We start from the raw sequence: 72,089 nt of genomic DNA on the forward strand, positions 1-72,089 counted from the left end.
ATTTTGTCAGTCAATTAACCACTCCGGGGTAACAGCTCTGTATTAACCACTGCCACGGACTGCGCGATACGTGCTGTCATCTTTGCGATTTGAAAACAATTTTTATAGAAGGCATTGTAAGCGGGTCAGCGGTCCGCAATACACTGCCTGCTCGATACGCATCCGATGGCTGCTTCATATCGAGCAGGCAGTGCCGTGATCACACAGTAAACTGTGCTCATATTCGCCATACCCACAGCATTGCCCCTTCAAGCTCTACATATGCAATACGCCGAAGTTTGTAGTTCAAAAGGGGGTTGTGATCGGCTGGCGTGGCGCGTGATCCAAACGGAAACAGAAAGTGAATCGGCACTCACAACTTTGTAAATGCGTTCTCAGCGTACAGAAATCTTGGTCTCATCATACAACATCGTGTACATTTGAAAAAGTTATCGGATTAACAGGGTGTTCACGTGCTCTGTGATCTTAAGGCAAGACCCCCCTGTTGTACATTGTCCAACTACAGGGGGTATTTCAGCGGTAACCTGTTCACTGTACTTCTTCCTCCAGCTCTCTTTCTCCCTTCACCACGCGTCAATCGCTCACACATACCGAGAAGATTCTATTGAAGTTAAGAGCGTAGACCGACCTTGCTTGGAAGTAAACCGAACTACATACCAAAATAATATCTTTTTAGATCATTAACAATTAAGGCCGCATCAAATCAGTCTAAGCAATATGACTTACAGCTTGCGTTTGAGAGATAATGGGTTCGATATGCACTGTCGGCAGCCTTAAAGACGTTTTTCGATGGTTTTCCGTGGTTTTTCAATTTAAAACCAGACAAATGTTGGGGATATACATTAATTTAACACCACAGACGCTTCCTTCCCATTCATAGCCCTTTCCTATCCCATCGTCGCCATAAGGCATATCTGTGTCGGTACGACGTAAAGCAAATTGTACCAAAGAAGAAATGTGGCCCGAATTTATTCCTAGTTACTGCATTAGATAGGTCTGTATCGTCTATATGCAGGACTGTTCACAACTAGACTGATCTGGTATGGATTTGCTTCTATAGGATTATACTGAACTTGACTGGACTGGACTGGACTGTATTAGAATGAACTCGAATGGTATGGTGTAAATGCAGCTCTAGATTAATAGAACCTGGACAAACTTTCTTCAGTTCATCGGAATTGTCTTTTTACAGTGGAGGGCACATGAGAGCGGCTACATTTACTACTGCTAAGAACTTAATGATACCGTGGAACTTTAAAAATGTCAACATTTGATGAAGAGAATCAAACATCGTTACGAGGAAAAGCTTCATTCTTACTATGCCGTGATGAAGGGGAAGAAGATTTTCATAGATAAATGTAGGGTTACTTGCATTGCTACGTACATTTGCAGTTGATAACGCTTTTGAATATCAATATGGAACATACAAAGAATTCAGTTGAACGAGTATATGTAAATTACCTCGCTTTAGGAAGAAACAATGAAAAAAGTTCGATCAACTAAGTCACAATGAGAAGAAATAAGAGGTGTTTATTTTAATGAGCTTGTATTATTCCTTGGGATTAAAAGACTCTGAAAAAGCCAAACCTCCTATTGCTTCTTCAGAACGACAGCTATAAAAGTAAATTGTGCAACGTTCTACATATAATGTACAGAGGGAAACTACAATATCGTGGTGGATAAAATACTTTCCTTGCTAAACGAATCACGACAATTTAATGATAACTTTGAAAATAGAATGAATATAATTTTTACAGGATGAGGGTGAAGATGATACAACTGGAACATTAATATATTTCTTCCTAAACTTTACTCATTCTTTTTCGATTCTTCTCTGTTTAGAAAATAAGTTCAGTGCTAAGAAGAAGTGAAAGTATTAACGTAATCTGCTGCACAAAAATCATCAAATTTATTCGAAACATTATATGTGAAAATGGTGAGAGCAAGTATATAGAGATTATTTGCGTGCCGCATTATACAATTATAGTAATAATGTTCTAAAATTCCTGCATGTATCAGAAATATGTCTCATCCTGATGAGCGATCATCAGCTGTTAAACGATCACCACATGATAAACGATCATCACTTGAAGATCGATCATCAAGATCATCACTTGATAGACGACCATCACGATCATCAGCTGATGCTTCTGAGAGACGCCCATCCATAGTAAGAAGATCTTCGGTTAGTGAGAAAGTGGAAATACACCGTGAAGTATCAGGAGATCCTGAAAAGGATGATGCGCCAGAGACATCGGAAAAGAAGAGGAGGACTTCAAAAAGTCAAGAGAGAGACGAGAAACGATCATCACGTGATAAACGATCATCACTTGAAGATCGATCATCAAGATCATCACTTGATAGACGATCATCGCGATCATCAGTTGATGCTTCTGAGAGACGCCCATCCATACTAAGAAGATCTTCGGTTAGTGAGAAAGTGGAAATACACCGTGAAGTATCAGGACGTCCTGTAAAGGATGATGCACGAGATAGATCAGACAAGAAGATGAAGCCTTCAAGAAGTCGAGAGAAAGATGAACCTCCGAAGCGCATGCGAGGGAGTGAAGAACGAATTGCACCGAGGTATTCAGATTCAGAAGTGAAAAAAGTAAAACCTTCAGAAGGATATTATGAAAAGGAACCCATACTTGTTGAAAGGAGACGATCGATATCCAAGAATGTGAACGCCCCAGATCCTATTCATTATGAAGAACATAAGCCTAAGCCTGAAAATAATGAGCCTGATAAACAAAAGCCTGAAGAAGATGAAAAAAAACCTGGTGCTCCATGTAAGCCATGCAGCGCGGAAGGTGGATTCCATCGTGTCGAAGTGCGTGTCATCAAGTCTGAAGATGAATCAGAGACTGAAGAGAACACCAATGTAAAGTTGTGTGACAATATGTTATGCCCTAATAAAGGAGGCTACAAAAAGACATATGGTGGTAGAAATAAGTCACAAAAAATAACAAGAAGTCGAAAACACGGTGATGATACCATATATCTATGCGACAATACAGATTGCTCTGAAAGATCAAGCACGGATTTGCCTGGAAGATTAGCAATATGTGGAACCAACAAGGGGGACACTGCTGGAATAATCGACTTTTGTGGCAACAATCTCAGAATTGTGGGAGCTTCGAAGAAAACGGGTTTAGAGGATGCACGAGGATCCGATAGGAATAGGAAGAAAAAACATACCATATGTCTAAGTGACCCCGAAATTCTGGAACAGTTATCTAGAAGTAAGTTTAGGAACAATGAAGTAGACTTTAAAGATATCTCGTCAAAAGTGGAAATCACTGAAGTTGGCTCCGACAGGAAGTTCATAATTTACCTCAATCCAAGTGGATTTGTTGATGATCTGGAAACCTCCAACTCATCTCACAGAAGGTCACCCTCTCGACATCAGTCTATATGTTACTGTATTCCTGACAGCTACAGCGTACATGGGAGAGAAATCGAAACCAATGAAGGAGGTTTTTCAGCTATATTAATTCTCTTGATCATCCTGTTACTGATTTACTTATATTACCCTGCTTCAACCTCTTATTTCTTCTGCTAGATACCTCATTCGTAAAAGATTCTGAATGGTTTACCTTAACAATTATATAAAGTATTATACAGTAATTCTAATGATATAGATTTTATACATGAGTAAATAAATGATGTACTGAACATACTATTCTTCTTTATCTCCTTTTTCCTCTTCTTGGCATTCTTCCCATCTTATGTGGGGTCTGCCTTCTTCCATTTCCCTGGTCCTCAGCGTCGTCTGGATTAATGTACTATCGGCGGTATATTTACCGCTTTTTAGGTCGGCCTCAATGTCATGTCTTTCTCGGCCGAGAGTAAGTGCTCGCTTCGCGATAGATTCTACGCCAGCTTTGGCTACGTGACCATACCACCTCCGTCTTGCCTTTCTCAGTTTGTCGCGAATCGGAGCGTTGCTGTTCTCTTCGTTCTTACTAGTGTTGGCTACTGAATGCATGATTCGAAGCAGTGTATCGATTCATTCAAGTGTCCGAGTGAATCGATTCACAGGAACGGCGAGCTCACGGCACACGATTCAGCTTACTCCCAGCGGACAGTGCTGAGTGGCGCACTCACTGGACGTTGACGGGGAGCTGAGCTTCCGCTGCAGTGAGACAGTGAATCATGGCACATCGAAAGAATCGTGAACGAGCGCGGTTCAGTGAGATACAAGATACACACGGCTCCTTATCGGCTCACTGGACACGCGGAGAGCCGAGCTTCCGCTGCAGCGAGACATACAGTGAGCCATGGCACACGGAAAGAATCGTGAACGAGCCGGCTCAGTGAGACACAAGATACGCACGGCTCCTAATCGGCTCACTGCAGCGAGACATACAGTGAACCATGCTACACTGAAATAATCGTATGCTATAATGAACTCTCGAGCTCAGCTCATTTGAAAATAATACCCATTTGCATTCACTGTCCTCTTCTTACAGGGAGGTTTAAATAATAGATGGATTTATTTGCAGTGTTAAAAGTTAGTAACAACATAATTCTGAAGTAGCTAGTAAGTAGGTAGGCTATTAGGTTATACTATTTATTAGTTTAATGAATCTTAGTATTATAACTTAGTTGACATTTGACAATTAAACTCGACTCTAGCCTGCCCTATGACTATGAGTCATGCTCATGACCACTCAAAAGTACCTGTTTTATATTGGGAAGAACGGCTCAGTATTCTCTCAGTTCATATGTCACATCGTTGCACAAGACTTCAATGATATGTGGACAGACGCAATAACAGTATGTTGAATCAGAAAACCAGCGGGCTACTATACATCTCGGGTAGCCTATACAAAACATGACGATTTAAAAAATCCTCAGCTGATAGAAAAATACATATTTTCAAAAATGACTGAGCGAGTTGTCGTGCGGTTAATATCGCGTGGCTATGCGCTTGCATTCGGGGGATGGTGGGTTCGAATCCCACCGTCGGCAACCGTTAAGATGGTTTTCCGTAGTTTCCCCATTTTCACGCCAGGAAATGCTGGGACTGTACCTTAATTCAGGCCATGGCTGCTACCTTCCTAATCCTAACATTTCCCACACTGCGTCGCCGGAAACCTTCGATGTATTAGAGTAACTAGCATTTTTTTCTAAGAAAGGAGTTCATAGGATGAAGACCAGATGGCAGCTGCGAGCACTGAATGCTGTTGCTGCTGTCTTACCAGCACATACTACACAGATGCAGTAGGAGCGGTGACCAATGAGCCGTGAATCGGATCACTGTATCGATTCAGTAACGTGAACGGAATGAAATGAATCGATTCAGTAAAATGAATCGAATGTCCCATCACTAGTTCTTACAAGGGACAGCTTTGACCTCGAACGCTAAGAAACGCACGAAACAATGCTTAGAATAACAAGCACTCATAAACAAAACAGTTGGGTGCTTTATTTCCATGCAAAACTCCGCGCTTGTCTGCTAGCGCCACTAGACGGTGGCATAGTGTAGCTGCACTAACCAGTGCTCCAGTTGCGTGAGTGGTATAGCTGCAGTACGTACAGTATTTGTCTCTTGGAATTTTCGCAAGCGAGTTACTGTGTAAACTGTGTACAGTGCAGTGATATCATGAAGAGAATTAATCCTACGCATGTGGTCCAAATATTAGGGACCAGGTTGCGACGTGCTGAATATGGAAATGACATCGGGGCCGAGGACATGGAGTTCGCGGATATATTATATAACATTATCGTTCAGAAATATAATGGCGATGACACAGAAATACACGACGTTACGCTGGATAAATATACGGATTTTGAAGGACAGGAGGAACCTGAACCTGAAAGTGGCTCTTCAAGCAATACACTACATTCATCTCCAGACCAACAGGAACAGTCAAGTCAAAGTGAATACGAACTCTCTCCATCCAAAAGGACGAGATATTGATGACAGCGTACTAGAGAACATTTATGAGAACTCTTACAACTCGTGGCTTCAATTCCTATAGCAAACTAATGAAGCGCTATAAGTGCATCGAAAGTAAATCAAATTGCACATTAATTCTAAATTATGTGTCTAGGAAACGGGGAGCAGGTGCTCGTTTCAAAGGAAACAGACTGTCGCAATTACAAACTATAAAAGAGTATGTAATATCGCAATTTGATGGTGCAAGGAAGTATGGATCTACAGTTCACTATTGGCATCTGCAGATGTGGGCACTAGAAGGGGCTAAAATGGTTGGCTTGGTCAATTTAAAAGCTTCCATTTCCTTTATCGACCATCTCAAGTCTGAATCTGGCATTTCATCCAGGCATATTACATTTGTCACACGTAAGAACATAGAAGACGAAGGCACAACAGTTTGTGGAAGAAGTGAACATGTTTATAACAGAGGTAGGTGTGGAGAAAGTTAATGTTTGGAACAGTGACCAGAGTCAATTCCAGTATGAGATGTCAGCATCAACACTGTCCTACAGAGGAGAGAAAACTACAGGTAGTGTGTTGTAGTCTGTACATAGCTCTACCTACAGCTACACAATTGATGTGGCTTTATCAATGGCACGCAGATTAGCAAACAAGTTGTATATCTGTTTTTAAGAGACACAAGGCACTGTTGGTCCACATATTTTAAAGAAACTTGCAACAACCTGTCCACAAAACATTCATGTAGAGGCAAGCAAAAGTGGAAAAATGACTAAAGAACACATGAAACGTTTTCTAACTTCAGTCCTTGACGACCATGTAACGAATGAAAAGATCCTATTGTTGTGTGATTCCTGGGCAGGTCATACAGATCGTACACTTCTAGATGCAAGTTTTCCAAACAAAGATATTACGCTGAAGATATTGCCACCGAAAACAACAAAATATTGCCAACCCCTTGATGTTTACTTCTTTCGGCAATATAAACTCTATATCAGAAGGATTACTGATTTTTTAAGACTATAAGGTTCCAAACCACAAGTGAAGGTACATGATCGTTATTTCATCGTGGAACTTCACTCTGTGATTTACAATCAATTTGCTGCACCTACGTATAAGCCTATGCTGCAATATGCTTAGCGAAAGCCAGGCTATGACATTGACATACCAACATCATCATTTGAAAATGTAATTAGTGTGGTTTTTTATATTGGACTGCCTGAATGCGAAAGTGATTTGGAATGTGATAACGTGGCTTTTGTGAGGTGTGCACATTGTTCCTTCCCACTTCGTTTTAACCACTTCATCGAAATCCCGCATCTGCATTTGAGGTGCACTTTCAGGTGTGTGGTACTGCTGTATATGTGTGTTTTTGCGAAAACTGCTTTAAGCAGAGGATTTTTGGTGCTGCTTAATGGAAATGTAATGATACATTGACGCCATTAAATTACATATAATTTCCTTCCTATGGTATTGATATCTTGTTACTTTGTTTCTCTCTATTAAAATGTTACTTGTGGTAGAATGCAACGTTTTGCATGGATATGACGCACACCACTATTTTGTTTATGATTGCTTGTTATTCTAAGCATGGTTGCGTGCAGTTCCGAGCGTTCGAGGTCAAAGTGTCCCTTGTAGGTGTGGTCTAGTCGCGTTCCTCCCAGCGTCCATCTAAGCATGTGCACCTCCATTACATGCAGTATCTGCTCCTGTCTCTTTGCCGCAGGCCAACATTCCACACTGTACAGTATCACTGGGCGAACGACTTTGCGATAAATCTTCGATCTGAGGCACAGAAGGATCGTGTGTTCAAAAAGGATGCCTGTGACTTGATGCCACTTCAACAGTTCGATGTTAACTCGTACTCGCACGCCTACGAGTGTGTCACCGTCAGTTGTAATGCAGGATCCAAGGTAACGGAACGCTGATGTCTTCGTCAGTGGGATGTCGTCGACCAATAGTGTGTCATTTGTCTGGGTGCAGCACTCAAGGTATTCTGTTTTCGCGATGTTTAGCCTCAATCTAAATGTTTCCGGTCTTTTTTTCACTGGGTGAACAATCCCTTAAGCCTCTTTCATGAGTCGCTTGCCAGCGTAGTATCATATGCTGGATGGAGTGTTTGCAGGACCACGGTTACTTTGTATATGCACAGGATGAACAGGAGTAGTGCCAGGGAGGATCCTTGAAGAACTCCCACTCAAATGTCAAATGGTGTTATGACTCCAGCTCCACAATAGACAGAGCATGTAGAGTTATTTTAGATGAGCTGAAACCAACGGGCATACTCCTCTGGGGCACCATGGGCACACAGCGAAAACCAAAATAGTTCACGGGAAACCCGGACACATTTCTTTTTTAAATCTAGAGAAGCCATATAGACTGTTCTCTTCTCTCTGCGCCTCTCTGCCAGCAGTCGTACAGCGTGGATAGCACTTCTTCTTCCGCGGCATTTAACAATGTCATACTGGTATGCTGAGACAGTATTGATGCTTTGGAGGCGGGAGTCAATCACCCACTGAAATATTTTCATGGTGTGGCAGAGGAGACGAAATGGGCGGTAGTTGGCACAAATAGTAACATCATCCTTGCCTTTTTTTTGATTGGCATGGTGATACTGCTATTCCAGGTGGATGGTATATCATTGCCTTCATTGCATTTTTGTTGAAGAATTCCGCTAGAAATTCAGTTCCACTTGCTAAGCAAACACATTTTTAATATATCAATATTGATACCTTACACTTGTCCTAGGAAATGAATCACAGTGAGGGATAAGATAAGGCGATAGAACATCAAGAAGAAAATAATGAATGTGAAAGACAAGAAGAACAACGACAACAATGTTACGCTACGAGAAAATGTGCTTTCAGTTCATAAATAAGATGTCTGGTGATCATCGCAGTCATTTGTGCTGAAAAGAAAACAGCTGTTGTATCCAAGGATATTTTTAACAACTCCCAGCGTAGGTGATAAAGAGATTATTGTAACTGCTTAATATGTGTGTCGAGTTATTTTTTTTATTTTTTGCTATTTGCTTTACGGGCCCCGTGGTGTATGGGTAGTGTGCCTGCCTCTTACCCGGAGGCCCCTGGTTCGATTCCCGGCCAGGTCAGGGACTTGTACCTGGACCTGAGGGCTGGTTCGATGTCCACTCAGCCTACGTGATTAGAATTGAAGAGCTATCTGACGGTGAGATGGCGGCCCCGGTCTAGAAAGCCAAGAATAACGGCCGAGAGGATTCGTCGTGCTGACCATACGACACCTCGTAATCTAGCAGGCCTTCTGTCTGAGCAGCGGTCGCTCGGTAGGCCAAGGCCCTACAAGGGCTGTAGTGCCATGGGGTTTGGTTTTTATTTGCTTTACGTGGCACCGGCAGAGATAGGTCTTATGGCGACGGTGGGACAGGAAAGGCCTAGGAATGGAACGAAGCGGCCGTGGCCTTAATTAAGGTACAGCCTCAGCATTTGCCTAGTGTGAAAATGGCAAAACACGGAAAACCATCTTCAGGGCCGCCGACAATGGGGTTCGAACCCACTATCTCCCGGATGTGAGCTCACAGCTGCGCGCTCTTAACCGCACGGCCAACTCGCCCGGTGTCGAGTTATTATACCAAAGACTGATCCCATACAATCCGGTCTAGAAAGCCAAGAATAACGGCTGAGAGGATTCGTCGTGCTGACCACATGAAACCTCGTAATCTGCAGGCCTTCGGGCTGAGCAGCGGTCGCTTGGTAGGCCAAGGCCCTTCAAGGGCTGTAGTGCCATGGGGTTTGGTTTGGTTTGGTTTTGGATCCCATACAATTCATCATTATCATCAATGATCTGCATTTAGCGCTGCGGTAAATTCCCTATCAAAATTTGTATGCCTAGCCTTCTCAATGAACTTGGAAATTTATTGAACATTTCCCTTTGTAAATCATTGCAGTCCCTTACTCCTCGTTCTATGAATGCACTTTTGGCCCAATTTGTCCTCCTGAATTGAAAATTTATTTTCATGTTATGATCTTTCCTACTTTTAAAATATCCAACCAAATCCATCATCAGGTGTCGCAGAAAATGCAGGTTTCACTGATGAGGCATACTAACGAAATGAGGCTCCCAAAGGCGCTCTTTCTTGTCAGCCTGCCAAGCCCCCCGAAATGCAAACATCAGTCTGCCCTACGAGCTATACATTCACATCATTCAATACAGGATCTGGATGCTCAAGGGATCGTGATACAATCATCCCTCATACCTCATTTAATTTCATACTGCAAAAGCCAACGATTAGACTAAGACGGATTAATGGAAACAAAGAAACTCGTTCTCGAAAATACTAAACAAACATAGTAGACGGTTTGACACCACCAGGGATGGATTAGTGATTCAAGTAAACAAATTTCATGGCACTACAGCCCTGATAGGCCGTGGCCTACCAACCGACCACTGATCAGCCCGAAAGTCTTCAGATTACGAGGTGACACATAATCAGCACGACGAATCATCTTGGCCGTTATTCTTGACTTTCAAGACAAGAGACACTATGTGACTGTAACGCCTCAGCTATTATAACGTAGACTGAGTGGATACAGAATTTGTCCCTGACTTGGCCAGGTTCCAAACCCAGGGTTTCCAGGTAAGGGGCAGGCTTGCTGTCGCAGGGCGGTGGATCTGTGCTTCAGTACTTGTCGTTTAAAGTTCAAAATTATATTGCTTTAAAAGTGTCATCTAACAGAATATACCTCTAATATTCACTCATACTTTCATACTTGTTAAGAATGTGTACATTTGGGAAATGGTGGGAAACATCACCATCGGCAGGCAAATGTTAAGGCTGTGCCTTATTTAGGTCATGGTCGCTTTCCTATCCAGTCGTCACGGGAAATATACAGTGCTCATAGTAAGTTTGCATATTACGATTTCAAATGGTATATGTGACACTTTTACAGTGTGTACTGTACGCCAAATTCTGTGACACATAGTGACATTAAACCCGTATTAGGTGCGGTATCTGTCCGATAGGTCCGCCTCTGTGGTGTAGTGGTTAGCGTGATTAGCTGCCATCCCCCGGAGGCCCGGGTTCGATTCCCGGCTCTGCCACGAAATTTGAAAAGTGGTACGAGGGCTGGAACGGGGTCCACTCAGCCTCGGGAGGTCAACTGAGTAGAGGTGGGTTCGATTCCCACCTCAGCCATCCTGGAAGTGGTTTTCCGTGGTTTCCCACTTCTCCTCCAGGCGAATGCCGGGATGGTACCTAACTTAAGGCCACGGCCGCTTCCTTCCCGCTTCCTTGCCTATCCCTTCCAATCTTCCCATGCTTCCACAAGGCCCCTGTTCAGCATAGCAGGTGAGGCCGCCTGGGCGAGGTACTGGTCATACTCCCCAGCTGTATCCCCCGACCAAGAGTCTGAAGCTCCAGGACACTGCCCTTGAGGCGGTAGAGGTGGGATCCCTCGCAAAGTCCGAGGGAAAAACCGAACCTGGAGGGTAAACGGATGATGATGATGATGATGATGATCTGTCCGATAGGATACATTTATTGTGCCGATTAATTTAACATCGTTTGTAAGGTGAGTGGTGTATAGAAAGCACGTATAGGACTGAGGTACACATGGAAAGAGTACCTATTTCTGCTAGTGACTGGCATTCGAAGCGTGATATTGCTGCAAGAATATGACAAGTGGATATCGCCGCTCGTGTTGGAGTGAGTCAGCGGGATGTCTCCAGAGTTTGGATAAAGTTGAGGGAGACACAAACGGCTGATGATCGACAACGCACGGGACGATCACGTAAAACAACTCGTAGGAGAATCAGTATTTGTTGCTTTCAGCATGTCGTAGGCCTACTGCTTCTGTCACCCTCTTACGACAGGATCTTCGAAGGGTCACCGTAGTGAAGCTGTCAGATCAGACCATACAGAATCGGCTGTAAGACAGAGGACTGATATCAGAGAGGTCCTTGCCAAAAGCTCGTCCTAATCCATATCATAGGGCAGCTCGTGTGAGATGGCAACAACTCATAGACCATGGTTCAGGAACAGTGCAAGCGTACGGTTTTTCTGATGAGATCACTGGCGTAGTCAAGGGGGGGAGGCCCAGGGCGGCCGGCCCCCTCCCAAAATATTTTCTGAAACTAGAGCGAGGATCAGCCGTTGTTTTACGTACGGTACGAACAACTTAAAAACGTACGCAAAAATGTTAATTTAACGTAGCGACAAGAATCTACTAGCAGGGTTCAATAGGGCCGTACAAATTCTCCATATTTGTACTGCTTGAATGAAAGGAAGACACTTAGGATTGTGATGCGCGGGGATATTTCCCTGCAGAGGTCTCACTATTGAGACTGTAACCGTGTGTTGAAAAATGTCAAGACATGAAGAAAGGGGCAATTAGCAAGGGATTACTCAGTAGGGGGCCGAAACGTGACCACCGAGATAACGGGGGCGACGGCCAGAAACAGTTGCAAGCTTACAATATGGTGTCAGCTTTTGCATATCGGTTCCAGGAAACAACAATGTCCTAGGGATCCTCGGGTTGTACTGTGGTTGAGAGATGTGCTGTGTTTAAGTTGCAGCGTTGGGAAGACTGTGACAGGATTGTGAGCTGCACGTTAGTTCCTCATTTTGTGCCATATAAGTAACATTTTTTGAAGAGGGACCGTTTTGTCACTGAGAAGCCAATACTATGTACATCCTCGGTAAGTTATGAAAAAGTTTCTTTATTCTTACAGTAGCAAGACAGTCGCGGATGCGTGCCTAAGTTCGATAGGTAGGCCTATATATTTTGTCAAATGCCCGGGGACTGATTAGAACCACAAATGGCACCATCAAAAGTGCGGGTAACTATTTTATAATTGGCGGGCGTGATAACTCAGTTCCAATGGTTCTATCTTCTCATCAGGACGGCCCAGGCTTGAATCGCAGTCGATGCATGAAACATTTTTTTTTAAAAAAATAGGAAGTCACGTTCTATTGATACGGATTCTACTTAAAACACTAGATCCCGTCCCTTACCTTTCCTTATGAACTTTTGAGCCGGAACCGCATTATTTATGGTTTGTGTATTTTGAGTATCCAACCATTACTCGGACTTACTTTATACCTTAAATGGTGAGTGAATGCAATGGCGTACCCACAAAATAATTTCAGTGGCCAGTAGTGTGGATACAACTTTTCCTTGGAAGGGGTTGTGAAAAGATTTCTTAATTTTTTATTTAGAATTTGCTTTACGTCGCACCGGGTACACAGATGGCTCGCGGACGGAGGCGGGCACAGGCGCCGGGGTCTGGGGGCCTAAGACAAGGCTCTCCCTTCCTATGGGTAAATATGCTACTGTTTTCCAGGCTGAAGTATACGCAATACTAGCCTGTGCTTTAAATATATGGAAAATGCCTGGACACAGAAGACACATCACTATATGTAGTGATAGCCAGGCAGCGTTAAAAGCACTATGTGCAGTTAAAACAACATCAAAACTGGTATGGGAATGCCAAAGGATGTTAGATCAGCTGTGTGAGCTTAGCTCAGTTACCTTATTATGGGTTCCTGGGCACACAGGAATCAGTGGAAATGAAGAAGCTGACAAACTAGCGAAACAGGGCTCAATGGGTTCCTTCACAGGACCAGAGCCCTTCCTGGGAGTGTCACTCCGAAGTGTGAGACTGGCAATATCCCAATGGATAAACCAGTCTCACCTAGATATTTGGAAGAGGTTAACCATAGCAAGACAGGCACGTGAACTTATCAAAGGGCCTAGTCAAATCTATAAAAAGGTCCTAACGAATTTGAATAGGACCAGAATGAGAATGGTAGTTGGACTGTTAACAGGCCACAATACCTTACAGAGACACCTACACATCATGAAAATCACCCAGGATCCGATGTGTAGAAGATGCGGTAAGGAGGAGGAGACCTCCGCGCATGTGTTATGTCAGTGCGAGGCTTTTGCAAGCACTAGACATCGATACCTGGGCTCACACTTCGTGAGCCTGGAGGACATCAGGAACGCCAAAATCCGGACACTGGTATCCTTTATAGGAGCACTAGGGCTGGACTAGGCAAACCCGTTCAAGGGCCACAAAGGGTCTTCATAGACCTACATGTGGAGCTCTGCGAAAACAGGGCTCACCCATTTCTTATCTATCTATCTATCTATCTATCTACGTCGCACCGTAGGTCTCATGGCGACGATGGGAAAGGAAACGGCTGAGAGTGGGAAGAAGCGGCCGTCGCCTTAATTAAGGTACAGCTCCAGCATTTGCCCGGTGTGAAAATGCGAAACCACAGAAAACCATCTTTGGGGCTGCCGGCAGTGGTGTTTGAACCCACTATCTCCCGGATGCAAGCACACAGCTGTGCGCCCCTAACCGCACGGTCAACTCGCCTGGTGGATATGAAAAGAAAGCCGGTCCTACCGAGTGCGGTGACGGAACTTCAGTAGATATTGTTGGTTTTGATTGTTACCATGTACAATCATAGCTTCTGTACTCTTAACATAAACCTGCTGCATTATTGAAACTGTTCGTAAAATGGACAATATCGTTCTTCGTTTGTGAGGAAGTAGAAACTTCATTAATTTGTGTTCTAAAAAAAGGAACTACTTTGGTACTACTCCCCGTGAAGGTGACTACCTTCCAGGCTGTAGATGTTTCGATTACGGGAGACTCAAGGAAAATTCTACTGCACCCAAAAACAAGCCTGTATCCTCCTCATCCCATGCCTTTCTTAACTCTGTCAGTGCCGGGAATCGAATGCAGGATGCCTTAAGTCAAATTCGAAAATAAGGATACCTAAAAGTAACCAGCCGGCCCTACGGTGTAGGGGTAGCGTGCCTGCCTCTTACCGGAGAACGCGGGTTCGATTCCCGGCCAGGTCAGGTACTTTTACCTGGATCTGAGGGCTGGTTCGAGGTACACTCAACCCACGTGTTTATAATTGAGGAGCTATCTCACGGTGAGATGGCGGCCCCGGTCTAGAAAGCCAGGAAAAACGGCGGAGAGGATTCGTTGTGCTGACCACACGACATCTCGTAATCTGCAGGCCTCCGGGCTGAACAGCGGTCGCTTGGTAGGCGATGGCCCTTCGGGGCTGTTACGCCATGGAGTTTGGTTTGGAAAAGTGAACAGAGAAGGAAGCGACACCCCTGCAAGACTCCTTAGCTGCAGTCGCTTAAGTGCGGCCAGTATCCAGTATTCGGGAGATAGTAGGTTCGAACCCCACTGTCGGCAGCCCTGAAGATGGTTTTCCGTGGTTTCCCATTTCTACACTAGGCAAATGCTGGGTCTGTAGCTTAATTAAGGCCACGGTCGCTTCCTTCCCTCTTCTAGCCCTTTCCTGTCCCATCGTTGCCATAAGACCTATCTGTGTCGGTGCGACGTAAAACAACTAGCAAAGACTCCTTAGCTTCCAGCTAGTTCTTCTGTCCGGCCTCATGCATTTAGGACAGTAAGAAAACGTACGCCTTACTAAATGCTCCTCATAAAACCTTTGTAAAAATACTATCTGCATCTATTTATAACAATAATCACAAACGCCTCCTTTTCATGTGGCTCAGTTGGTTGAGTCGCTGTCCTTCTGAGTCTGAGTTCGCAGGTTGAAATCCCGGCTTGGATCGGTAACCCTTAAAACGGTGTTGAAATGGCAACAGCTCAGTGTCGTTGGTTTCTGGCACGTTAATAAAAATTTTACGTACGAATATTAGCGTCACAAAACTCTAACTTTATACTACTATATTCCGTATCCTAGGCTTGCGAGGGAAAATAATTAACAATTTATTTTACGTCGCACCGACACAGATAAGTCTTATGGCGTCGGTGGGATAGGAAAGGCTTAGGAGTGGGAAGCAAGCGGCTGTGGCCTTAATAATTAAGGTACAGCCCCAGCATTTGCTTGGTGTGAAAATGGGAAACGACGGAAAAACATTTTCAGGGCTGCCGACAGTGGGGTTCGAATCCATTATCTCCCGGATGCAAGCTCACAGCTGCGTGGCCCTAAACGCGCTGGAAACGAATAGGACAAGGTAAATCCTACATAGCATATGTTGTAACGTGTATTTTTCTTTACCAACTAACAAAATATCTATACCCATACGCTTTACGTTATGTATTTTTTTGTTTGTTTGTTTATTTATTTATTTATTTATTTATTTATTTATTTATTTATTTATTAGTGCCTTCAGTACAGTGGCGAAGTTAGGGCTCCAGGCCCTCTCGTACATTTAACCACGTACTAATCAGAATCTTAAATAAAATACTGAGATACTTAATAGTTAAAACTACATAAATTAAGATAAGTGAAAATACATTTAGTCCGCCTCTGTGGTGTAGTGGTTAGCGTGATTAGCTGCCACCCCCGGAGGTCCGGGTTCGATTCCCGGCTCTGCCACGAAATTTGAAAAGTGGTACGAGGGCTGGAAAGGGGTCCACTCAGCCTCGGGAGGTCAACTGAGTAGAGGTGGGTTCGATTCCCACCTCAGCCATCCTGGAAGTGGTTTTCCGTGGTTTCCCACTTCTCCTCCAGGCAAATGCCGGGATGGTACCTAACTTAAGGCCACGGCCGCTTCCTTCCCTCTTCCTTGTCTCTCCCTTCCAATCTTCCCCATCCCCCGCAAGGCCCCTGTTCAGCATAGCAGGTGAGGCAGCCTGGGCGTGGTACTGGTCATTCTCCCCAGTTGTATCCCCCCGACCAAGAGTCTGAAGCTCCAGGACACTGCCCTTGAGGCGGTAAAGGTGGTATCCCTCGCTGAGTCCGAGGGAAAAACCGAACCTGGAGGGTAAACAGATGATGATGATGATGATGAAAATACATTTAAATAAATTACTAAATTAATATTAGAACTAATATTAAAAACTCTTAACAATGGCTAATCCTCAGGAACGCACATATTCGTACTTCAACCATTCAGTCAGCTGTCCTCACCAGGTAGTCTCGGCAGGTGACCTTAAATTGTGATTTAGAAAAGCTAATTTCTCTGACCAGAACTGGCAGGGAATTCCATAATCTGGCGACAGGCACCACAAATGATCTATTAATTTTATTTGTGCGGTGTAGTGAAATAGAAAGAATGAATCTAGAACGTGTATTTAAGTTGTGAAATGACGATAAAAAGATGAATTTAGAAGAAATATACATTGGCTGACTTTCAGCTACCACTCTGATCACCATCGTTAAAGCTGCCGACGTTTATCAGACATCAGCCATGAGGCAGCCTGATAGTATGGGGTGATATGACCATCATACCCGATGTTGTAAATAAATCGCAGGCATGTATTCAGTGCTCGTTGAAGTTTAAGTGTTTCTTCTCTCGTCATGTCAACTAAAACAACGTCACAATAGTCAAGAATAGGGAGAATGAGTGTCTGTATTAGTTTGGCCTGTAGCTAAAATGGAAATACATCCCCTGCCATTTAAGAGGGTGAAGAACTCCAAAAATTTTTTTACTTCTTTCGTGTGATCAGACCAATGAACTGTTTCATTCATCATTACGCCGTGATTTTTAACCGTTTTACTGTAGGGAATAATGTTACCATTCAGTAGGATAGGCGGGATTGCAACATTGTTTGAGCAGCTCAGTAATTTTCGTGATCCAGTTATAATTGTCTGATTTTTTTTTTTTTTTTTTTTTTTTTTGCAGTTTAGTATAAGAGAGCTTCGTTGTGCATATGCACTGAGTCGTCGGATGTCATTGTTAATATCTTGTCTTGCGGTGTCCATGTATTTGAAGATCGTCAGCACACAGGTCATGTGTGTTATTTCTTGTCACATATGGTATGTCATTGATATAAATACAGAAAATTAGGGGCCGTAGAATACTGCACTGATGGGCAACACTAAGTTTCATTTTCCATTTGGAGGCCTTGTCGTTTACTGTTACACGCTGTTGACGGTTACTCAAATAAGAACTAAAAACCTTAAGCGCAGCTAGGTCGAAATTTAGCAGTTCCATTTTCTTTATCATAGTCGGAATTACTATAGTGTCAAAGGCGCTACTGAAGTCCAGAAGGATACGTATAGTGAGCAGTCGTTTGTCCATAGCGTTTCTAATGTCTTCAGTAACCCTTTTTTTTTTTGCTAGGGGCTTTACGTCGCACCGACACAGATAGGTCTTATGGCGACGAGTAACCTTTAAAAGTGCTGTCGCGGTGTTGAACCTTCTCAAATCCAGATTGCAAAGGGTCCAAAAGAGCATTTTTATTTAGGTATTCCAGAACTTCCTCGTATACTAAACGTTCAAAGTCTTTAGAAAGCGCAGGGAGTACGGACATAGGACGATAGTCAGAGTGAATTGTGGGTCTAAACTCTTAGGTACCGATATAATATTGGCTGTTTTCCTGACAGTAGGGAAAGTTCCGTTTAGTAAACAGTAGTTCAGTATGTGCGTCAGTATAGGCGAGATAGCAACCATAATGTTATGTATAAAAGTAATAGGAATATCATCTACATCTGTAGTCTTTGATTTAATCGAGTACAAAGCCTTTTAACCTGATTTTCTGTGACACTGTGAAATGTGAATGGTGGAGTGGCTGGAGGGGAGGGCGGTGAGTCGGTGCAGTTTATTTGGGTAGGTTGAATATTTATTCTACTAAAGTAATCGTTCAGTTCGTCAAGTGGAATCTGTCTCTGTTGATGTTTTCCTATTCTCAGAGCTCCAAGTTGGTCCCATGCGCGATTAGAATTTAAGTTGTTAGCTAAATTCCAAAAATATATACATTTTTTTAAATTTCTGATTAACTGCTTTGTGCGATTTCTTAAGATGCGGTTAGATTCGAAGTCTGTGTCATCTAGGTTTTGTTTATAATGTCGAAATAACGAGTCATGGTGGGCCATCATTCTCTTGCCTTCATCATCTAGCCATGGAAAAGAAGGGCGAGAAACTTGTATTCGACGCGTGTGTGTGTATATCTTTGCCGCATTATTTGTATAAAATGTCATTTCTTTATTGCTTATCACATGACCATTATTATAATAACATTACCGTATTTATTCTAAACCAGAATATTGCATCCTTACTCAAACTGTTTATTCTTGCATTCATTTCACTTGTACTCGGAATATATGAAATGCTGCAGTTATGTTGGAATGGGAGTAACAGAGGTAGCCGTGGAACGGGGGTTTTGTCGTCCAAGGAGTCCAGACACCCCAGGAGTTTTAACGAATGTCCTTTTATTGAGCATTTTATACATAATATACATTAATATTAGCTTCCGGAGTCCTACTCATTGGCTGAATGATCAGTGTTGAGGCCATCGGTTCAGACGGTCCCGGGTTCGATTCCCGGCTGGGTCGGGGATTTTAATCGCATCTGATTAATTCTTCTGGCTGGGGACTGGGTGTTTGTCCCAACATATTCATATTCAGACAACATACTACACTACCAACCACCAAAGAAACACACAACACTGATTACATCCCTCTATATAGGGTTGGCATCGGGAAGCGCATCCGGCCGTAAAACAGGGCCAAATACACATGTGCGACACAGTTCGCACCCGCGACCCACAGATGTGGGGAAAGCGGAGAAGAAGAAGAAGAAAAAGAAGAAGAAGAAGATGATGATGATGAAGATGATAAAAATTACTCTTAGCTTCCGGAATCCGCACGAATCCACCACTCTTACTTTGATCCAAGGACACTCATTTCCTTTTTCGGTATTCTACACCACCTAAATTATGGAAGTTTGGACACCTATCAAAATAAATTCTGGATGAATGCCCCCCCCCCCCCAAACTGAAATCCTGGCTACGTTACTGGATGAGATCACCATAAACGTGCACCCATACAGTTGTAGAATTAGAGTCTGGAGAAAATTCGGCGACAGATGGAACGAGCTGTTCATTCTGGAGGGCCACTCGCAGCAAAAGGGGTTTCGTCATGTTTTGGGGTGGGATCATATTTCGTCGACGTATGCCTCTAATTCCTATCCAGGGTAGCATGACTGGTCTAGTATGCAGAAACATCTTCCAACCTGTAGTTATACTGTAGGATTTTCTGCCAATCTGGACAAGGGCTTTGCACTAGTAGATGATAATGCTCGTATCCATCGAACCAGAGTGATCAATCAGTTCCTGGAGACTTATGGAATACAGCGATTAGTGCAGCCATGAACATTAACAGTGCTGAACATGCATGGCGTGATCTGAAGAGATCTCATCGTTTCAATCCTCCTGTTAGCATTCAGCAATTGACTGAAGCTGCTATCCAAGAGTAGATAATCTGTCCCAAAACAACTAGGCTGTTTAATCCTGAATATGCCTCGTCGTGGTCATGGATGCCACGGTATCGAACGGCCACGCTATGAACGGTAATTTTGACTTCAAACTCCAACATTAGCAAATTTGTGCTTTTGTTGCATTTCTGTTTCTTTCGAATAGCTGATCATGTTCTTTATTGCATATACCTTTTGCAAAGTGCCATAGTAAAATAAAAAGTGTACTTAACTAAAACATGCAAAATTTATTTTGAGTAGTCTATCTGCGTTAGTGCTACCTTAAATCACTCGCAAACGAAAATTATTGTGTAACTGAACGAATAAATTAAATGAATAAGGAAAAAGTAAGTAAGCGAGGAAGGAAGGAATGAAGAAAAGGATAGAAGAAAGCGGGCGACGACGAATTAACGATTTAAACAGAAGACGGTAACTTGGTAGTCAAAGCACATTTCTTGATCTTGATATTTCGACGTGTTTTGTGGTTTAAATTCTGCCTTGTGATGTTTTCTGCATTTTTAGTTGCTTTGTCGCATAGTTATAGATTAGTGAATGTGTTCATTTACGTTCATCGACTAGTTCTATGTTATTCTATATTACGCATATTAGGAATATTTTAAACATTAACTAAGACAATCTCCGAGTAGGACAATTAGGGCAGTATCTCGTCTTTAGGCCCTTATTAGTAAGAATTTACCAACCCGTGACCGTGCTATTTGTGGCCAGTCTAATCTACTTACATACGTTTCAAACAATTTAAGTTCAATCAATCAATCAATCAATCAATCAATCAATCAATCAATCAATCAATCAATCAATCAATCAATCAATCAATCAATCAATCAATCAATCAATCAATCAATCAATCAATCAATCAATCAATCAATCAATCAATCAATCAATCAATCAATCAATCAATCAATCAATCAATCAATCAATCAATCAATCAATCAATCAATCAATCAATCAATCAATCAATCAATCAATCAATCAATCAATCAATCAATTAATACAATCAATCAATCGTCTGCATTTAGGTCTGTCGCCCAGGTGGCAGATTCCTCATCAATTGTTTACCTAGCCTTTCCTTAAACATTTTTAAAGAACTTGGAAATTTATCGAACATTTCTCTTGATAATAATTTATTCCAATCCCTTGCTCCTCGTCCTATGAATGAATATTTTCCCCAATTTGTCCTCTTAAATTCTAACTTTATCTTCGTATTCGGATAGGCGCTGCTTATGTACAGTCATTTCTGCGTTTGGACGATTGGATATTTTGTATTTATATCGCAAAATTTACAACATATGTAATCCATTGAATAGTAGTATCTTTTTTATGATATCATAGGCTATTTTAATTGTCTGCATCTGAATTTCCTCTGTGACCTTACCATCATACAACCTCCATGACGTCATCGTGAGGTACCTTCCATGACGGCTTCATTGGTCGACTTCTGTGGCACTGTCGTTGATCAAATGACGATGTGTAAGCGTTGTTATTATTCTGACACTTCACGTCAGCTGTTCAGCTTTATTTTGGCAGTGGAATGAACTATCTGAGTCGGTAAGATCTATCATTGACAAACATTATAGCAGATTAGCCACACACAGCAGAGCTTGTTCGATTCTCGGGATGGATCAAGCACTGCATGTGCTTTGCCTACATTTATTGAATGCAAGATATGTCACAGAAAGGGGCACTAACATACACGTAGCGAGAGCTCACGAATCACTATATCAGGACTCATCATTTGTAGGTAATGAACAATTGCACGTTTTAGAAATTCCTCAGGCATCTCAAATTATTTGTTCCGATTTACCAGCTAGCTACATTGCGAATTCTTCCAATCAGGCATATGCAAATATAAATTCTCAGTACCCGCACTGTGGATGTCATTACTCCAATTCCCGTGAGGTCAAAATTCACATCAGCAGAGCTCATCCTAAAATTCACAGTTAAATTTTATTTTCTAGGAATCGACCCTCTCAAAATGCTGAAACAACCTCTCAAGAAAGTAACTCTCATGTTAGCACGTAAACTAAAGGTGTCAACGCTTTACTGCATTAACTTAATCAGAACATGATGCAGTAGCGAAGCAGATTTTTAAATAATTTGACAGACGAGCAATTTAACAATGAGATTAACGTTTGGTGTGAGTTCAGCGATTGATTTACTTCCTGGCCCCAGACATCCGTCACGGATATACTACCAGTACAGGAAAAATAAACAAACCACGGACAACAGACAACTAATCCTGAATGGGTAACAAACGGGACAGAATAAATCGCCGCGAAATATACAAATATCAGCTTACCCAGTACCACTTTTATAATCAGTGCATAAATACTATTAGATCAATTTCAAATTCCAATGCTGCATTTTTTAAAATCCCTTTGGATTAAATATTCCGTCAGTCATCTGAAATTCTCAGGCAACCTAATTGTATGATTCGATCCGAATACCCATCTCATAAAAGTGATGTTAATAGGGAACAAATCAACATTTTGTTTAATGACACTAGAAGCCCAAATGAAATTAACTTTGCTGTTAATCATATAGCTGTGGACACACATCACCCGGTTCAGACCGCATCCTCGTGAGAGTTATCAAAGAGAGTATTGCAGTCCACATAATATACCACATTGCCACACGTATGTTGAAAACTGGACTTGTACCTTCCATCTTAAAAAAGGCCAGGACTTTTTTAATCCATAAAGGTGGAGATACACTCAATATTAAGAACTGGGTACCTCTCATAATCTGTTCGGTGATAAGAATAATACCGGGCAAGTTGGCCGTGCGGTTAGAAACGCACAGCTGTGAGCTCGCCAAGCCCACTGAAATGCACGCACCAACTGACCCTATGAGCGATATTTTCAGATCATTCATAACAGGGACTGGCTATATAAGGAATGGCTTACTAGCATCGCTCATACCTCGGTCACTTCCTTATTGTCAAAGCCATCTATGAGACTAAGACAAGTCAATGAAAGTAACATTTATTCTATCCTATACCAGAAGACATAGTGCACTGTAAACACTACATCTTGAATATGGAAACTTTGACAATATATTTGTAGAGGTAACATATTTAGTTGATTAAAGGTACAAGACTACAGGTTAATATCTGCGTGAGAAAAGCTATCGCAAATGTGCATGCATTGTGTCATACAGGTGCCGGATGTCATATTGTGAGATGGTGTCCCATGTCTGTTGCACTAGGTCGGTCAATACAGGGACGGTTAATGCCGCTTGTGGATGACACTGGAGTTATCGTCCATTGATGTCCCATACGTGCTCGATTGGGAACAGATCGGGAGGATCGGGCAGGCCAAGGCAACATGTCGATACTCAGAGCACGTTGGGTTACAACAGTGGCATGGGAGCGTGCATATCAGTAGATTTACTGGCACTTAAAAAAAATCCTGCAAGACAAAATTCCGGCACCTCGGCAAGCCATGAAAGTAGTTATATAACATTATTTTAAAAGGTAGGCCTACTACATTATACAAGAATGGGCATATTACATTCTAAATACAATAATGGAATAATAAATTACAGAAGTAGAAATTAACAGTAATAATAATATATTACTAATAATATAATTTACTATTCATTATTTTCTTACTTAATCGGTGTACCGTACAGGGTTGATTTTCCCTCGAACTCAGCGAGGGATCCTGCCTCCACTTCCTCATGGGTAGTGTTTTGGAGCGTGAGACATTTTGTCTGGAGTACAACTGAGGAAGATGACTCGTACCTCGCACAGGCGGCCTCACCTGCTATACTGAACAGGGACGTTGTGGGATATGGGAAGAAGGAAGGAAGCGGCCGTGACCTTACGTTAGGTATCAACCCGGCATTTACATGGAGAAAAGTGGGAAACCACGGAAACCACTTCGAGGGGGCTGAGGTGGGAATCGAATCCCTTCTACTCAGTTGACCTCCCGAGGCTGAGTGGAACCCGTTCTAGTCCTCGTACTACTTTAAAAATTTCGTTGCAGAACCGGGAATAGAACTCGAGCCTCCTTGGGCGGCAGGTAATCACACTAACCACTACACCACACAGGCGGAATAATTTAATATTTATTGTTAAACATTTGGGTTAAGGATTATTTATTTATTTATTTATTTATTTATTTATTTATTTATTTATTTATTTATTTATTTATTTATTTAAACTGCAGCTGAGTAGTAATGTGCTGTAGACAGTCGTTTTTTTTAAAGTTCTGCAGAGGTTCACGACTTTCGAGACTTCGACGCGATCAACGGGTGCCAGCTGATAATGGTACCATATTCACTTACTCCAGCCTAGCTCCGCGCTTTTATCCTTTCTTCCTAATGTTTCAATTTTGTTAGTCGGCACCCTTAATCTTCAAGTGATTGGAATGCTTTCTCATCCTCCTTGGGCTTATAACGACTGATGAAAATGAAATGGCGTACGGCTTTTAGTGCCGGGATGTGTCCGAGGGCTTCGGCTCGCCAGGTGCAGGTCTTTTTATATGACTCCCGTAGGCGACCTGCGCGTCATAATGACGATGAAATGGTGATGAAGACGACACATACACCCAGTCCCCGTGCCAGGGCAATTAACCAATGATGGTTAGAATTCCTGACCCTGCCGGGAATCGAACCCTGGACCCCTGTGACCAAAGGCCAGCACGCTAACCATTTTAGGCATGGAGCCGGACATAACGACTGATAATCGAAGACCACTCTCACCGATGTTGAGAGCTACAAGATTATCCCTTCGAATCCAAATTCCAGTCAAATAATATTCACATGACATGAAATTACGCCAAAGAAAATACAATTACTGACAACCATTCCACTGTAAACAAAAGCCCTGCTGGTGGCCATGATGGTTGAGGTGTGAAGTCTGAGACCGTAGTTACACAGTTCGAGTCCCGTTGGTCGAATAAATTTTCACAATCAGAATGTTGGCCGACAGGGTAGGGGAGGTGGCGGATACAATTTATAATCACTAGATTGAGTGCCAAAAGCCTAGATTAAATTCCAAACCTGTCGGCAGTGCTCATAAAATAATTGACAAATTTCATTATGTATCCTATATTAATGAAATGGCGAAAGGGGGGGGGGGGGCGTGATTAGCTCAGTGACAAAGCTGCTGACCTTTCATCTGGAAGGCTCCAGTTCGAATTCCGATCGATCCTGGACTGAGACTTTCTTCTCAAAAATAACGTGTCACTAGGAAAAGCCTTAAAGGCCTTAAATTTCCGGTCAGAACCAAAATGAGTCTGGGGGGCTCCAGTGATCCCAGAAATAACTGGAAGAAGCTGAAGAAAGTTTTATCCGCTATGAAGAAAACAAGAAACCTATGCAGTGTCGAGTTTTAGGGAATGTTGAGTACCCGAGGGTCAAGTTTCCGGGACTCTACTGTATTATGAGACAGAAATAATTAAGAAATCCCTCTTTCGGAGAAAATTATCGTTTTTATTGTTGCTTCATTCGTAGACCTGGGATATCTTCATCATTTGCTCTAGAATGAAAATAGTTTTCACAATATTTTTCCTGTGCCCATTATATCAGCATCAACTGAGATATGAACTCGCGATGGTGCACTAAAATGCTATCATTTATCAGTTCAGTATACTGTTCTGTGTTAGGATAGGGACAAGGGAAACTGAAATCTTAATGAAGTGGTGAAAAAATTCTAATAATCTGAGGTGAATCATCACGTTCAACTGAGATATTAAAATGAATTCCACAGACATTTTCAGATACCTGCTACTAAGTACAAGTGAGTGAACAAAATATACCCCGAATAGTTTTAGGTTCATATTTTGGATTTGAATTACTTAGGCAATGACCTCACCACAATTCATTTACAACCACATTTGCACAATTTGCTTTAAAATCTACTGACCAGCTGAAGGTTCATTATATCCCACTATATTAGCGACGAAATCCCAAACACCACCGTTTGTGGTTGTGATTATTATTTTAAGAGGAAGAAAACTGGGCAACAATCCTCCATTAACACCAATGAGAGGGAAAATTGGAAGAACTCCGACACTTCAAAAACTGAAAGGCAAGAGCCACGAAGGGCATGAAAGTAAAAGACTCCACAGTCCTGATAACACCCACGGTATCCCCTGCCTGTCGTAAGGGGCGATTAATAGGGACCCCAGGGGCTCTGAACTTTGGGGCGTGGGTTGGCGACCACGGGCCCTTAGCTGAGTCCTGGCATTGCTTCCACTTACTTGTGCCAGGTCCCTCAGTTTAATCGATCCTATCCGATCTTCCTTGGCCAAGTCTTGGTCTTTTCCGATCCCAACTCTTAGGTTTGCGAGGGCTAGGGAGTCTTTTTTTACGCCCTTCGTGGCCCTTGCCTTTCTTTGGCCGATACCTTAATTTTTCGAAGTGTCGGATCCCTTCCCTTTTTCATCTCCGATTAGTGTTATATAGAGGATGCTTGCCTAGTTGTACTTCCTCTTAAAACAGTAATCACCACCACTCCTCAGTCCTCACAAACCTAAGACCGTCGGGTCGGGGGAGTGTTGACCAAGGGAATTCGGATGGGAGAGATGCAAGAAGTGAGGAGTATGACACAGGTATGCAATGACAAATCAACCAGGTGGATCGTGACCACTAACCCACCCTCCAAAAATTCAGACCCCATAGTACCGCTTTAAGTCACCTCTTATGACAGGCAGGGGATACACGGGATGCATTCTACCGCCCTAACTCACAGGAGGTGAAGTAAAAGAACTTACCCAGTATGATATAATAGAGTAATAATGTATATAATTCGTAGTAAGGAGCATCATATGAAAAGGAGGCATCTTTCTCAAAATGCCCTGGCAAAATTCAAACGATTGAGAGCAATTCTCAAGAAAATAAGAACAGCATATAAAGAATATAGAAAGTAGTACAGCTTGTAATAGTACCATTTTTATACTTATTGAAGCAAAAGAAGACCAATGATCAAGATTGACATAGTTTGATGGTAAAATCTGAAATTCCCAAATGAATTTGGGTGTGGGATTTGCAACTTACTTCAAAAATGCATATACACAGTGTACCTAATCACTGTAACACACGTCGGAGAATAATTCCTGGGACAAAAAAATAAAAAGAAAAAGAAATGAAAAATATGTCCATATGAATATATGTCCTACAATGCCTTGTTATTTAGTTACATGTGATGGACTTACAGGACGTACATTGACTACATCACAGGAGATGCTCAAAGTGGCCACCATGAGTGGCCTCATCATAGGCTGACGAAGCCACTGAAAATATCTGGGTTTAGCCGAACAGCTGCGCAGGCGTTATTGATACGCTGTTCCAGGTCTTTGATATCATTAACTTTTCATGTGTCTCCACAAATAAACGTCCATTGGGTTCATGTCAGGAGACTGGGCAGGCTAATGCACTGGACCTCAACGCCTGATCAATAATCGTGAGAAGGTGTACAAAAACCGGCGTACATGCACACTGAAGTGCTTTGGAGCTCCCTCACCCATGAACTACATGGTGCGACGAACTCCTAGAGGCACATGTTCCAGTAGTACAGACAACATCTTTCTCAAGAAGATCCCTCAAGAAGGTCAAATACGCTGCTCCATTCAGTTGTCGGGGTAGCATGTATGGGCCGATCAGTTCATCATTGATATGGCCACATCATACATAGCGTCCAAAGTGCTGTTGCTAATTTGGGACAACCGTGCCATGGAGATTTTCAACTGCCCAAGTGTGTATGTGTGTTATGCAAGTTAATGATGTCTTCTCTTCTAAATTTGGCCTGGTCAGTGAATAAAACGGACTATGGACAGCAAAAATGTCCGTATGGCAGTGGTCATGTGCAACAACTGTACCTCAGTACCACTATAAGGATATCGATGTGTTAAATATTTCAGAGGTTTCTCTCGATGATGTCGAATGTACAATGAATGCATACCTGTCCCATTTCGTCATTTAAGGCACTAAGGTGGAGCCACCATGAAATTATTCTTTAAAATGTTTTTAATAATTGACTGTAGCATTGAAATATACCAGAAACATCATAACCCTTTTGTCCGATCGGTAGATCAATATATTTGAATATATTCAGCTACTTGATGTTTTCTGTGTGGGCAGTAGAGAAATGATGCAAGGTTCTAACCAAAGTTATGCTTAACGGCATATAATCCTTTGTAAATTTCCGGTAGGTATGCCGTACACTGGCCCATATATTCACCCAGGCTACACGTCTCTGTATTAGGCACAAGTAGCTAAAGCCATAAATGTAGTTACCAACCCCTCAAAATTATAACACCGAGGAGTCGCAAGGTTTGAGCAGTAAGGAATTGGTGGTAAAACACTGAATTCTTCATATATTCTCTGATACCCACATGATTACATTTTAACTAGAATTCTTCGACGAGTTAAGAGGGAAAATCTTGCTGATTAATATTCATTAATATTAATTCAATATGCCCTATAGGTAGCAGCACTCTATTGTGCCAGAATTCAGTCGTAAAAACCATCCAGCAAGATCTTGAAGAAATAATTAGTGCGTTTAAAATTTTTGTGTTGTTTATTGTGCACCGTTTCCCGAAAATGTTGACTTTAAGGTGATATTTTTCAGTGGTGAGTTATAAATGAGATAAAGCTGCTGTAAGAAAGGAATAACTTTACGAAAATAAATTCTCTATCCAGCATATCAGACAAACTCTTGAATCACATGATGAGAATGCGCGCGAAGAGTCTTGGTGCTCGCCGTTCTCATCTGGAAGTTACCCAAGAACAACCACAGTGTAGATCTAGTGGAGGTTATATTCGCAGCTTCATACACGGTGCTGGTGTAATTTTGCGGCACAGAAGGAAAGGAGAGCTGATTATATCTACAAGTGAATAAACTGAGGTAAGCTAGTGCTGCATTAAGCTGTGGTTGTTCTTTGCCAAATGACCGGGATTGTCTTTCGATAGATCGCTAACAGTCAGTGCGTGGCGGTTGTGTAGTACTAGCGTACCAATTGACCGTGTACTCATAAAATATTTAAGTTAGTACCTAAACATTTCGGATATCAGGCTTAATTTACTGCCATAATGTGCACTTATTTTTGCGAATATGAAAGAAATCTGTGAGACTAATTCGTTCATTTTTGGACTTTTTCTCTTTTTACTACACTTAAAGTTACAAAATGCAATGATCTTGAGCTAGGTGCCAGGTGAAATCGAGTGAAACGTTTGCCGGTTATGCTAATTGGTACAAGGAACCAGATTTTGAAATTTCTATCCACGCATCCACGAATTCCTATTTCATAATTACTTTTCTGATAGCTTCAAAGGGGTAGTTTCGTCACCATACAGGCTAACTTCAAACACAATTCAGGGTTCAAAATTAGGACGTTGTTGTTGCTTCTGATTGTTAATGACCGTCGGTTTGGTATTGAAGTATTCTAAATTTCAGCTGTATGCCGATGAATTTGAAGAAAAAGAAAGGCAGACTAGGTGATGTACTCGTGCTTCGCTACAGAATTCTCAGAAAGACTGTCTTTGTGGTTTTCCCATCTAAAGTCAACATAAGTCATTATAATGACGTCAGTAGGAATGCAGCGATTATAATCAATGTTATAATATGAAATACTCGATCAAATATAAAACCGCTCATTTTCTCACTTTCAACGAACAGTACTACGGTGCCGATTTAACAGTCCAAAGTTCCAGTGCTGGAATGACGGGACCGCAGATAGCCACGAACACTCCTCTGCCATTGTTCTTGAAAATGCGCACACTGCTTATTCCAAACAGTGCCTAAGTGTGGGGATCGAATAGCTGGAATATTATGATGAACTACTGTGTTACATACTAGTAGTATCAGAAAATTTATGAACCAGAGGTATGGCATGCTAAATAAGAGAGAAATATAATCCCCAGCAACTTCTCGCCAATATTCAGGCAGGCTGTTATACTCGGTACACAGCAGTAATCCCATCTATTGGAGATGAGTGACAGCAGAAGACACAAAGCACATCATAACAAACAATGGTCAATGTAATGTTACTATTGATCAATTTTATGAGCTTTCTATATTGTCGGCCTTCACATTTAGTTTTCTTCCGATTCTGTGATATTATGGCTTCTTATGAAACTATTTATAGCGTAGACTGTAGTTCCTTATTTCCCGACTTTACGTACAGATTTTCATTTAATTCTGTTTACCCATTTTTCTCGTGACTGGGTGCTGATATGGACTTGGCAACAACAATACAAATTCATGAATATTTCTGTTATTATAGCCGGTACGGTAAAATTGTATGAGACATAAATGGTCCGAAATAACCTTAATTATGTAGTATTTATCGATAGGATCACTAATAACATTAATATTTGGGAATTACATTTTAGGCCTCCCCCTAGACTACCATTTCACTCAGCGTGAATACAATTATTTATGGCCTAGATTATTGCGACTTATTCCCTGACTTTACATATCGATTTTCATTAAATTCTTACGAGCCGTTTTCTCGTAATGCGCGTACAGACAGACAGACAGACAGACAGACAGACAGACAGACAGACAGACAGACAGACAGACAGACAGACAGACAGACAGACAGACAGACAGACAGACAGACAGACAGACATTACATAAATCTTAAAATGCATTTCCTTGTTACTGTGGACACGACCAATCAAGAAATGCCATTTTTTAAATTCTGACAGCGAAGAGCTACAGTAGGATATGTCGGCGCTGGTTGAATGGGTAAAAATCAAATAAATATAAGAGGGCGGAAGAAATTGAGCCACGTTGTCTCAACTCAACTTTCATTTACATGGGGTTGACGCAAGTATGATAAACAGATATAACTTGAAAACAATATTATCTCACCCATCGATGTAAGTATCGATCTCGAATTATTATTATTTTACGATTATGATTATTACTTGTAATGTATGGCTTTGAGGTGTTTACAGCCATTTATTATTATTATTATTATTATTATTATTATTATTATTATTATTATTACATCATATGTACATACGATATAATAGCGTTGTTGGTGAGGTTATGTCATGAAACATGCACTGTATATAGACATGTATATCGGTTCAATTGGTGTAAGAACCTCTATACAATTTATTCTCACCTGTATATATAATTTATAATCCACTACAAAATTGTGAAACACACTGTAACTTCCAGAATGGTACTGGGTAGACAAGAACGATGGAGAATATTCTCTATACTAGGTCTATGTATTAAGAACTCCAGAACTTTCGAGAAGGTATTTTTTGTAACGTATCTTTTTAGAATCCTGGCCAAGCACATACAGTGTATAAGGAGGCGATCTTGACGGTAGACGAGTTATTGTTTAGTAGTGTTATGGTGTAGCAGTAGTACACTTGTGACGTCGTGTTGTTGTGGCATGCAGTGGTTGCAGTCTCCATGTTGAAGTGATAGGCAGTTGTTAAAATGGCGGCTATGTTGATGTCTGTATTTTAAATAAATAATAATGTTATTTGCTTTAAGTCCCACTAACTACTCTTTTACGGGTTTCGGAGACGCCGAGGTGCCGGAATTTAGTCCTGCAGGAGTTCTTTTGCGTGCCAGTAAATCTACCGAGACGAGGCTGACGTATTTGAGAACCTTCAAATACCACCGAACTGAGCCAGGATCGAACCTGCCAAGTTGGGGTCAGAAGGCCAGCGCCTCAACCATCTGAGCCGCTCAGCCCAGCATGTGTGTATTTTGCTAGTGACAACAGTGTTTGAGGTTATGTGTGTGTTTAATTTGTAAATAGATGTGAATAAATCACTGTACCGACTGACAAGCATTTCGTGTGCGTCTTTGTGGATACAATCAATGGCGACCAAGACAGGATGTAAAAATTTACAAGTAAAGACGAGTGTAAGTGCGAAATTATCAAAATGAACGTGATACTAGAGAATATATCGCTGAAAAAACTCAAGGACGAACTCACCAAGAGGAATCTCCCGACGAACGGGAAGAAAAAACGCTACAGACGGGGCTACGGGAAGATCTCGTGGAAAAGGGAGAAGATCCCGAAAAGTTTTTCATCGAACTCGACGAGGATTCGGAGACAGAAGAAGAGGTAAATATAACCGAAATGTGTTCTAACCTAATGACCATGATGCAGGCACTAAATGGCAAACTATCAGACGTCAATTCGGGCCTAACAGGAAAAATTTCAGACGTCAACTCCGGCCTAACAGGACAGATTGCAGATCAAATTTCGATAGTAAATGACAAGCTTTCAGACGCAAATGACACACTTTCAGGCTAAATTTCACACTCTAACTCAGTTTTAGCCGGACAAATATTACAAGTGTACACGTAGGTTTACCAAGCTGAACATGGCTTAGAATCGAAAATTTCAACCGTTAATGACGAAATTTCATTGCAAATTAGTGGCGGCACCGAACGATGAACGCAGCAGATACCGGACATCATGTCAAAACTGGAACAGGTTGACCAAATCTTTAGTAGCGTGAGCCAGCTGGAAGGGGATATCTTGGCCCTCAAGGGTGGGGGTGGAAATTCAGGTTTCCGGCATAAAACAACAGGTTGAGGGGAGGATTTCTAACATCGACGGACATTTTGAAAGCCGTATCTCTGCCGTTGAGGGAAATCTTGGGAGCCGTATTTCTGCTGTTGAAGAAAGGTTCGAACATCGAGGAAGATATGCTGAATATAAGGCAAAACGTCCTTCACGCAGTAGAAGATAGATTAACGCAAACTGGACGTATCACCACACCACTAAACCCCCCAAACATAACCGGCAAGACAGCACACCTATACCCGTAGGTGATGATAGAGAGCCTTCTAGAATGCCACGGGCGACTGGAGGAGAACCCAATTAGCTTCGTCGAGGGTTCGGTCAGCCTATTAGGAAGGACTAATTTACCAGAGTACATCTTCGTACAACTCATCACACCGCGATTAAAGGGGCAAGCCGCTACTTGGTGGAACATCTTGAAGGGTTTAAATCTAAGTTGGACGGACTTACAGAGGGAGTTCCGTGCTAGGTTTAACTCCGAAAGTGTGAAGAGCTCAGTGAAAAGTAAGCTACTGACTGAGGCAAAACCCACTGGCATGAGAGCTAGCGCCTTCGTCCCACAGAAGTACCAACTATTCAAGCGTCTGCACCCGGAAGGAAGCGAAAGCGAGATCTTACCACTTATCACAGAGCTACTCCACTATAAGTTTCGGCCCTTAGAGAAAGCATCTACGCAGAATCATCGCCCAGCTGGATGAGGAACGCAAGAGCAAAGCTACAGAAGAGACCAGCGCAGTTAGCAAGTGCTGCCAGTGTGGAAGAGCGGGACATCTGATGAACAAGTGCCCAGCCTTGACGTCGGAGAAACTAGGTCCGGCCCATTATGGATTAAGGAGGGATGGGATCGGGATCAGGAATGCGCCTCAAGACTTGACAGACGAGCAACCCTGGTCAAGTAGGAGAAGGATTGGTCAGGTAGTGAGTAGAACAGGCCAACCCCGCGTAGCTATCATCTTAAGGATTGGCTACGATAATTTTTCAGCCATACTCGACAGCCAAGCAAGCCACACATTTGTCAACGGCACTGTCGCCAGATTATTACCGCCTATGAAGTCTCACCATCTAGATCCTAGACTAAGCAGCTCATGAAGTCTTTTTGGGAAAAGACAGACGTCTGAGAGTTGCGTGGTACGATAGAAATCTTCGGACCCACAAGGATTCGGAAGTCGACGTAAACCTGGGAGATACCCAGTTAACACATCTTCGACCGAATGAAGAAGAGGAGCTGAGACACACCTTAACGGACTTTCCGGAAGTCATCACCAATGAAATAGGACGGACTACCACTGTAACGCCCACTATTGAATTCAGCGCTTCCTCACCCATAAAGCATCGTCCATATCCAATCAACCCGGATAAGCGCAACTTCGTCATCCAAAAGATTCAAGAGATGGAAGGGCAAGGTCTCATCGAACCGTCTATGTCCTTTTGGGCTTCACCTATCGTCCTACTGAAGAAGAAGAATGGAGAGTATCGACTGTGTGTGGACTTCCGCAGGTTGAATGAGGAGACCGTTAGTGATGCCTACCCCATGCCTGACCTGAAGGACTCGGTGAAACAAGTAAGTGGGTCTAGGATTTTCAGCACGCTGGATCTCAATTCCATGATACTGGCAAGTGGAGGTCGAGAAAAGTACTAGACCACTGACCGCCTTCATGACACCGAGAGGATTGTACCAGTTTGCAGTAATGCCCTTTGAATTGAAGAATACTCCTGCCAACTTCATGCGACTGATGGCTAAGGTGTTATCACGATATGTTGGAGATTTTGCCAAGTGTATCTCGACGTTTTAATTCACAGCAAGAATTTTCAAGAACACCTTGTACATCTGAGGAAAGTACTGAAACGACTGAAGATTCATGGGCTGACTTGCCAACTGGAGAAGTGCAACTTCGCCCACTCCCGCGTAGAATATATTGTCCATGTCCTAACATCTGAAGATTTAGAAAGACAACCGGAGAAGAATCGAGTTATTGAAGAAGCTGAACGCCCACGGACCAAGAGACAAGTACGTCAGTTCCTTACATTGTGTGGATGGCATACCAGCTTCGTACCATATTTGATGAGAAAGCAATACCACTCACCGATCTACTCGTTAACAACCACCCGTTCACATAGACTGACAAGGAAAAGGCAGCATTCCAAGGCATTAAGGCTGCGATAAGCAATGCTCCCGGCCCATCCCGACCCTCAATGGAAGATGTACCTGCAGACGGATGCCAGCGACTCCGGCTTAGGAGCAATGTTATTCCAGGAGAGGAGCGACGGCGGAAGGGACATAATCGAGTATGCCAGCAGGGAGCTTTCTTCAACCGAACAACGCTACTGTATTGCCGAAGGAAGCCTTAGCCGTAGTATTGGCTATGGGCAAATTCAGAGGCTACTTGGAGGGAAGGAAGTTCCAGCTCTACACCGATAAAGCCGCTCTCAAATGGTTAAACTCGGTCTCTGGCTCAAAATCTAAATTGATGCGATAGGCTCTGTAAATCGCAGAATTTGATTTCGAAGTGTGTCAAGTCCCAGGACCGACGAACATAGGAGCAGACAGCTTATCTAGGCACCCGGCGATGGAACCTGAAGCTAGGAGCACCATTGTTGAAAGGGAGTTCCCACGAAAACACCAGAGTGAGCCTGAGGAACCTATTCTTATGACAATCAAGAAGGAACTTGATCTGGGAGTGGCAGAAACAAGACAAGCCCTGTAGGACCATGACACAGTTGATTAGGAGACAGAACACCGATAATCGACTCGTCCCGAGGGAATTCAAGATGTGCTACAAGAACTTGAGGGTTGACGGAGGACTCTTAATGTACAGCTCGCACCTCTCCGACACGTCTGCAGTAGTGGTGATCCCAGGCAACACGCGACGGACATCCTCGAGAAGTTCCACGACAGCTCTGAAGCCGGACATTCAGGAGGCGAAGAGACCTATCAGTCTATCCGACGAAGATTCTTGTGGGTCAACATGCAGGAAGACATCCTGGACTACGTGAAGGGGTGATACATCTGTGCCTGCACCAAGGTGAGCAACAGCAAGGCAGATTCCAGCCAACGAGGAAGATGGTCACAACGCCCGTGGGAGGTAAAAGCTCTGGACTTGGTGAGTCCTTACCCTAGAACACCCCTGGGTAAAACAGGACTCCTAGTAAACATCGACTTCTGCACAAGATGGACTGAGGCCTTCCCGATACCTGAAGCCACGACGGGACGCATCACCAGCCTGTTACAAGATGAGGAATTCTGCCGCTACGGTTATCCACGGTGCATTCTGTCAGACAACGGGAGTCAGTTCACGTCGAGGAAGTAGCAGCAAATGATGACATAATATGGTGTGGAGCACTGGACCACCCCTATCTACAACCCAAGGGCCAATCCAACAGAACGACGAAACCGGGAGCTGAAAAGTATGCTACGGTTCCACCTGATATACAAAGAACATCGACTGTGGGACCGTCACGTACCGCAGTCACTCTTTGCCATGTGACGACGCATCAACCGTGTCACCGGCTATTCCCCACCGGAGCTGTTCCTTGGTCGACAGCTATACGGCACCGGGGATTGGGAGATTCGTCCACTACCCACTCCTGGTCAAAATGATGCAGGTGTTTCCCTGGCAGAGTGGCAGCAGCAGCAGCAGCAGAACATCAAGGAGAAGGAAACTTTGGCCGAGATGAGATCCCTTACCCAGGCAAAGGCTCAAGATGTTGAAGAGACCCAGATCTCCTTACCAGGCCAACAAGTACTGCGACGTAACCTCCCAGTCAGTAATAAGATTGGAGGGTTTCACGCAGGTCTCGCACCTAAGTGGGTTGGTCCCATCGAGGTGGATAAACAGCTGGGCAATGGGGGTCTACTTACTAAAGACCAACCCTCTTGTCAAGGTCCACCCATCGAAGTTGCGGCGAGTCACCCAACCGCTGCGCATAGAGTGTAAGCCTAGATGAGAGCTACTAATCACACAGCACCATCTGGTCATCGTGAGGAGAACGCATCGATTATCATTGAGGAAGAGGCTGGCAGCGAGGCAACCCTGACCTCCGACACGGCACAAGCTGGTCAAGAGGAGGAGAGCACATCCAGCGACATCGAAGAAGAAAGAAGATACAATCTACGACCACGGCAAAGTCGATGAGTGTGACAAAGTGTGGACATTGCTTCAAATTATAGGGTGACTACTGAATTATCAACACAAAATAAAGCAGAGGAAATGCAGGAGTTGGTTTAATCTATATAAATAAAATCGTAACGACCGTGTGTCCGTACATTGATTATTTTGGCGAAATTTCCGTACAGTTATCCGTTTCAGGTGTAATAATGACCATCTGTATCATTTTTAGCTTTGGTGTCTGTTTGTTTGTCTGTTTGTCTGTCCTTCTATAACTTGAAAACTACTGGATATATTTTGACCAAGCTTCATATTTAGAATCCACCTGTACTTGGGTAGGTTTTAGCGCAAATATCGTTTCTAAATCCCTGAACTGAGTGGGGATTTTTACGAAACCGATACCGTGATTTTTGACTCCCTCAAGGTATACACAACCGAACTTAATGGAAATCTACCTGCCTTAATGAAAATTAATTTCTAAACCTTCTTTTCTCATGTGCATCATTTCGATAACAGATTTAATAAGGGAGATATCATTAACGGACCGTTTTTCGGTACAAATCCCAGCGGACTTAACGCAAGAGCGGGTGCGTGTAAAGCGTATTTCTTACAACTTGAAAACTACTGAAGATATTTGAACCAAACTTTATATATAGCATCCATCTGTCCAAGGGTAGGTTTGCTTGGTGTCTGTTAGTTAGTTAGTTAGTTAGTTAGTTAGTTAGTTAGTTAGTTAGTTAGTTTGTTTGTTTGTTTGTTTGTCTGTTGGTCTGTTTGTCTTTCTATAACTTGAAAACTACTGGATATATTTCCACCAACTTCATATTTAGAATCCACCTGTCCTTGGGTACGTTTTAGGGCAAATATTGTTTCTAAATCCCTGAACTAATTGGGGGTTTATACGAAACCGAAACCGTGATTTTTCACTTCCTCAAAATATACACAAGCAAACTTAATGGAAATCTACCTGCCTTAATGGAAATTAATTTCTAAACCTTTTTATCTCATGTGCTTCATTTCGATACCAGGATTAATAACGGGGATATCATTAACGGACCATTTTTCGGTACAAGTCCCACCGGACTTAACGCAAGAGCGGGTGCGCGTAAAGCGTATTTCTTACAGCTTGAAAACTACTGAGATATTTGAACCAAACTTTATATTTAACATCCACCACTCCAAGGGTAGGTTTTAAGGTTTATACCATTTCAAATTCCCGGAATGGACTGGGGTTTTATAGGGGACCGAAATGGTGATTTTTACTCTCCCACAATATATAAAGTACAAGACCAACCTGACTGGAAATCGATCAAACTGTTTGGAAATCCAATTCTAATTTCTTTTTCTCATATGCATTTTTCAACTGGAGGATTTCCTGGAAGTCCTAAATTTTAACCCCCCCACCTCGCCCAAAATCAAGATTGCCTCACAATCTGCCACACGAGCTGAAAAAATGAAATTAAGCGAATTTATACATTTTAGCCGGTAACCTACGGAAAACTTCCAAGATCCTTAAATATTTCACTTTCTATGCCGAATAATATCGAAATATAGGCAATTTAATGACGGTCAGACCTTCCTTTCGAGGTATTTCGCGGCTAAACGGTAAGTCCTATCACAAAACGGATGGCACGATCTCCGTTTAATTTCGAGTGATCTACAACTTTGGAACTGTGATATTTTGTCGTCGTCGTCTCTCTCTCTCTCTCTCTCTCCCTCCCTTATAGGGTAGATTTGGCTATATATTTCGATGGTTCGTAAATTTTGTGCTTTTTACACGTGTATTACTTAGTTTGACACACTTATAGGAAAGGTAGAGTCATCAAATTTGGCACGCACATTGACATGACCAATGGCTATATGCGAACCCAATTTTATGATTCTAGCTTTCACATAAGTATGTGAAAAATAATGTAAAATGATGAAAATGTACCCAAATTTCACCCCATTCAAATATCGTAACTCAATCGAACCCATAAATATGTGAGATACGAGAAAATGTTTTAACACCAAACATGTAGAGCGATAAAAGGGACGTCTGAGGGTGCAAACCGTTTGTTGGTATGATGTACCGTTTAGGAGCAGTAAATCTCGAAATGAACGTTTGCCCTTTCAAACGTGCCCATGCTTATCTGTCAGCTATATAAATATAATCGCAACAACCGTCTGTCTATACATTGGCTATTTTGGCGGAATTTCCGTACAGTTATCCGTCTCAGTTGTAATAATGACCATCTGCATATTTCTTAACTTTGGTGTCTATTTGTCTGTTTGATTGTATGAGTATTTATAACTTGAAAACTACTGAATAGAATTCTACCAAACTTGATATTTAGAATCCACCTGTCCTTGTGTAGGTTTTAGGGCCAATATTATTTCTGAATATCTAAATTTATTGGGGGTTTATCCGAAACCGGAACCATGATTTTGTACTTCCTCAAAATATGCACATCCAAAATTAATCGAAATCTACAATCCTTAATGGAAACCCATTTCTAAAACTTTTGTTCTCATGTGAATTTTTCGACAGAAAGATTAATAAGTGAGATATCATGAACGGTTGGTTTTGCAGTTTAAGTCCAGAGGACGTAGCCAAAATGTGTTGTACGTGGAACAGATTCCTTATCTATCTATATAAATAAAATCGTAACGACTGTGTGTGCCTGTACATTGACTATTTTGGTGAAATTTTCGTACAGATACCCGTTTGAGGGGCAATAATGATCGTCTGCATATTTTTTGGTTTAATTTCCTGAAAGTCATAATTTTTACCCCCTCACCCAAAATCCAGATTGCAGAATAATCTGCCAGACAAGCAAGAAAATTGAAATTTGGCAAAATTATACGCTTCAGCCTGTAACGAACGAAAAACTTCACAGATCTTTAATTTTTCATTTTTTATCCCCGAAGAATATCGAAATATGGAAGCAATTTTAATGATGGTGCAGACATTCGTTTCGAGGTATTTCGTGGGATAAACGGGAAGTCCTAACACATAACAGATGGAACAATCTTCGTTGAATTAGGAGTGATCTTCAACATTTGTCTTATGGCTTTTTGTCGTATCTGTATCGCTTATACGTTACATTCGTCTCTATTTCTCGATTTTAAGTAAATTTGGACTCTTTACCTATATAATTCATACTTTCAATCACTTACAGTAAAGGTAGTATGATCAAACTCTACACGAACATTGGCCCACCCAGTACCCATATGTGAGCCAAATACTACGTCACATAATTATCCGAAAAGTAATGCAATGTAAGATAATCTTACACAAATTTCAACCTATTCAATGTTTCTGACTCAATCTGATCCATGAATAGATGAGATGCGAGAAAATAGCATAGGACCAGCCATTTAGATCGCTAAATACTGCGCCTTACGGTACAATCCTTTGTCAATATGACGTACCGTTTAGCAACAGTTAATCTGTAAATGAAGGTCTGCAATATTGTAAACATGCATATACTTTCGTATGTCCATCTGTATATATTCATTGATGTTGATTTGTAGCGATCGTGAAAGGGTGTGTCTGCTATTGTAATCAGTACTCACTACACCGACTTTGACTGCTGGCAGTAGGAATGGGGTCCTTCTCCAAATCCTGTGTAACTGGCATTAGTAAGGAGGGCCTACCATTTTAATAAATAATTCACTTCTCGATTTGTCTTGCGGAAGGCAAGTGATCATGCAGTTTTGTTCGAAAGTCCCCTACCCAATTGTGTTTGGCTCTAGGCCAGGGTGCCCGCCATTATAAACAAATGTTCCAATCTAAAATTTGACTAGCATTAGGCATAGTGGCCTGCTATTTTCATGGAAACTCACTAATTCTGTGTGACTGGCAGTAAGCTGGCTGGCAGCAGTAAAAAGGGCCTGTCATTATAATGATAACTGCACAACTCGATTTTGACTGGTGGTAGGGAAGTTGCCTGCTATTATAATAAAAACTCCTCAACTGTAATCTGTCTGAAAGTAGGAAATGGGTCTGCCATTGTAACTAAAACTTCCCAGATCGATTGTGACCGCGCAGTAGGCAATGGGGCCTGCAATTATAATGTAAACTTGCCAACTCGATTGTGAATGGCAGTAGGCAAGTGAGCCTGCCGTTATCATCACAACTCCGCAACCCTCACTTTACATTGGATACAACGTATGGGGACCTCCCCATGCTATTTCTCGGATAAGGCTAAGAGACATGCAATTTTAAAGCAATCTCATTTACTGCACGCACAGTATTTACGTCGATATCCGTATACAATGTAGAATACCGTAGCGAAGCACGGGTACATTTGCTAGTTAATAATTATAATTAATTTATTAATTTATTGTTAATAAATTTATTATTATTATTATTATTATTATTTTATTATTATTATTATTATTAATATTAATATTCTTCTTCTTCTTATTATTATTATCATTATCGTTTTTCAATTTAATTAATGAACTGTGAAATTTCTGTTTATTATAATTTATTCGTAAATCAGCATTTCCTATGTCTATGTTAAAATTTCGGGTTTGCAGGAGATAACTGTGTCGAACATATCATGATTATGTTAAACCGCTCGTTGGCCATGATTGTCAAGGTGTTGAGTTTAGTGTGTCAATATGGTCTGGCAACGTCGTTAGGTGGTACGAGTCACGTTTGGTGGTGGTAAACAATTTATAATCACTTCATTGTGTGCCAAATGCTTGTATTAAATTCCAAACCTCTCCGAAGTGTTCATATGGATTGAGGTCATATGACGCTGTTGACGGTGATTCGTCCTCGGATGAACACGTTAAGCCTTACGAATTGAGTGGGCAATGTACCGACAGTGGGTTTCACCCTTTCCGTACTTCATTATCTTCATAATCATCCCACATCTAGACGCGCAGGTCGTCCATGGGTGCCAAATAGAAAGAGCTGAACCAGACACACCAAACATGTCCTGGGACACTTCCAGCACTAAAAGCCACACGATAAATACTAATTAAATAATAATAAATTACATTCTGATTTTTCGTGTTGGATACATTTTACATATAAAAATTAATATTATAAGATTGTACACTTGATTTTATTCTTAAATGAATGGAAATTAGAATATTGATCATTTCTTATCAAAGAAGATAAGTGACTAGTAATGAATAAGAAAATAGGGCAGCGGGTAAGCTACTACGACCAGCGTAGTGAAAGAATTATTGTCGTCAAGATAGACACCAAACCAATGCCCACCACATGAGTGCAGGTCTATATGCCTACTAGCTCAGCGGATGATGAGGAAATCGAAAGAGCATATGAAGAGATAGACTATTTAATACAATATGCAACAGGTGACGAGAGTCTAATTGTGATGGGAGACTGGAATGCAGTGGTAGGCCAAGGAAAAGAAGGTAATACAAGAAGAGAACTCGGATTGGGACAAAGAAACGAAAGAGGAAGTCGGCGACACTGGAAGATATCAAATAGATTTCATTATGATTAGGCAGAGATTCAGAAACCAGTTGTTGGATTGCAAAAGTTTCCCAGGAGCAGACGTGGACTCTGACCACAACTCGTTGGTCATGAAATGCCATCTGAAGCTGAAGAAATTGAAGAAAGGAAAGAATGCAAAAAAATGGGGCCCAGACAAGTTGAAAGAAAAGAGTGTGAGGGATTGTTTCTAGGAACATGTTGCAAAAGGACTAAATGAAAAGGCTGAAGGAAACACAATAGAGGAAGGGTGGGTAGTCATGAAAAATGAAGTCAGCAGGGCTGCTGAAGAAATTTTAGGAAGGAAGAAAATATCAACTAAGAATCAGTGGATAACTCAGGAGATACTAGACCTGATTGACTAACGACGAAAATACAAGAATGCTATAAATGAAGAGGGCAGAAAAGAATACAGGCGATTAAAGAATGAAGTGGGTAGAAAGTGCAAGGTAGCTAAGGAAGATTGATTGAAGGAGAAGTGCAAGGGTGTCGAAGGTCGTATGGTCCTAGGAAAGGTAGATGCTGCATACAGGAAAATCAAGGAAACCTTTGGAGAAAGGAAATCTAGGTGTATGAATATTAAGAGCTCAAATGGAAAGCCACTTCTGGGGAAAGAAGACAAAGCAGAAAGATGGCAGGAACATATCCAACGGTTGTATCAAGTTGAAGATGTAGATAATTTGGTTCTGAAACAAGAAGAGGCTGTTGATGCTGATGAAATGGGAGATCCCAATTTGAGATCAGGGTTTGTCAGAACTGTGAATGACCTAAATAGGAACAAGGCGCCAGAAATTGATGACATTCCCTCTGAATAACTGACTGCCTTAGGAGAAATCAGCATGGCGAGGTTATTCCATTTAGTGTGTAAGATGTATGAGACAGGAGAAGTCCCATCCGATTTTCGGCAGAATGTTGTTATACCTATTCCCAAGAAAGCCGGTGCTGACAGGTGTGGAAACTATCGCACCATTAGTTTAGTATCTCATGCCTGCAGAATTTTAACACGTATTATTTACAGAAGAATGGAAAAACATGTTGAAGCTGAGATGGGAGAAGATCAATTCGGCTTCAGAAGAAATGTAGGAACACTTGAAGCAATCCTGACTTTACGTCTGATCTTAGATGATCGAATCAGGAAGGACATGCCACCGTACATGGCATTCGTAGGTCTTGAAAAGGCATTCGATAATGATGATTGGACCAAGCTATTTAAGATTCTGAAGGTGATTGGGATCAGATACCGAGAACGAAGAATTGTCTACAATCTGTATTAGAATCAGTCTGCAGTGATAAGAATCGAGGGCTTTGAAAAAGAAGCAGCAATGCAGAAAGGAGTGAGGCACGGCTGCACTTTATTTCCCCTCCTTTTCAATGTTTACATAGAACAGGCACTAAAGGAAATCAAAGAGGAATTTGGAAATGGAATCACAATCCAAGGAGAGGAAATCAAAACCTTGAGATTTACTGATGATATTGTTATTTTATCTGAGACTGCAGAAAATCTCGAGAAGCTGCTGAATGGTATGGACGAAGTCTTGTGTAAGGAGTACAAGATGAAAATAAATAAGCCCAAAAATAAGTAATGGAGTGCAGTCGAACGAAGGCAGGTGATGCAGGAAATATTAAATTAGAAAATGAAGTCTTAAAGGAAGTAGATGAATATTGTTACTTGGGTAGTAAAATAACTATCGATGGCAGAAGTAAGGAGGACATAAAATGCAGATTAGCACAAGCAAGGGAGAGCTTTCTTAAGAAAAGAAATTTGCTCACTGCAAACATTGATATAGGAATTAGAAAGATGTTTTTGAAGACTTTCGTGTGGAGCGTGGCACTGTATGGAAGTGAGACATGGACGATAACTAGCTCAGAAAGAAACAGAATAGAAGCTTTTGAAATGTGGTGTTACATAAGAATGCTGAAGATGAGATGGATAGATCGAATCACAAATGAAGATATACTGATTCGAATTGGCGAGAGGAGATCGATTTGGCTAAATTTGACGAGAAGAAGAGATAGAATGATAGGACACAAGACACCCAGGACTTGTTCAGTTGGTTTTTGAAGGAAGTGTAGGTGGTGTGAACGGTAGGGGTAGACCAAGATATGAATATGACAAGCAGATTAGAGCGGATGTAAGATGCAGTAGTTACGTACAAATGAAAAGGTTATCACAGGATAGGGTGGCATGGATAGCTGCATCAAACCAGTCTGTGGACTGATGACTCAACACAGAGGGATATTGACGCAAGTGTGATAAACAGATATAACTTGAAATCAATATTCTCTCACCCATGGGTAAATAATGCAAGTATCGAGCTCGAATTATTATTTTACGACTATGATATTTATTATTATTATTACTTGTAATGTATGGCTATGATATATTTACAAGAATTTGTTATTATTATTATTATTATTATTATTATTATTATTATTATTATTACATCATATGTACATACGATATAATAGCGTTGTTGGTGAGGTTATGTCATGAAACATGCACTGTATATAGACATGTATATCGGTTCAATTGGTGTAAGAACCTCTATACAATTTATTCTCATCTGTATATATAATTTATAATCCACTACAAAATTGTGAAACACACTGTAACTTCCAGAATGGTACTGGGTAGACAAGAACGATGGAGAATATTCTCTATACTAGATCTATGTATTAAGAACTCCAGAATTTTCGAGAAGGTATTTTTTGTAAATCTTTCTAGAATCCTGGCCAGGCACATACAGTGTATAAGGAGGCGATCTTGACGGTAGACGAGTTATTGTTTAGTAGTGTTATGGTGTAGCAGGAGTACACTTGTGACGTCGTGTTGTTGTGGCATGCAGTGGTTGCAGTCTCCATGTTGAAGTGATAGGCAGTTGTTAAAATGGCGGCTTTGTTGATGTGTGTATTTTGCTAGTGACGGCAGTGATTAGGGTTATGTGTGTGTTTAATTTGTAAATAGATGTGAATAAATCACTGTACCAACTGACAAGCATTTCGTGTGCGTCTTCGTGGATACGTTAGGGTGAGGAGAATTTCCTTATGCACAAATTATAAGTTTACAATAATTTAATGTAGCCTTGATTAACATGATCTATTTGTATGTGTAGCCGAGTATCTAGTAAGTCTTTTCTTCAGACTAATAATAATAACGTTATTGGCTTAACGCCTCACTAACTACTTTAACGGTTTTCCGAGACGTTGAGGTGCCGGAATTTAGTCCCGCAAAAGTCCTTTATGTGCCAGTAAATCTACCGACACGACGCTGATGTATTTGAGCACCTTCAGTTATCACCGGACTGAGACAGGATCGATCCTGCATCAACCGTCTCAGCCACTCAGCCGGGCTTTTTTCGGACTGTGTCATAAGATTGCTTAAAATCCGCTCGCTGCTGAATCAGCGATAACGTTATGCTGGAAGCAAGTTTCCAACTTAATTCTCAGTATTAATAATAATATGGATATATTAAAAGGATAGAGCCAGGAAGTAATCGGCAACAGGATTCCCACTTTCCAGGAGAACAGGAAAACCCAAGTCCCATGGGTGAAAGAAGTCCATCGGGATATAGAAAAATGCGGAATCAGGGCAGAAGACATTCGAAACTGGGAACTCTTGAGAAGAAAATTTGCGGATGTTAAGGATCTGTCCGACGAGAGACCGGAAATGAACGGAATATTCTTGGCACAAGAACGAGCTCGAGTCAGCCAACAAATGAATGAGTACTGGCGGTGGTGGTGGTAGTGGTGATTATTATACAGTATTAAGAAGTACAACTAGGTAACCATCCTCTCTGAACATTTTAAGTGGAAACAAAAATGAAAATATATTTAAAACTATTTATTAAACGGAGGAATTTAAAAAATGATTCTTTTTAAGATTTTATTAAACCTAGAAGAACACTGAGCACTTGAAGTTTAGAACCCCTTGATTAATTCACTCTCACATATAAAGCGAATGACGATATCAGAAGTATTCCCTGCATCGGTTAGAATGAGTTCGAGTGTCTTCTGCAGAATGAGATTCCGACTTCGGCCACAGAGATCGGCACACACTCTGAGGATGTGAATTCGGCACTACAAGAACACACTGGGAGGTCTTCCTTTTTCAGGAGGTAAGAGTGCGTAGAACGTGCATGACCTATCCTCAGCCTACATGAAACTATGTCCTCTCTCCGTGAAGGCCAGGAAAGAGGACTGTCGTTTGTAGTTGTCTTCTTAATTGCTCTCAGCTTGTTGGGAGTCCAGATAGCTATGAACCCCGATTCCTAGGATGCCAAGATTGTTTGACAAAGCTGATAACAATATCCGTAGCAGGTACGTTCATAGGTGTTGGTGGTAAAAGTGCCGCTTCGTTTGCAGTTTCATCCGCAAGTTCATTTAGTGCAATACAAACGTGGCATGGGAGCCACCGGAAATATATTCTCGTGCCAGCATCGCACAATCTGGCTAGCAGGTCATGAATCCGCTGTACCAGTAGGTGTTGTGGGAAACAGACGACAAGAGATTGCAAAGAACTTAAGGAGTCGGTACATACGGGGAAGTGGTCTATTTCATCGCCCAGTGGAAACTGCAGAGCTTCTAAGATAGAGGAAAGCTCCGTAGTATACACGCTACACACACTGGGAAGCAACATTTTCGTGCTAATATCACTGGAGACGAAAGAGCATCCTACATTTTCCCAGATCTTATAACTATCCGTAAAAGCATGTCGCGCAGCCGGATACTGGTGAGGGAAGGCCTGGAAATATCTTCGATGAACAGAGTCATCCGTGCTCACCTTGGGTCCATGGAGTAGATCTAACCGTACATCGGGCCGCGGAACTAGCCACGGAGGTACTTCACTACGGGTCCTCTCAAAACAACCCCTGATAGCCACACCTAACTCATGGCACAATCTATTAATTCAAAGCCGAACCGGCCATGTGGCATTTGGTCGGTTTTGGTACCTCAGGTGGTATCTGTTACTTAAATATACATTGACAGCCTGGATATTGCGGCATTTTAAGAATTTTGGCAGCGTACGTGAGGAGCATCTGCTGCCATCTTATGCGTAAAAGTGGAACTCCCGATTTGGCGAGTATGTTGGGAATGGGGCTAGTACGGAAAGCTCCAGTTGCCAACTTAGCTGCACCATGGTGAATACTATCAAAAACATTCAGCGTACATCTTGATGCTGAACCGTAAAGCAAACTACCATAGTTCATTCGGAATATAGTAGCCGTGTTAAAACGTAACAGTACCGCACGGTTAGCGCCCCACCCCCACCAGGATGTGCCACTGTAAAACCTAAGCATATTATGGCTCTTCATCTAGGCTACCTTCAACTGACGAATGCGGAGGCTAACATAGTTGCTTATTTAAATAGAGACCCAGGAACTGACAGGTGTCTACCACTTGCGAGACACTGTATTGTCAGTGGATCTCTGGTTCAGGATGCACAAACCGACATCGGCAGAAGTGTAAAAAGTGAGGGTTTTGCCGCTGAGAATCGAAAACCATGTTGTAGGATCCATCTGTCGACTCGGTTAATAGCTAGCTGTGGCTGTCTTTCAGCAAACGCCATCCTCCCCGAGGTGTAATGTACTGTTAAATCTCCACATACAGCTATGGAACGACTGCGGGCCCAGCAGCGGCAACTATGGCTTTGATCGTGATTGCGAGCAGCGTGACTCTCAGTACAGATCCCTGTGGTACTCCATTTCCCTGAACGTAATATTGAGAAAAAGCATTCGCTATTCGGACTCGAAAGAGCTGGAGGGACATGAAGTTCTCAATAAACGTAGGTAAATTACCCAGAACTACCCACTGGTGTAGTGTGGTAGGTAGAGTCATACGCTTTTTTGCAGGTAAAAAACCACGGCTACTAGGTGTTCCTTCCGGAGAATGGTGTCCTGAATGGCGCTCTGCAGTTTTACCAGATGATCGGTGGTAGACCGATGAGAGCGAAAACCACACTGGTAGTTGGTGAAGAGACCCTTACTTTCCATCACCTACGCAAGGCGCTGCTTCACCATGCTATCAAATGCTTTACAGAGGCCATTCGTAAGGCATATTGGTCTACATCCACGAGCTTTGGATATTTATCTGCCATTTGGTATTACAATTCCCTTACGCCATTGAGACTGAAAAACGCCCTCACTCCATATTCTGTTGAATAGAGTGAGGAAATTCTTGAGACATCGGTCACTGAAATGTATGAGCATTTGATTGTGGATTTTGTCCGGTCCAGGAGCCGTGTCACCACATAGCGCGAGTGCATTCCACAATTCTCTCTCCGTAAAAGGCACGTTGAAATGGCGTATGGCTTTTCGTGCCGGGAGTGTCCGAGGACATGTTTGGCTCGCCAGATGCAGGTCTATTGATTTGACTCCCGTAGGCAACCTGCACGTAGTGATGAGGATGAAGTGATGATGAAGACGGCACACACACACACACACACACACACACACACACACACACACACACACACACACACACACCCAGTCCCCGTGCCAGAGAAATTAACCAATTAAGGTTAAAATTCCCGACCCTGTCGGGAATCGAAATCAGGACCTTGGTGCCAAAGACCAGCACGCTAAACATTTAGCCATGGAGCCGGACAAAGGCACGTTATACGAATGCAAAACAATAAAGGAAAATGACAGCTCATGAGTACTTGCCTTGTACTTGATTGGCGGAAATGCAGGGTCGTATCTCCCAGTGCTGGACGTATCGGTGATATGTGACGTGATGTGATCTCCAACGACGGAAAGAATCGGAGCTATATCCCATTAATGGACATTTCGTAGACTGAGGGAGTGTTCTGGACTCCGACAATACGGCGGAGTTTGGTCCATACTTGAGATGAAGGAGTATGTGCCGTCATTCTAGGAGACGGGCTTTAGCGTGGAGGCGCTTGAACGCAATAAAGTTGGCCATCGTAGGATTCCGACGATAATGCTTAAAAAAACCGTCGGCGATGTAGGAAGGCTGCTGCAATTTCATCAGTTCACCATGGGACTTGCTTTCGGTGAGGGCTGCCAGACGAGTAAGGTATTGTCTCCTCTGCAGCAGCCAGAACGTAAAAAAATCCAAAGAAAAAGCAGCTCGTTTTGTCCTGGGTGATTTCCGACAAAAGAGTAGCGTTACAAAAATTTTGCAAAGTTTGGGCTCGTAAGACTTGGGAGAAAGTAGACGAGTTGCTCGACTAAGTGGTATGTTCCGAGCTGTCAGTGGAGAGATGGCGTGGTATGACATCAGTAGACGAATAATTTTGAGTGGTGTCTTTAAAAGTAAGAAAAATCACAATATGAACATAAAACTGGAATTCAAGAGCACAATTTGAGGAAAATATACGTTTATAGGAAAGAGAGTTAGGGATTGAAGTAACTTACCAAGGGAGATGTTCAATAAAGTTCCAATTTCTTTGCAATCATTTCAGAAAAGTCTAGGAAAACAACAGATAGGGAATCTGTCACCTGGGGGACTGCCGTAAATGCAGATCAGTAGTGACTGATTTGATTGATTATCATTTACAATGGAAGAAACAGGGTCGCCAACAGACTCCAGCAATTCTTTGGCCATCATAGCGGTCAATTTGCCCGTCAAAGTAACCAGTTCTTCGGTACTGCAGACTGTCTTTGATTCAAGAGCGTGAGAAATATCGCTATCACAGAGGTCATCGTGTACTTGCCACCGTAGCAAGTGAACTAGCGCACGACTGCACACGGTGACATCCAGGTGAGAGAATGTGCTATGTGCGCAACTGAAGTGAATAGGTTTCCCTTTGTTGAGCACAAAAAGATCGAACTTATTAATCATTTGCGCTATAAGCGTTCCTCTAGCGCTGGAAGACGGAGAACCCCAGAGAGATTTATGGGAATTCACGTCTCCAAGCAAGAGGAAGGGAGGAGGTAATTCAGTGAGTTCATGCATGTTAATATCGTAGTCCGGTGGAAAGTACAAGTACTGGCAACGGAGCGCGAACTGCACTGCGTCCCACTATGTTCGTAGCGGCACATCTTCACTGAAGATGACGGAACGGACTAGGGTACAGACGCCCCGAGTGGCTTAGACATTCAAAGCTACTCGGTCCTTGGAACAGAGACGAAATTCTCTCGTGGTCGTGTCATGTCTAGGCCTCAGACGAGAATTCAGTAGACAGACTATGGTGGCCTCATTGACGGATATCAGCTGACGTAACTCAGCTGGGCGACATGTATAACTAATGCAGTTCAATTGCAATAGTGCCATTGTGCGGATGAGTAGTGCAACGAAATCAGGACATTTGCTTCTCCTTTCATCCTCGTATCTGCCATTCTCCGCTGTTATTGTCATCGTCGCCATCCACGATGATGAATGTTTCTGTCTCCATGTTCTTCTTAGGTAAGAGAGACACGGCGATTGAACACTGAATAGATGGAGTGTCGTCTGATCGGGAATGGTGGGCTTTCTTCCTTGGAGAACTACGTTTTCCAGAAGAGAGTCGGTCTGGAAGACGTCGGGGCCTCCCATTCTTGCCCACTGTTTCCGTTTTGTTTGGAGGAGAGCCGGCATATGGTTTGCCAGATATCTTCGAGATGCCGTGACCCCCGAGCGAGTTGAAGATGGCTTCTTCTGAACTTTTTAGGGGAGCGTGATGGCTTCTCCTCCTTTTGTTTCTCGGCATTGGTAGGAGAGCTGGAATTACCTGCCCTAGTAACAGAAGTCTTTGCCCCCGCCCTGGCGGGGAAAGACTTTTCAGCCTAACGTCCCTCGGAAGGCCTCTTTTCAGGCAAAGTCGACAATGATGCACTTGTTGGCTTCCCAGGAGGAACGGTTACCTTCCTGGGTACTCCCGTTTCGTTGGTTACTACATCCCGTCTGTGGATGAGACTTTTCGATGCTTGCTGTGTACTGGTGTTACCTACAAAACACTCTGGTCTGATCCGCAATTTTATGACCTATTCAGGGAAAGTGGCGGAGAACTCCGCAGAAGCCATGGACTAGAACTATCTCCTGAATTTTATTTTCCTCCCTGAATGGGGTGAACACCTTGCAGACTGGAGCATGTGCACCTGGGCAGTTGACGCACACAGGTGATGGTGGTGTGTAGTCGACACTAGCATGATCAAATTTCCCACACATCTTACAGGTCGTTGGACCCTGATATTGCAATGAGGTGTGGCCAAATTTATGGCAGTTGTAACACCTCACTGGGGCTGAAATTTATGGGCGCACAGTCAGATAGTACATTGAAACCTTTACACATTCGAGGGTCAGAAAGGAAGGGCAGCTTATCACCGACACGCCTGTTTAACCTCCGCACGTCGGTCACTCCACGACGACCGAGGCTCTGATAATGTCATCATAGGAAGCCTTAATGCAATCCCTGCGAAAGTTGACTTCTTTGCAGGAGTTCACTTATTTGTCCTTCTCGATGTTAACTTCAATCTCAAACTATTTGGCTTTTTGTATTCGTGTAGAATGCTCACCTGTCGATCTCTTGATTACCACGGATCCATAACGATGTTTACACACCTCGTCGACAACAAACAATTTATTCCACTGAATTGCAGATTAAGACAGGACTTTCATCTAGGAAACTCCTTCTATCGAGGAAGACGTTCGTCGCTTTCATAATCCACTTTCTGTTTTTTCCTTTTAAAGACGCTGTTTTTGAAGAGTGACCCCCTTGAAAAAGATGGTAAAGGAGAGGGTTCCGTTTTTGGTCCCATGAGTGGCTGGGGAAGTAAATAGTCAACCTTCGAGAGAGCCCCGCATGCCGAGGTAAGGCTGCATACTCCAGAGGTCGTCCGGTATCTGGAGGTGGGCCAATAGCGATTATTTTTCCCGGTAGCCACGCATCACCTCGCCACGGCCCGAAATATTTGACTGAGGGAGGATGAAACCACCCTGCACACGCTTACAGTCAGAAAACGTTCTATCCGAGGCAGAGAGGCTGGCTGGACAGTCAGAAAAGTAAACTTCAAGGAGAATAAGAAAGGAGAGAGAAATGGGGGAAAAAGAGCACAGACAACTCTCTGGCAATTTTGGGACACCTTGTTAGACTGGCCCTACTCTCAGGCAAATACAGTAGAGATAATACGCGACACTTCCGGATTTAGCCTTGTTAAAATGGGAGACAAGTCGCAAGTGGCGTTCCTAGTGGCTTGACCTGAAAATTCGCGCTAAATTCAAATATCTATTGAAATGTATATACGGAAATGGATAAATAAATTACGTCTAGAAAAACAGTTACTAAGATATTAACTTCAATGTTGCTAAAGCAATTCTGGATAAATTAATGAGGAATTATTTAACAGGTTATTATTTAAAGACTGAAATTAGATATATAATCAAGATGTGAAATGGACTGCTGTGAAAGGTCTTGATATTTCATTTATGCATTACTTTCTTAGTTTTAGAATTCCTGCCTGAACGTTAACGCCTAGATTTTTCTTTTTTCTCATTTAAAAGCATTGTATCATCATATTAAAACACTTGTCAACAAAAATCTCGGCACATTCCTTACACACATGATTCAATGAATTTACATTTAAGAGCTGGACAATTTTCATTTTAACTTGAAACCTACCAACAGAAAGAAAATCTACAAATTTAGCCTCAAAAACATTCAAACTTTCCCTATAAGCAATACTTGCCATAATGCCGTTACATTAGGGTAAAGCAAATTTGCATCATCATATTGTTTCAAAAAAATATGTACATTTCTTAAATCACCCATATTTTCTCCAGTGCTTGACAACGCATTACGACATTCCAAATGGGGTAACTTGGAACACAACCAGCCACACTCATATGCATATGCATTTTCCCTGAATTAAATCAAACCCACATATCACACCTACAACAACACATCGCTATTGAAGGTCAACTGCTGCACTATACAATAAAATATGCGTATTACATTTTAAGCCAGTTATGATATAGATCGAGCAGGTCAGAAGATTATGAAGTACTATAAAAATCTCTTTGTCACTGGAAGAATATATATGCAAACACAATATTACTTACATTTTCTTGTCACGAGGGAAACTGAAGAAAGACCGCGCATTCCTCTCTACTTCATAGTTACTGCAGCCAAACACAGCACATACCTTTACCCTCATGATGAGAGGAGATATCAAGGAATGACGCACGCTACTATTTAATTATGTCAACTCACTGAAAACGCATAAATAACACCAAAAACTTCACACACAAATACACGTGCTCTTATGACAGAATCAGTAGTTCTCAGGTTAATCCTCTAGAGAGAGCTCTAAAAGCTCCCCCTCGATATCTTGCTGAGTGTGACATATTGTCTCTACTGTATTTGTCCCAGGCCAAACCAGCATGGGTAACCCTGAGCTGGCATAGCTCTCGGGATCAGCGAGCGCACACGCCCCAATACCGACGTCAAGGTCTTGGTGTCCCTAGCGGGTGTGAGTACTGGCGTAAAAAAAAAAGAGGTAGAGAACTTTAGAAAATGATGGAAATTAATTCATCGAAACCTATAGATGGTGGAAACTAATAATAATAATAATAATAATAATAATAATAATAATTATAATAATAATAATAATAATAATAATAATAATAATAATAATAATAATAATAATAATAATAATAATAATAATTTCATATGGATATTACTAGCCTGGTGTAGACTTTATAAGGAAGACCCTTCGATGAGAGATGGCGGCAGCTGCTATGTATGGGAAAATCCGTGTTAGTGTGGTGTAGGATAGCGTTACGTATGAGTTACTGGAATATTGGTGACAACACAGACACCCATTGCTCGAGCAAAGAGAATTAAATGTTTAAGGTAAACATCCTTTAATTCGATCGAGATTAAAACCTGTGGCCCCGAGGACTGGAGGCCAAGGAAATGAGGTGATTTATTTTCTTCCAGGAGACCCTTTCTCTTTTTTTTTAACTTGGTTGAATACGATTTCTACATATTGAATATGTTTAGTGACTATGTCGACAGTGCGTAGAGAAGGTTACTTTGCAAAGCACGTTACATCCACTGACCACTGCTTTAATAATAATGTTATTTGCTTTACGTCTCACTAACTACGTTCACGGTTTCCGGAGATGCCAAGGTGCTGGAATTTAGTCCCGCAGGAGTTCGTTTAGGTGCCGGAAAATCTACTGACACGAGGCTGACGTATTTGAGCACCTTCAAATATTACCGGACTGACCGGGGATCGAACCTGAAAAATTGGGGCCAGAAGTGTCCGCTGCTTTAACTGACGACCTATGCCATACGCTGAAATACCTGGATTAATTATGTAGTCAGGCTAAACCGAGATATTCTGAGTGTAAGAATGTTTTAGAGAGAGAACATTCTCTCTGACATTCCCAATCCCTACTCAATCGTCACTACACCCGTGAAGTGGAATATGTTATACCGGATTACAAGGACATACCGACTATTGAGATACGGGTCTCGTATCGTTTAGGCCTTCCCCTAACTCGGCCTAGTGCAACACCTCGTCGTGGTATCGATTTCGCAGTTGGAGGAAACACCTGCGGAGAGATTCTAATGATGCCGTTTGGATAGCTACCCGCAGATTCCTGTTATTTGTAGATAAAGGGTCTCAGGCATGAAATGACCTCACCATCACGGCCCTAAGCGCTCGATAAGATTCATATGAAGAGAATCAGGTGGCTACAGCAGTCGAGGAAACTCCCCAGAACGCTCTTCGAACAAATTCTGTACAACTTAGGCCCTATGACACTGCATTATCCTGCAGGAATATTTGATCGTTGTAGATGTACGTGAAGGGCACGAAGGATTGCAAGTGGTCACCAAGAAGCTCAACGTAGAGGTCACTGGTCAACGACCTGTTCATGTGGATTAGCGGATCCAGACCATTACACGTGAACACACCCCCACACAATTACGGAACTACCACCAGCTTATACGGTGCCTTGTTGACAATTGGGGCCCATGGCTTCATGGGGCCTACGCTATATCCGAACCCTACAATCAGAACGAAACAACTGGGACAGTGATGCATTGGGCCAAGCTTCACGTCACCAGTCCTCCAGGGACCAGTTAGCAACGTTACACGTTCAGGTGAGACGCCGTGCCCTGAGTCGTGGTGTTAATAAGGGCATTCTGCTCTCATTTCCAATTGACATTAAATAACGCTGCACTGACCTGCTGGATATGCTTCTGTTAGCTCCTGCATTGAATGTGTGCCTTGTCTCCTACCACGGACAATAATTGTAGCGAGACGCCGCTAATCGCGATTATTAAACATCCGTCGTCGGCCACTGTGCTTTTCATTGTTGGTAGTAATGATTCCATGAGGTATTTCAGATACACATGCGACGCTGTCGATCGTGGAATGTTAAATATCCTCACACCTTCGACATTGGAATGTTCCATTCATCTGGCCTCCACTGTTCAAAAGGCCATAATTCACGCTGCCTTGCCACGACAAGCGCAGGCGGTATTAACACCCACGATACCTCATGTCAGTTGTAAGAGGCGACTAAAAGGGGACCTAGGGGATCTCAACTCGGGACCGCGGGGTCCTTAGATGAGACCTGACATTGATTTAACTTACTTATGTCGCACTCCTCACTTTTGTCTGTCCTATCCGACCTGCCAAGTTAAACTCTTGCTTTCTTGTGACCCCGACAATATTAAGCTTGCGGATTCTAGGAATTATTTCACTTTCATGCTCTTCGTGGCTCTTATTTTTCTTCGTGCGATATTTTTATTTTTGGAAATGTCGGACCCTTTCCAATATTTCCCTCTGATTAGTGTTAATGGAGGATGGTTGCCCAGTTGTATTTCTCTTAATACAGTAATCACCACCACCACCTTCCCACTCTCGAGATGTTACGTAACACCTGGTACAGGTCTGAGCACTTCCATAACGTCACCTAGCATTTTCTTTAAGTGCTAATATCCCACGACGTTTTGCAAGTCAGTGTAGACTAATTGGTATTGATTTTATATTAATATGGAATACATTGAAGCAGTTTGAACTTACATTGACTGACTACATTTTTCTCAATTAAACTTGATTTTAGAAAAAAAAATATGAATCAAATTGAAATAGACTATAATTGACAGAATGGAAGTGAATGCGGTGGGATGTAACTTAATTTAATTAAACTGGGTGCTAGTGGATTGCGTTAAGTGGAACCAGACAAGAATGGGATGGACTAGACGGCATTGGACTGGACCGCTTAGAGATAAAACGGGACCGTATAGGCCTACATACTGTATGTATATAGGGTGATTCATTAGGCAGTAGACCCACATAAAATTTCCAATCAACATTTTAGTATTGCACCCTTTTCTGGTATAACGTATACGTTGTCTTGCAGGCAGCCTAATTACAGGAATACATTATATCCTAGAAGAAAACGCATGGACATTCACTGAAGTTTATTCGAAATGTACCTTGTTCCATGAGAAAGGTGGTGACAATACCAAAGATTAAGAAATTGGTCACCACTGATTTTTAAACAAATCCTAATGCACAGCTCTAAACTCTAAAATTCCCGCAGCGCCACTTCGTCAGTCGACTCGACAGCAGCTTCAACGTTCCCCTGCAGGTCGGTCAATGTTGTGGTTCGTCTTAAGTATCCCCACACATACAACTGGAATCGGTTCTGGTGATCGAGAAGGTAGAGCTCAAATATCTCGTTACAAAAAGAAATCGAATTTATGCAATGCTTTCACGTGATGTGTGGCGAGTCTTGCTGGTAGACATCTTGTGCTATGTCAAAATCTGCCGGCAGGTTTAAAAATTCACAAACATTCCTGAATATGAGCATTTTGGAGGAAAATAAAGTCAATTTTTCTTGTCCTAAATATAACACACAAAAACACATATTTTGAGGTTTCACAAAATCGAACTTGTTTGTTCTGATACAGTCTCCACAACTCCTGCACCGTCGTTACACAGTGCGGAGAATATGATCTTTCTTTGCGCACTGTTGACATATTGAAATAAATAGTGCCATAGTTTGGCGAATGTTTTCTCTTGTGTTTCTAAACATATTTAACTTTTGCTTCCGGGAATGAAGGGTGTCACCCAGCGTGTTGCTCTACAAAGGCTTGTTTTGTAAAACCATATACAGGTACTGCTGGATAACGGGCTGACCGCCGAAATTCATCACAGACTTACTTCGGAAGATCTGAAATGATTTGAATTCCAATATATTTCAAATTGAACACATGGACACCATCCGTGTGAGTTATGATATTTCCACGGGAATGTTTACGGTACTGTGGCCTAAGAGGTAAAGAGGGCATCCATTGGCGAAATGGCCTTCAATGCGCATGGACCCTAATGTCATCGTGTCTCCTGTGAGACAGCTGCGCCAGACCACCTCGTCTGCATGCACGAACGCGAGTGAGATAAAAATTCAAAAAATAATGTTCCCGAATATTACGCTGAAAATTAAGGGTATGTATCTGGGTCGACTACCTGCAGAATCACTTTGTATAACCTTGATATAAGAAGTCACTTTGGTGGGAGTATAATGAATTTTGGGAAATGTTTTTCTTACAGCGACATCCGTTCCGAACTGCCAACAATACACTATATTGACCGGCCGAAATTTTGCAGATTCTTCATCGTGATATACTGATGATGTATGTAAAAGTAAGATTTTCGCAAAGAAGATTGATCATCATCCAGGAAAATTCACTTGTTTTTCTGCAACGTGTTGGAAACTACATTGAATTTATGACGCAAACACGTAGCATATCATTTTGAACTTCAAATCAAACAGTGTAGAGGTAACCAAGCCATGACAGGCTATTGCCATACGCAGACTTGTATTAGAACTCAACTGAAGTATTTTCTGTAGGAAGGCTTGGTGTGAAAGAACAAAAATCAATTATAAGTATAAACGATGGCACTTATTTTGCCATCATGATCAATTGATCATTTTCCATCTTCGAGATCATTCATTACCCTTGATGATCGACTGGTGAGCTAATTTCTTATCTTAATAAAGTTGTAGGATAGTAGGTTTAAATGGATTAATGAATAAATCCATTGAAAATATCCGGCTCAGGAACTGATTAAGATTTAAAGATCAAATCCTACTAGAAGGTCAATGGCAGCCATTGCTTTTATTGTCTATGATATCGCTGCCACAGAGGCAGTAGTAATCAATAGTTCTTTAGTTGAATTTAAATACTATTATATTAACCTACAGGGAGCTATGTATCCTAGAAAACGAACACATTTGCACAGATGCAGCTAACGTGCAGAAAGTGAGTTATTTGTATTATATATGAAGCATGATAATGTACCAACACTTCAAGTATATTTCTAGTCAACCAAGTTAATTTTCAAGGGTTACAAAACCAAACCTCGTTTTTGCAGTTCAAAATTTTCATGAAAAGAGTTGTTAAGGGGAGGTTTTATAACGTACATATGAAATAAATCTTGCAGTGTACAGAACTGTAAAATTTCCAATTTATATGAACATAGGGAACCACAAAACTAATCAGATTAAATTACTCATTATGTATCTCCAAGAAGAAGAAATTCTACACTTGAAATTGTTGAGATACGTTTCTTCCAGAAATGTCAAAATCCTGCTTGTGAACATTCTTAAGGAATGAGAAAAAGAAGCCTTCCGAAATGTTTTAAAAATGTGATAATACATAACAGGTTATCGGAGGACGGGAAAGTAAAATGAATGTGATATTACTAGGAAAACATTTGATAAAGAGGAAGCTAGGAATGAGACAACTGACGGATCCACAAATAAATGAACTAAGATATCCTTCTAAACCATTGAAAGGAAATACTGAAATTTTTTAAATAAACCGTAATCCACTTGCAAAAGGATATCAAGGAAAAGCGTATTCAGGTAGACAGAAAGGAATCACAGGAAACTGTTAGAAGACTTCTTCCTTCCAAATAGAAATAATAAAATTCCCAAGGAAACAAACAAGAAATGAAAAAGTCTAAAAGAAAAGAAAAGGAAGAATTGGACGCTTCTGAAAGTGAAACTGAGGTGTCATCGCAACGGTTGGACATAACTGAAGGGACGATTGAGCCAGACACATCGTCTTCAAGAAAGAAACGTGTTCCACCTTCTAAAGGATATCACGAAAAGGAACCAATAGATAAGAAGCAGCTTTATTCAGAGGACTCGGACACTCCACGCTCAACGGAGTATGAAGAACGCTTAGAAAGAGAGGAATCTTCGAAACGATTAACGTTAAGTGAAGAAACAATTAAGCCAAGAACATCGCCTTCTAGAGTAAAGCGTGTTGCACCTCCCATGGGATATTATGAAAGAGAACCTGTATTGGTAGACAGGAGACGGTCTTATTCAGAGGACGTGGACACTCCACGCCCTACGAAATATGACGAATACCAGGAAGGACAGGGACCTTCGAAACGGTTTGAGGTAAGTGAAGAAAGAATTAAGCCAAAAACATCACCTTCCAGCGTAAAGCGTGTTGCTCCTCCCAAAGGATATCATGAAAGAGAACCTGTTGTGGTGGACAGGAGGCAGTCTTATTCAGAGGACGTGGACACTCCACGTCCTGCGGAATATGATGAATACCTTGAAGGACAGGAATCGTCGATACGGTTTAAGGTAAGGGAAGAAAGTGTTGAGCCACGAACGTCATTTTCCGAAGTTAAACGTGTTCCAGCTCCCAAGGGATATCATGAAAGAGAACCTATAGTGGTAGACAGGAGGCGGTCCTTTTCAGAAGACGTGGGTACTCCACGTCCTATGAGATATTATGAACTTAGAGAGAAGCCGTCGAAACGGCTCGAAGTAAGTAAAGAGCCGATCAAAACAACAGTATCACCCATCAAAAGAGAACATGTTCCCCCTTCGAAAGGGTACCATGAACGGGAACCTATAATAGTAAATAGAAGACAATCTTATTCGGAGAAAGTCGATACTCCACGCCCTACTCTATATTTTCAAGAGCCAGGAGGACAAGAAACAACGAGCCAGTCCGAAGAAGAAAGTATTAAACTAGAAACATCAACTTCAAAAGTAAAGAGTGTACCTCCTTCCAAGGGATATCATGAAAGAGAACCTGTATTGGTAAACAGGAGGCAGTCTTATTCAGAGGACGTGGACACTCCACGTTCTACGAAATATGACGAATACCAAGAAGGAGAGGAACCTTCGAAACGGTTTGAGGTAAGTGAAGAAAGAATTAAGCCAAGAACATCGCCTTCCAGGTTAAAGCATGTTGCTCCTCCCAAGGGATATCATGAAAGAGAACCTGTATTGGTAAAGAGGAGACGGTCTTATTCAAAGGACGTGGACACTCCACGCCCCATGAAATATGACGAATACCAAGAAGGAGAGGAACCTTCGAAACGGTTTGAAGTAACTGAAGAAAGAATTAAGCCAAAAACATCGCCTTCCAGTGTAAAGCATGTTGCACATCCCATGGGATATCATGAAAGAGAACCTGTATTGGTAAACAGGAGACGGTCTTATTCAGAGGACGTGGACACTCCACGCCCTATGAAATATGACGAATACCAAGAAGGAGAGGAACCTTCGAAACGGTTTGAAGTAACTGAAGAAAGAATTAAGCCAAAAACATCGCCTTCCAGAGTAAAGCGTGTTGCACCTCCCATGGGATATCATGAAAAAGAACCTGTATTGGTAAACAGGAGACGGTCTTATTCAAGTAACGTGGACCATCCACGCCCTACAAAATATAATGAATACCAAGCACGAGAGAAAGATTCGAAACGGAATAAGGAAAGTGTAGAAAGAAAGCCAAGAATACCACCTTCAAAACTTAAAAGCGTTCCACCTCCCAAGCGATATCATGAAGGAACACCTGTACCGGTAGACAAGAAGCGGTTTTATTCAGAGGACATCGACACCCCGAGCCCTGTGAAATATGATGAAAACCAAACTGAAGAGAGAACTAAGCCAAGAACATACGATAAAAAAGTGTCTGGTAGGAGGAAATATGATGAGGAAAGGTCTGATGATGACGCTACAGCACTTAGTAAACCGTTCAGTGCAGAAGGAGGCCTCCGGCGTTTTAAAATACGCGTCATCCCTCCTGAAGAAGAGCCAGAAGAACGTGATGATTCTGCTTTAATTATTCTTACTCCTAAAGAAAGGAATTTTATGCAATGTGATAATGAGAAATGTCCTACCAATGTAGAACTTAAGAATAAAAGTGATAGTCAAAAGAGACCACTGGATGAACATGCTGAAGGAAATGATAATAATGACTATGATGGTGATGATGATGATGATGATAACATTTATCTATGTCTCAATAAGAACTGTTTCCAGTTTCTACAACAATTATTCAAAAATGGAATAAATTTTGATGAAACTGATAGAGATGAAACGAAACAACCCAAAAAAGGAGCAGGTTTTTCATCTCATACCATCTCCCAGAGTTTCTAACTCTAAGGAATCCTCGTGTTTTTGTTACAGCCGGTCAACAATTCAACAAGTATTACCTCTCGCCGAGAGCGACAGTGTGTACATCAGAAACGAACGTATTAGTTCTTCGCTATTTACAATTTTAGTCTTCATATTTATCCTTTTCATATTTCTCCAACTTTTTTTTCGCTAGAAGATTACCCCTTCTACTTTCCTACAACTGTATAATTCTTAGACAGTGTATTTAAATCAATTGACTTTTGGCTGGAGTTAAATAAATAAATAAGTAAATAAATTTGATAAATATGTCTTATTTATATTATTGTTAGTTCCTTCATAATAATAAGCTAGCAAAAACATGACATTTAATGGATGCAGAGCTAAAACGAAGAAAATACCGGATCAGTTACTACGAGTTCAAGTTTCTAGAGTGGTGAGAATCGACTTATTTTGCGAGCGCTTTTGGAAAAGAAATAAACATTTTGCAGTCAATTCTATGAATTACTGCAATATTCTTAATGTAGAAACCAGAGAAATATTCGCCATCAGCTTGATGCAAAGTCAATTTCAATGCTTTGGTTTCAAATTGGATTTGGGGCGTCGGGACTTTGAAAATGGGAAGCTACGTATTATGTCAGCACATACTCGAAGCAAGTGTGGAAAGGACCGGAGGACCAATTAGGATAGCATATGTCAGTTTCGGGATTTGTACCATAAACATCTGCGCGATGCTGTTTCCGGTACCTCGGCGCCCTGATTTCTGAGCTACACCAGTGGGAGAGAATGTGCATACTACAGACAGCAGGCAGGACATGGCCTAATAAAATCGATGCACATAAACAATGCCAAGTGGGTTGGTAGAGAAAGAGGGTGAGGTAACTGAACGTCCATTCTGTCTGTCAGAACTCTTATTCACCATCCCTTCCTTCTGACATGTATGGAGTTACACGGAGGTGGGGTAGAAACTCCTTCCCTACCCTGAGCGTTTCTAGTTCACGTTTTATTGTTTGACCTTTTTTCAAAATAGCTAGTGGTTCAACATCGCTCTGACGACGCAAGGATGGCAAGGGCGATTAAAGCCGTCGCCGCCTTAATTATTACATTTATTTATTGATTATCCTAATAGTCCGACTCATTGGCTGAATGGTCAGCGTTGAGGCCTACGGTTCAGAGGGTCCCGGGTTCGATTCCTGGCCGGGTCGGGGTAATCGTGTCTAATTAATTCTTATGGCTCGGGGACTGCGTGTTTGTGTCTGTCCCAATTCAGATAACGCGCTACACTACCAACCAGCCCAGACACACGCAATAGTGATTACATACCTCCATATAGGATTGGCGTTGGGAAGGCAATCAGGCCGTAAAACAAGGCCAAATCCATATGTGCGACACAATTCGCACCAGCTATCTCGCAGATGTCGGAAAAGCGGTAAAAAAGAAGAAGATTTAATATCCTGCTAGTCTAAACCCTATTGTACATGAGTATTTTTGGGTTATAGTTTTGATTCGAAGTACAGCCTCAGCATTTGACTGGTGTGAAAATGGAAAACTGTCCTCAGGGCTGCCGAAGGTGGGATTCGAACACCCATCTCCCGAGTGTAAACTCACAGCTACGTGACCATAACCGCACGGCCATCTCTTCCGGTCTATTGACCTATCCTACCCACCAAGCATACATCACTCGTATCTAGTTTATGGTCTACATGCTGGACTAAAAACGACTTAATACATTTATTTGTTGAATATCCTAATAGTCCGACTCACTGGCTCAATGGTCAGCGTTGAGGCTTTCGGTTCAGAGGGTCCCGGGTTCGATTTATGGCCGGGTCGGGGTAATCGCGTCTGATTAATTCTGTTCCCGCCCCGAGCTACCTTCCTGCGAGTGGGTGACTAAGTTATATTAAAATTAGAAGTCAGTACTGAACACATAATTATGTACGAAATAAAGACAAATTCCATGAGCTTCATCCTCGATATCACTGCAATGAATAAGACATTAATATTTCACGCGTTACCTTGATAGAGTTGATAGAGTCCGCATCATAATTCCAAGAAAGTGATCCGTTCTGAGGCTTTGATTCTTGAAGAAACTATAGTAGTAAACAGAAGACAACAATGTGTCATCGTCTTTCTTATTTTAAATACCTCGGGTGGCGAACTCAAAGTCTATCTGACAAAAATTAAATGCTCAGCCTTAGAGGTGGTAGTGGTGGTTATTGTTTTAAAGGAAAGTACAAACAGGCAACCATCATCTCATCGCGTAACACTAAAGAAAGGAAAAATGTTAGAAGAGGCGACTAAAGTGGCCACAGGGGCTTTCTACTTGGGAGCGTTTGTTGACGACCACCTCGCCATTCGCTGAGTCCTGGCATTGCTTTCACTTACTTATGTCCAGCTCCTCACTTTCATCTATCTTATCTGACCTCCCTTGGTCAACTCTTGTTCTTTTCCGACCCCGGCAGTATTAGTATCGAGGCCTAGGAAGCTTTTCATTTTCACACCACTCTTTGGGAGTTACCTTCATTTTTCGAAGTGTCGGTGCCTTCTATCCACACCCCTTCCCCTCTGATTAGTGTTAATAGAGGATGGTTGCCTAGTTTTACTATCTCTTACAACAATCACCACCACCACCACCACCACCACCACCACCACCACCACCACCACCACCACCACCACCATTGTCCATTAGTGACTCAATGTCATTCCTGGAAACTTACAGTACTTATACATACCCTTCCATTCTTATTGGTTTTACTAAAATTCAAATGACTACGAATTATGCATGCTATCATGTTATCGTCAGCTAACTTTATACTAAATTCAATTTACTAGTAAGTTCCTTCAATCTTTCGTTACTTCCTCAAAATTTCTATCTCAGTTTCTCTCTAACCTTCACCTCTTTAATATCTTCTCTCTTATAACTTAGTAGTTCTTTACTATTCCTTACCACACACCTGTTAACACACTCCTCAAATATTGTTCTTAAACAATCAAATAGGTCGATACGTTCTCACTTACCATTTTTCATCGGTTCGTGTTGTTTGTTACGGTAGTCTCGTCCTATTTTTAGGGAACCATGGGCAACGGCTGAGTGGCCAAGTAAGTGGTCTTGAGAGTCGGGATACCAGTTGTTGTGGAATAGGGGTGAGCATTTTGGACATATTGTGAGTCTTCGCCCGCCTTGTGCTCAATCGGGTAGGACCATACGATCCATCGATGGTCCCTAACCCGTTAGAAGAAAAATTCTCACTGGGAATACACGTACATAGCGTAGCATTCTGCTTCACAGAATTTAGCGAGCTCAGAATATCTTAAGCAAGCGTCGGAGATATGCGAGTAACCGAGTCCCACTTCCATTTGAAAGGCGGGGAACTCCAAGAACAACTTAGCGAACGAAATGGCATTCGATGGGGAGCTATCAGTATTAATGGGGATTATGGGAGAAAGAACTGGCTGAGTTAGCAAACTACTACTACTACTACTACTACTACTACTACTACTACTACTACTACTACTACTACTACTAAAATGTTTTCATTTCTCCCTTGAAGGGGGAGGCGGGCCTCTTAGACGGTGACGCCGTCTCTCAGGCCGGGAGATTTGCTGTGGTGAAGGAGATGCTAGGAGAAGGTGAGGGGGTTGTTGGCCGTGGCCTACGCTAGGAACTGTCCCGGCATTCGCCTTAGTGCAGGAGAATGGAAAACCACGGAAAACCATTCTCAGGCCAGCCGTGAGGTCCATCCCTGTCACGTCTCCCGAATGCAGAGGCGTAGAACCACGGTACAGCCGTGACCACCCCTCCTCTGCTCGGTTGGCCGTTCAGAGTGCAGAGCTGTTGGACCACTGACCAGCCGTGGCCACTTAATGGCCGGGACCCACTCTGAATCTACCAACGGTGTCAGCAAAGAGCATGAGTCTGCATGTGTTAGGAGTTAATGGCATTCGTATAAGGGAGATAACAAGGAAGAAATTATAAAGTTTTCTTAACAGGTGTTATAAAGAGAAGGACAGAGTGTGAGTTAGGAGTGTTTATCTCGAATACTATTGCACGCAACATAGTTTCTGTTAAGCACACAAATGAGCGAATGATGTGAGTGCATTTAGTAGATGGAGGAATTAGGACGAGGATTGTCTCAATATATTCACCATGTGAGGGTTCAGATGACGATGAAGTTGACATATTTTGTGAAGCATGGAGTGACATCGTAGTCAGGGTCAACTGCAAGGGTAGGATAGTACTAGTGGGTGAGTTCGTTGCGAAAGTTGCGAACAGAAGGTTATGAGAAGGTGACGGTAAATGTGGGGAAGACTAATAGGAATGGCACGCGTTAATTACATTTCTTTGCTAGTATGGGATTAGCAGTTATGAATAAATTCTTCCAGCAAAAGACTATTCAATACTATGTATTGGATGATTGGGGGCGCTAGTTCTATCAATATATTATATCATAATCGATTTTGAATTCAAGAAATCTGTCAAGAACGTGCAGGTATTCCGTAGATAAAGATAATAAGCAACTAGATGTCTATGGAGTGTACAGACCGGGAAAGGGTAGCGCAGATGCTGATTCAGAATTATTTGATAAGATAATCAGCTATGTGGGAAACGGTAAGGAAAAGAACGTGATCGTAGCGGGTGATCTCAATTTACCAAATGTCAATTGGGAAGGTAATGCGAAGGACAGAAAGCATGACCAAGAAATGGCAAATAAGTTAATATGGGAAGGGCACCTGTTTCAGAAAGTGATGGAACCAACGAGAGGGAAGAATATTCTGGATGTGGTGCTGGTAAAACCCGATGAGCTCTATAGAGAAACAAAAGTAATAGATGGTATTAGTGATCACGAAGCTGTTTTTGTGGTAATTAAAAATAAATGTGAAAGAGAAGAGATTAAAATTAGGACTGTTAGGCAGTACCATATGGCTGATAAAACAGGCATGAGGGAGTTTTTAATAAGTAACTATGATCGGTGGAAAACGGTAAATAAAAATGTAAACAGACTCTGGGATGGGTTTAAAGCAATTGTTGAGGAATGTGAAAATAGGTTTGTACCTACGAAGGTTATAAGGAATGGTAAAGATCCACTATATTATAACATGGAAATAAAGAGACTAAGAAGGAGGTGCAGGTTGGAAAGAAAGAGTTTGAAATGGCTGTGGAAGTAAGGAGAAATTGAAGGAACTTACTAGGAAATTGAATCTAGCAAAGAAGTCAGCTAAGGATAACATGATGGCAAGCATAATTGGTGGCCACACTAATTTTAGTGAAAAATGGAAGAGTATGTATAGGTAATTTAAGGCAGAAACAGGATCCAAGAAGGACATTCCAGGAACAATTAATGAACAAGGAGAGTGTGTATGCGAGTATCTTCAAAAGGCAGAAGTATTCAGTCAGCAGTATGTAAAGATTATTGGTTACAAGGATAATGTCCAGATAGAGGAGGTGACTAATACTCAAGAAGTATTAAAATTTACCTATGACAGCAATGACATTTACAGTAAGATACAAAAGTTGAAAACTAGAAAAGCAGCTGGAATTGATAAGGTTTCGGGGGATATACTAAAGACAATGGGTTGGGATATAGTTCCATATCTGAAGTACTTGTTCGATTTTTGTTTGCATGAAGGAACTTTACCAAATGAATGGAGAGTTGCAATAGTAGCCCCTGTATATAAAGGAAAGGGTGATAGACATAAAGCTGAAAATTACAGGCCAGTCAGTTTGACATGCGTTGTATGTAAGCTTTCGGTAAGCATTCTTTCTGATTATATAAGACATGTTTGCAAAATTAATAAATGGTTTGATAGAAGGCAATTTGGGTTTAGGAAAGGTTATTCCACTGAAGCTCAACTTGTAGGATTCCAGCAAGATATAGCAGATATCCTGGATCCAGGAGGTCAATTGGACTGTGTTGCGATTGACTTATCTAAGGCATTTGATAGTGTAGATCATGGGAGAATACTGGCAAAAATGAGTGCAATTTGACTTGACAAAAGAGTGACTGAATGGGTGGCTCTGTTTCTAGAAAATAGAACTCAGAGAATTAGAGTAGGTGAGGCTTTATCTGTCCCTGTAAAAAATAAGAGGGGAATTCCTCAAGGCAGTATTATTAGACCTTTATGATTTCTTATATATATCAATGATATGTGTAAAGAAGTGGAATTAGAGATAAGGCTTTTCGCAGATGGTGTTACTCTGTACAGAGTAATAAATAAGTTACAAGATTGTGAGCAACTGCAAAATGACCTCGATAATATTGTGAGATGGACCGTAGGCAATGGTATGATGATAAACGGGGATAAAAGTCAGGTTGTGAGTTTCACGAGTAGGAAAAATCCTCTCAGTTTTAATTACTGCGTTAATGGGGTGAAAGTTCCCTTTGGGGATCATTGTGAATACCTAGGTATTAATATAAGGAAAGATCTTCATTGGGGTAATCACATAAATATGATTGTAAATAAAGGGTACATATCTCTGCACATGGTTATGAGAGTATTTAGGGGTTGTAGTAAGGATGTAAAGGAGAGAGCATACTTGTCTCTGGTGAGACCCCAACTAGAGTATGGTTCCAGTGTATGAGACCCTTACCAGGATTACTTGATTCAGGAACTGGAAAAAATCCAAAGAATAGCAGCTCGATTTTTCTGGACGATTTCCGACAAAAGAGTAGCGTTACAAAAATGTTGCAAAGTTTGAGCTGGGAAGACTTGGGAGAAAGGAGACGAACTGCTCGACTAAGTGGTATGTTCCGAGCTGTCAGTGGAGAGATGGCGTGGGAGGACATCAGTAGACGAATAAGTTTGGATGGTGTCTTTAAAAGTAGGAAAGATCACTATATGAAGATAAAGTTGGAATTCAAGAGGACAAATTGGGGCAAATATTCGTTTATAGGAAGCGGAGTTAGGGATTGCAATAACTTACCAAGGGAGATGTTCAATAAATTTCCAATTTCTTTGCAATCATTTAAGAAAAGGCTAGGAAAACAACAGATAGGGCATCTGCCACCAGGGCGACTGCCCTAAATACAGATCAGTATTGATTGATTGATTGATTGATTGATTGATTGATTGATTGTAAATATTTGGATGATACAGACCACTACCTGATATGTAGTGAACTAAGTATACTTAGGCCTATCGTAGAGAAAGTAAAATCTGTCTGCAGGCGAATAAGGGTAGAGAATGTCTAGGAAGAGTAATTTGGAGACAAGTACATGAAAATTAGTGAAAAATTCTAGGAATAGACAGATGGCAGGTTCAGTATAGGCTATCGAAAGATAATTGCGGGCGTACGGGGACGCTATCGTAAAAATAGCAAGGGAATGCCTGAGAACAACTCTGTGTAAAGATGGGAAAAGTGAGCATCCTGGTGGAATGATGAAACGTGGGCACCTTGTAAACGTAAAGGGAAGGCTTGTGAGAAATAGCTGCGAATAAGGACTGTTGCAAAAAGAAATTTTACGTAGATAAAGGAAACGGAGCTAAGAAAAGTAATTGTTGAATCCAAGAAAAGTGTCGGCAAGATATCGATAATAATGTGGAGAGGCTTGGTTATGCAGCAGGGAAATCTTTCTGGCAGTAGTAAATAATCTTAGAAAGGAAGGAAAAAGGAAGTGATTAGTGTGTTGTGTAAATAAGGTGAACAAATAGTAGATTCCAGGGAACCACTGGTGAGGTGGAGGGAATATTTGGAAAATCTTCTCAACATAAAAGGAAATCTTTCTGTTGCCGTAGTGAACAATCGAGCTCAGGGCGAGTAAAATTAGTGAAATTACGCTTGAGGAAGTGGAAAGAATCGAAACTAAACTCCATTGTCATACAGCAGCAGAAATAAAATGAAATTAGACCCGTGATGGTTAAATATAGTGGGAAGCCAAGGATGAAATGGATTCACAGAGTCAAAAGATTTGCATGGAATGTTTTTTCTCATAATTTTCTTTACGTCGCACGAATACAGATAGGCGTTATGGCGACGATGAGATAGGAAAGGGCTAGGAGTGGGAAGAAAGCGGCTTGATGTGAAAATGGGAAATCACAGAAAACCATCTTCAGGGCTGCCGACAGTGGTGTTCGAACTCACTATCTCCCGAGCGCAAGCTCACAGCTGCACGCCTCTAACCGCGCGGCTAGCGTTGAGTGTTAGTAAGGTACATTAAGATTGGATGAAACAGGTAATTGCACCTATCTATAAGCCAGGGAACAGTGTCCGCCTTTAACACGCCTTTCGCTCTCCACGATAAATGACGACTGATCATGTCATCGGTTCAGAATCATTCCTGTCGAAAATAGCGGTGCAGCATCACACTATTGCTTACGTTATTCTTACCTGCTGAATATCACACCAGAATTATGAACACAATATTCCAAAAATTGTCGCCGTCCTAGATTGAACAATGAAGTAATTTTAAGGACATTAATTCAGGCAGTAAAGCCTAAATCATCACTTGGCCTAGCTCGCATCTCGTGACGACCAGTGGCTCAATAGTGTGAGCCCGCTTAACAATTCTAACGCTTGAGATGTAAGCATGAATTCACACTGAAAAATTAATTTATTTTCTTGGATTCCTGCCTTGTAAGTCGGGGCATACATATGCCACAGTGGGTTTAATATTCTTGAAAAGAATCCACCGAATTGTTCCGAACTCACGACATGTAACGAGCATTCAAAGCTTGTTCTCAGACAAGTACTGTAGATTGCAGTTCTGGAATTCATCTTTCGCCCAAAGAGATAGATATGCTCAAAAAATCCGTATGTTCCAAAGGTCAACAGGATTTTATTGATCACCTTCTCACGCTGGCAGATTTGCACGGAGTGCACAAGATGTGTATATATGTTAGGTATTCATCCCGAAGGCTGGTTTGATCCTCCGCAGCTTCACCAACAGCTGTTATAGATAGCCTAGGTGTCACTGAAGAGGCATACTAAGTAAATGTGGAGTGAGGTAGTTTCACGATGTTTCAAGTTGCTATTACATACCAGTCTGTCAAGCCCACTGAAATGCATGCACCAACCGACACTATGATCGACATTTTCACACCATTCATAACAGGGACTGGCTGCATAAGGAATGGTATTACTAGCATCGCTCAAACCTCAGTCCTTTCATATTGTCAAAGCCAAGGAGGAGACTGTGACGGGTCAATGAAAGTAACAAATTTATTTTATTCCATGCCAGAAGACACAGTGCACTGTAAACACTACACATTGCCAGCAAAGGCATTGATTGAACACTGTTTAAAAGCCTGAAGATAAGAAGTTCATTTCAGAGCTGTCAGTGGGGAGATGGCGCGGAATGACATTAGTTGACGAGTAAGGTTGAGTGTTCTTTTAAAGTAGGAAAAATCGAAAGAGGAAATAATTTTGGCATTCAACAGGAAAAGTTGGACAATTACTCGTTTATAGGAAGAGAAGTTAGGTATTTGACTAATTTAGCAAGGGAGATATTTGGTACATTTCCAAATTATTTGAAATTATTTACGAAAATATTAGGTAAACACAATAGATAGGGAATCTGCCACCTGGGCGACTGCCCTAAATGCAGAATAATGGTAACTGATTGATTGATTGATTGATTGATTGATTGATTGATTGATTGATTGATTGATTGATTGATTACTAGGGTTCGGAAGTTTATGACCTACAGAAGTACAAAATATTCAAGCAAATATGCCCTTAAAACTAATTAAATATTGACCTAAAATCGATAAAACGTGACCTAAATACGATAAAACATGACATGAATTTTAGGGATAGGTAGCAATTATTAGAGTATTACTAACGTTAAACGTCTTAATTAACGAAACGTGATTAGCGATATAACACCAGACACATTTAATCATACAATAGAGCTACAGTACGTTAACACATTCATTCAGTATCATAGCCTTGAAGTGCAGTTCTCGCTCGGTTTTCCTAAATAAATCTAAAAAAATAAGTATTAGCATGCTTTATGGCAGGGCCTCTCAAACGCCCAAAATCTCACGCGTGCAGAGCGAGGCGCAAGAGCTCCGTGCACTGTGCATCGGTGCCGCTCGGTGCCGCTCGGTATGGCTTGGATCAACGCTTCGTCTCTGGGCTACTCGGCTATGCTCGGCTCTACTCGGCTATACTCGGCTCAACTCAGCCCGGATTTGGAGCGCTACGGCGCAAGTGGGGGAGAGGGAGACAGGCGGAGCGAGCGAGAGAGGCGTGAGGAAAGAGAGAGTTAGCGCTATTGCTCCAAATCGAGGAGTGGGGGGTCTGCACTCTGGTCAACTAAGCCAAGTCGTCTTTTGCACCGTGCACAGTGCATGCACCACGCGCATGCACACTGAGAGGCCCTGCTTTATGGTATTGTCAGCGTATGTTAGAAGACACTGGCTAATAGGAAGTTTATTGGCCTATCTATTGAAATTCGTTGGTAGTGAAAGGGGAAGGGAGGTGTAACTGGACCCTTCAAGGAAGAACTGCGCGTTCCGTGAGCTCACGCGTGTCGCGTCGCAATCAAACCTATCCGGAAAGATGTGCTAAGAGACGTCCGTACAGCAGCTCCTTCTTGAATGGAATCAGATCTTCTA

Source organism: Anabrus simplex, chromosome 1 (assembly GCF_040414725.1).
Source record: "Anabrus simplex isolate iqAnaSimp1 chromosome 1, ASM4041472v1, whole genome shotgun sequence".
In the NCBI taxonomy this organism is placed as follows: Eukaryota; Metazoa; Arthropoda; class Insecta; order Orthoptera; family Tettigoniidae; genus Anabrus; species Anabrus simplex.